We start from the raw sequence: 72,089 nt of genomic DNA, 5'->3' as shown, positions 1-72,089 counted from the left end.
AGCAAATGTACACTGTTATACAAGCTGTACACTCATTGTAGCAAAGTGTAATTTCCTGACGCATTCATGGCAGCACACACTCGGTTGTGACTCCGCCCCCACAACCTGACAGGATTGGTTAGCTATAAATTTGAAGAGGAGACACCCGGCATCATTCTCTTTTTTTATCCTCACCTGACAGGACGTGGACGTACAGCTTGCCTCCTACCGCTATCGCCCCAGCAGGTTCAGCCTCTCCTGTTTGGAAGTCCCCCCTGTACAGTCTCTAATAGAGCTATATGGGGGGATCCCCGCTCTGGTGGTCTCAGGGGCTAAATCCCGGCAAAATTTCCTGGCATCACACAAGCTCTAAATGAGCTTAGAACTTTGGCAGTGGGTCTCCCTCTTTTCCCAGGTATTTGGCTAGCTGCCTTCTGTCTGCCTTTTTTCCACTATTTTATATGCCTTGTTGATGCCTTTATACATATGTGCCTATCTGCTTTGCCTGTTAGTATGTATATATGAGGTGCCTGTTATCTGTGCCTGTTAATTCTTCTGGGAAAGTTTCTACCTTTATTTTTCTCCTCAGGCTTGCTGGGCTGTGTTGTCCCATGCTTCCCCTCCACCACCGCGCTCCTCGTCTGCTCTGCGCATGCGCGCAGCACTCTGATGATGCGGCAGCCTCCCTCGCCCTCATCCAAAATGGCGTCGGGACACGCGCGGCGCTACTGCGCATGCGCGATGACGTCATCAGCGCCGCGACGTCATCGCACCGTGAACATTATCATGCCCGTCCTGCAGCAAACGCCTGCTGGGTATGCGGTGCTACTGCAATGCCAGGGAAGCTAGCCTGTCACTCTTGCTTTAATGAAGCAACGAAGGAAAGGGAGATGGATGTGAGAGCCTCTTCTGACCGTCCAAGAGAGCCGGCACAAGAAGCAGCCTGGGCCGTGGCCCCTCTAGCCTGCGATGACCCCACTCCGGGAACCTCTTCGGCCTTTAGTCCGTATGCCCAGCCACCAGGAACCCTTCCCGATCCTGAGGAACAGGAGATGATATCAGGGTTTGATTTTAGCTTGGTCGAACCCTTTGCACGCTCAGTTAAGGAGGCCATTGGCTGGGAGGAACCTGTGGCGGATCCCCCGAAGGTGGGGAAATACTTCCCAGAATTAAGAAGGGACCCCGAACTGTTCCCCTTCATTGAGGAATTGGAGGACCTCATCAAAGACGAGTGGGAAAAACCAGACAAGCGGCCTGGTCTGTCCAATAAACTAGCGAAGTTATACCCGCTGAAGGAGTCTAAAGTTTCCCCCCTCATCAACGCCCCCATCGTTGACTCATCTCTAATGCGACTCGCCAGGCATGTCACGCTGCCTATAGAAGACGCGGTCTCGTTCCGAGATGTCCTTGACCGCAAAATTGATTTGGAGCTAAAGAAGGCATACTCTGCGGCAGGGGGAGCATGCAGACCAGCCATTACCACGGCAGCTGTCGCCAGAGCCATTTCTACATGGGCAGCCAATGCTGAAAAGGCCCTCCTGGAAGGTACCGGTCAGGGGGAGGTGATTTCCACTTTACAGGAAATCAGACTGGCTGGCGACTTTGTGGCAGGGGCTTCAGTAGATGCGATTCGCTCCTCGGCTAGATCCATGTTAGCCTCAGTGATGGCCCGCAGAGCCTTATGGTTGAAACCCTGGGTCGCGGACACAACATCGAAGTCAAATTGGTGCAAGATACCATACGATGGCGCAAACCTGTTCGGCGCGAAATTGGACTCAGCGATCTCCAAGGTCACTGGGGGAAAGTCGGGGCTTATTCCATCGGATAGGAGACCCAAGCCTCAGAGGAATCCTACCTTCAGGCGCAATCTGCCTGAGAGATACAGGGAAGCCAGAACCTATCGTCCCGGCAGGGAGTTTAGGAGAGATTGGAGAACCACTCGCCCTCCCTCTACAAGGGCTCAGAAGACCAAGCCCGTCACCGCGGGGGACCAACCAAAGTCCTTTTGAAGCTTTGCCTGCCCACCCAGCTCAGGTGGGCGCCAGGCTCAGGGCTTTTGCACAAGTGTGGTCAGAGCACATAAAGGACCCATGGACTCTCTCTACGATCAGTCAGGGTCACAAGTGGAACTTTATGGGGGCATTGCCTCACACCGTCTTCCAACCCACCAAGATGCCATCTTCTCCGGACAAAAGGAAGCTCCTCGTTCATTATATTTCAGAGCTGATTCTGAAGGGGGCAGTCATAGAGGTTCCTTCGCACCAAAGGGGCAGGGGATTCTATTCCCCTCTATTTTTGGTCCGAAAGAAGTCGGGGGACCTTCGGCCCGTTCTGGACCTCAAACGTCTCAACAGGAGAATTCAGATAGAAGCTTTCAAAATGGAAAGTCTCCAGTCTATCCTTCTGGCAATAAATCTAGGGGATTGGATGCTGTCAGTGGATCTTTCCGACGCCTACCTCCATGTGCCAATCCATCCGGCGTTCCAGAAGTTTCTACGCTTTTCCATCAACCAACAGCACTTTCAATTCCGATGCCTACCGTTCGGCATCTCTTCGGCACCCAGAACGTTCACAAAGGTCCTCCTACCTCTCGTAGCTCTCCTCAGGGAAAGGGGACTTCGCGTGCATCACTATCTGGACGACATCTTGCTCTTAGCAGCAAGCCAGGAAACTCTGCTCCTCCAGCGGGAGATCCTGATCTCTACCCTTCAGAGTTTCGGCTGGCTGATCAATTGGCGGAAGAGCAGCCTTCAACCCTCACAGGTGATGATATTCCTCGGGGCAGAGTTGGACACCAAACAGAACAGGGTACAACTGCCCCTGGAGAAGGTGGAACCTCTAGTTCAGAAAGTACGGAATCTACTGTCCTCCAAGCTTGCGTCAGCCAGAACCTGCCTCAGCGTACTGGGCTCAATGTCCTCAACCATTCCCATGATGCAGTGGTCCCAGTGGAACATGAGAGCCTTCCAGAACTCCTTTCTAAGACAGTGGGACGGAGTTTCAATGCACCAACGCATCAGAATCCCCACTCAAGTGAAGCACGCTCTTGTGTGGTGGACATGTCCTCCCAACCTCAGGAGATCCAGACCTATAGCTCCTCCGAGTCCGGAGATCGTGACCTCAGATGCCAGCGAGAAGGGCTGGGGAGCTCACTACCAGGACCAGACAGCCCAGGGACCGTGGCACTTTCCTGCCCGGGGCACAGTTTCGAACATTTTAGAGCTCCGAGCTGCGTTCCAGGCACTCTTAGCCTTCGCGCCCCTGCTACAGGGGAAGACCGCCTTAATCCGGATGGACAACAGGGTGGCGGTAGCTTATGTCCAGAGACAGGGCGGTACCCGAAGCCACACTCTATTAGAGGAGGTTCACCCCATAATGGAATGGGCACAGGCTCATCTATTAGACCTGAGAGCAGTTTACGTTCCAGCGGCACAGAACACGCTAGCCGACTTCCTGAGCAGGGAACTTCGTTCAAACAACGAGTGGTCTCTGAACCTCCGGGAGTTCTCCATTCTGACGGAGGCATGGGGGACTCCAGAGATCGACCTGGCTGCAACACCAGCGAACACCAAATGCGTGAGGTTTCTTTCCAGAGTTCCCTTTCCGACAGCAGAGGGGACAGATTGCCTTCTTCATCCATGGGACTTCAATCTGGGGTACATCTTCCCCCCAACTCCCTTGATAGCAAGGTTTCTATCTCGGCTCCGAAGGTCATCAGTCACAGTGATCGCGGTAATACCATTCTGGCCGAGGAGACCGTGGTTCACGACTCTCCTGCAACTCAATACCCGACCTCCTATCCACCTTCCGGTCTCAGCAGACCTCCTTCACCAAGGTCAGCTCCTCCATCCGGCTCCGGACAGACTCCACTTGACAGCCTGGAGGTTGAGAGGGCTAGGCTTAGAGAACAAGGATGTTCCCAGGCGGTTATAGCAACCTTAATGCAGGCCAGGAAGGTCACCACGAACGCTGTCTACACCAGAGTCTGGGAGAGATTCGCCCACTTGGCGTAACTCAAAGGTTGGAATCGCGTCTCTCCGGATCCTTACCAAATCCTAGAATTTCTGCAAATAGGAATCGACAAAGGTCTGAGCTCAAGCACCCTGAAGGTACAGATCTCCGCTCTGTCTGCCAAAACGGGCACTAGATGGGCCCTACACCCCTTGATAATTCAGTTCATGAGGGCATGTATTAAAATTAGGCCGCCCAGGAGACCTTCCTTTCCGGCTTGGGATCTTTCAGTAGTTCTGGAGGCGTTGTCCAATCCTCCCTTCTTCCCACTCAACTCAATCTCCTTGTGGGACCTGACCCTAAAATTGTCCTTCCTCATTGCCATTGCTTCGGCTAGGAGAGTGTCGGAGTTGCAAGCTCTTATGTCAAAGGAACCATACTTAGTTTTCCTGCCCGACAGGGTAGTACTAAGGCCTTCGGATCGCTTCCTTCCCAAGGTTACTTCAGCCTTCCATTACGGCCAGGACATCGTCTTGCCATGCCTTTCTAACGAAGATGGTGAACCGCATGCCTTGGACATTAAGTCTGCAATTTCTAACTACCTATCAGCTACTATCCACCTTCGGTCAACAGACGCCCTCCTGATTATTCCTCACGGAGCCAGACGAGGTCAGGCAGCTTCCTCTCGAACCATCGCCTCTTGGCTAGTTAAGGCCATCGAAAAAGCATATTCCACTCAACAGTTGGAGATCCCAGAAGGCATCAAAGCGCATTCAACTAGGGCAGTGGCTACCTCTTGGGCAGCATATTGTGGAGTCTCTTCAGAGACCATCTGCAGAGCAGCAACCTGGTCTTCCAGGCATACCTTTATCACCCACTACAGAGTGGACGCCGCTCTGTTGGCTACTTCCGAGTTTGGCAGATCTATCTTCAGGGCCAATTCTTCGGCTCTATAGGAAATAAAATACTTTTGCATTGAACCCGCCCGACTAGCGAGTTATTTCCCAGTGTGTGCTGCCATGAATGCGTCAGGAAAACGGAAAATTGTATACTCACCTTTCCGTAATTTTCCTTTCCTGACGCATCTTCATGGCAGCACACAGCTGCCCACCCTATTGTTCAATTAGGATGATATTTACGGAGAATGATGCCGGGTGTCTCCTCTTCAAATTTATAGCTAACCAATCCTGTCAGGTTGTGGGGGCGGAGTCACAACCCAGTGTGTGCTGCCATGAAGATGCGTCAGGAAAGGAAAATTACGGAAAGGTGAGTATACAATTTTCCGTTTTCTTCAGTGTTGTCACATGAAAAGATATAAAAAAAATATTTAGAAAAATGTGAGAGGTGTACTCACTTTTGTGAGATACTGTATGATCAGGCTCCTCTGACCCGTTTGTATGTTACTGACATGATATTATATTTATTGGCATGTTTTATTGTGACTGCAAAATCAATAAAAATTATTAAACATGAAAATATAATGATTCAATGTAATGACAGTTTCTTCATTCACTAAACAGTGTTACAATTAATTTATTAAGAATAGGAGTAATATTGCAGCCAGAGATTTATGGTCCGTTTCTTACCTGCATAAGGATGTGCTGTACAATTCATCATCTCGGGTGATGGCTTTTCCCTTTGCTCCTGCAACATGTATCATATTCAGTAACAGGCATGCAGCCACCTCTAGGGTAAAAACACCATCTATCATCTGTCACTTCATGATCTCTACAACAGATTCCAAGGGGAAAAGGAAGAAGGTATATTTATTAGCCTGGTACTGTTGGGTAAACTGAGTAACAGAAAGGAAGTGGAGGGATTTAAGACATTCTAAAAGTTGATGAGATATCCAAGGTATGAGATTTGGTTGCCATTTTTCTCTTTTTTTTAAAACACATTTTCAACTGTGTTGAAATTGATTCTGTCTTCTTATATTTCACATTTCCTTGTAACATAGTTTTTACAGAACAAGTATGAAAAAATCATCAGGAGTTCCACCGGCACACAAACTCTCTGTCTGCATTTCATGGAGGAATGAGAAAAAGAAGGTGAACTCTTTACAATAGGGACACAGAAATACAATGTATACACTAGTGCAGAAAGTAGTGCGGAAAGCAGCAATAATGTGTGACCTAGTGCTAAGCTAAAACTAGCTTTGCAGAGGTGCTTTGAGTGGGGTCCCTGGGGAAGGGTTATATTTCGATTGATCCACTATTGCATGTTGTGATTTATCACAGCATCCCAGAAAAATAATTCTGAAATCTTACTGGTCTTGAGTCTTATACCCCGTACACATGATCGGGATTCCCGGCGGTAAAAAGTAGTCCGCCGGGAATCCCTGGGAGAAAACCGAGAACCTGCTCGGTCACTTTCCCTGTGTACTCACCTGTCGGGAAAACTGCGGTGAGAGCTTTGGCTGGGAACCCCGGCCGTGTGTATGCTCCACCACAGTGTTTCCCATAGGAAAACTGCCGGGAAAAAGACCGCTGGGAATCTCGGCCGTGTGTATGCTCCACCACAGTGTTTCCCATAGGAAAACTGCCGGGAAAAAGACCGCTGGGAATTTTGGCCGTGTGTATGCTCCACCATAGTGTTTCCCATAGGAAAACTGCCGGGAAAAAGACTGCCGGGAATCTCGGCCATGTGTATGCTCCACCACAGTGTTTCCCATAGGAAAACTGCCGGGAAAAAGACCGCCGGGAATCTCGGCCGTGTGTATGCTCCACCACAGTGTTTCCCATAGGAAAACAGCCGGGAAAAAGACTCCGGGAATCTCGGCCATGTGTATGCTCCACCACAGTGTTTGCCATAGGAAAACTGCCAGGAAAAAACCACCAGGAATCGCGGCAGGAAAAATGAGAACATGTTCCCGGCGGTTTTCCTGTCGGGAAAACTGCCATGGAGCATACACATGGCCAGTTTTCCCGGCCAAAAGCTGTCAAGGTGTTCTATCAGGTTGAGGCCACTGGGGCACACTGACCACTGGTGCACAGTCATGTTGGAACAGAAAGGGTCAATCCCCAAACTGTTTCCACAAAGTTGGAGCATGAAATTATTCAAAATGTCTTGGTATGCTGACGCCTTAAGAGTTCCCTTCACTGGAACCAAGGGGTCAAGCCCAACCCCTGAAAAACAACACCATAAACCCCTCCACCAAATGATTTGGACCAGTGCACAAAGCAAGGTCCATAAAGACATGGTCACATGGATGAGCGAGTTTGGGGTGGAGGCACTTGACTGGTCTACACAGAGTCCTGACCTCAACCCGATAGAACACCTTTGGGATGAATTACAGCGGAGACTGCGAGCCAGGCCTTCTCGTCCACATCAGTGCCTGAGCTCACAAATGCGCTTCTGGAAGAATGGTCAAACATTCCCATAGACACACTCCTAAACCTTGTTTACAGACTTTGCAGAAGAGTTGAAGCTGTTATAGCTGCAAAGGGTGGGCCAACTCAATATTGAACCCTAAGGACTAAGACTTGGATGCCATTAAAGTTCATGTGTGTGTAAAGGCAGGTGTCCCAATACTTTTGGTAATATAGTGTATGTAGGCTGCCAATGCTGACCTTCTTTTAAACATGTTAGTTTCTTGTCTATCACACAGCTCTAATAAATGCAATACTACATTAGCCACTGAGCAGTGAGCCAAAACAAACATGCAGCCAATGAAGCCAGTACTCCGGATCTGGGTCAGTGACTCTGCAACCATTGAAGCCACTGGGTTAACTGCAGCCAGACAACCAGCATATTTAGGAAATCAGGACAGGCAGAATTTGATTTTTACACATTACAGGATCCCTTTTAACACAAGGCCATAAAGAAGCTTGATCTCCTATTAGCATAGCTATGCCCAGGATATCATGGCCTCAGTACAGTCTTCATTGTCTTTGTCTATACTACATGTCATGACAAGAAACAGAGATCACTAGCACAGTAGACACAGTTGCTCAATTATTCACTCCTTCAGTCATTTATTGGAACGTAACTACTATTTACCAACCATACCTATAATATACCAGAGTATTTTCCTTTATATTCCTTGGAATACAATTTAAGAATAATAAAGATATATATATATATATATATATATATATATATATATATATATATATATATATATATAATTCCTTTTTTATTTAAATAAGTATATTATCTAGATCTGCAGAACTGGGTTTCTCTATTGTCTATGTTCCAAACAGTAGATTTCATTGTTGGAGTGTCACCACTGGTATCTTTCATTGCAGGATAGTTAGTGTCCAGCAAAGGAACAGAGTATAGAAATGTCAACTCATCCCACACTGATTTCTGCAGATTTCATCTCCAATGGATGCTCTTGGTACTGTACTTTAGTAGCATTTAAAAAAAACACTACAATGAACATAGAAAGGGATTACAATATGCAAGTCCCATCTGCATTGTCAGTACAGTACTGACATTACCTCATCAGACACCAACTTCCTATGCATTAGACCTTGGAGGAAGAGACCCCGCGGGGGCTTTTTGGCTCCTTTTTATAGCTACTCCCAGCAGTCTTCATTTTACAGCAAGGATCCCTGGGATGTGTAGTCTCAAGGTACATAGGTGCAAAGCAACTCTCTGAAGGAGAACTATATGTCCCATAATTCACTTTGTCCCTGGGACGTCCTCTCAGAATCCTTCACTCGCGCGCCCCCTGGGGCGCGCTCCCGGAATCATCTGTGAGCGCCGGGTCTAGAAGACCAGGCGCATCACAGATCGCGGTAAATCGCCGCTGATAGCGGCGGTTTACCACGTGATCGCTCCGTCAAATGACGGAGCGATCGCTTGTAAACAAACCGGCGTCATGTCATGACGCCGGTTCCTCCCTCTCCTCTCTGTACCGATCGGTACAGTGTGAGAGGAGAGGGGGGAGAGCGGCAGCAGCAGCAGCTGCTGTGGGATGGATCTGTGACAAATGCAGCCACAGATCCATCCCTCCCTCCCTGTGCAATACTCTGCAATTAACCCCTCATACTCTGCAATACCCCCATACCCCCCATACTCTGCAATTAACCCCTCATACTCTGCAATACCCCCATACCCCCCATACTCTGCATTTAACCCCCCATACTCTGCATTTAACCCCCCATACTCTGCATTTAACCCCCCATACTCTGCAATAACCCCCCCATACTCTGCAATAACCCCCCCATACTCTGCAATACCACCCAATACTCCGCAATACCACCCAATACTCCGCAATACCTGCTAATATGACAGAAACTAGATTTTTTTTTTTTTTACAGAATTTTCAGTGTTTTTTCTTTTATAGCGCAAAAAATAAAAATCGCAGAGGTGATCAAATACCACCAAAAGAAAGCTCTATTTGTGGGAAAAAAAGGACAAAAATTTCAGATGGGCACAATGTTGTATGACTGAGTAATTGTCATTCAAATTGTGAGAGCACCGAAAGCTGAAAATTGGTCTGGTGAGGAAGGGGGTTTAAGTGCCCAGTGGTCAAGAGGTTAATGGACAAACAATGTCTAGGAACACTGAAAGGTATGGTGCTTTCAATAGAAAAGATGAAAACAAAGCCTCATCTCTGAGCATACTGCAGCTTAGTTAAAGGTATGTCTGCCCTTGATGCTAGATCCCTTGGAAGAGTGTGCTCCCTATGGCTGCCACAGTCACTGTTACTAAAGAACTGTAGCATAAAAAAAAGACATATCTGCCTAAGATCATCCCTGTATCATTGAACTACATCAATTCCAAGCAACCATCAGCCTTCCTACGCATTGGCAGATCTGTTCAAACTACCCCTCTCATTTTGGGTAACACTTTTCCACACAGGACGTGATTCTTACCTAGTTCAATAATGCAGCTTAAAGTCTTAAAGTGGAACTTTACTCATACCAACTTGATAAAAAAAAAAAAAGTTCATTAGCAAGGAACATACAATCGAAATGAATAATTATGCTACCACAGTTAGTGTGTGCTACAAATTGCCTCCAGTTTCTTCTTGCTGGAGGCTGCCATTTTCCTTAAAGCAGAGCTCCATCCAAAAGGGGAAGCTCTGCTTGTTTGCTTCTTCCCCCCAACTTTGCCACATTTGGCACCTTTCGAGGGGGAGCGGATACCTGTCAAACCAGGTATCCATTTTCACTTCTGTGTAAGATCGCTGCATTGTTTTACGGCGATCTACGAAACTTCCAGACCCTCCCCCTGCCCCCCGCTGCCTCCCTTAGGGACTGAAATGTTCCAGGGAAGCTTGTTTTATGCTGAGCTAATCAAAGTAACCACAGCTGATCAGTTGTAAGGCAAATGGCTTTGTGTGCCATTGAAAAGGTGATTAGCTAACCCTGATTAAGCTTAAAAGCCATTTTCAGGAGGGGGATGATCATTTTTCCAACTCATCGATTCTGTTTTTGAAAATATTTTTTTTCTCTCACATGTTGGTGTCATATACCTCACTTGGATGTTATAAGTTGCACTGAGTAAATACAGTTGGATAAAACAAAAACTGTGCCTGTCTTTATTTCAGACTGCAAAGCCACAAAATGGGATTATTTTAAAGGGGTGATTATTTTCTATACCCATTGTATATACTATAGCACCACCACTGACCAAGGATCAGTAGAATACAGTATATTTATGATGATAGTAGTATTATGATGATAGCGTAGTTTAGGGCACTTTTTTTTAAATTGCACTTATTTGTTCATAAATGCACTCTTTATTATTAAATAGCATTTTACTGTACATATGTTATTATGGTAATATCGATCACCTTTGCGATGACCCTCGACCATCTTGTGCTCTGTCCTGATGATAGCCATAACATATGAGTGTCAAGGGCACGTTTACATTCTTAACTCAAGAGAAAGTTTGTTTAACCAGTGCTAAGTGCAGATCCTTCATTTTGGGCTCCTACAGGGCAAGTGTTTGTGTTCCATTTAATGCCCTTCTTCCTGATTTTCAGTAAACAGGAGAAGGAAATAGGACTTCTAAGGAGGCCTGTAAGGCTTCACAGTTTGCTGTCTAGAAATCTCTGATTTACAAATCCTGGTTGTTTTATTGGAATGCAGGTGTGTAAGGATTTCATTACTGCAAATAACATTGTGTTTATTACTTTACCCTGAAGGAAAGAATTCAGCTCCATTCTTTCTGCGCAGGCTCAGTTCTGAGATCTTGAACTTCATGTAAAAAAAAACCTAAAAGAGTGCACTTTTTATTCTAGCAGTTATTGTGCCAAAATCGGTAGTATATTGAGGCCCGGAATGAAAAGAAGAGAGTAGTGCAGAACCGGGCATGACAGTATGGAAGGGGAGACAACTAAAGGGTTAATAATATTGGTATATGGAAAGGTAACAGGAAGTGGCTGGACGGCTGAAAGAAAGACTGAAGGGGGCGGAAGATTACTTAAGGGAGAGGCGGGGACCCCCGGGCAGCAGAGTGGGGTACAGTGAAGAGGAAGCAGTTTTCCACCCTCCCTCCCTGTGTTTGTTTTATTTGTTTGTTTCGTTTGTCTGTTTTCTTTTATTTCAGGTTCAGTGGATATCGGTTTGTCGTAGCAGTGGTGTAACAGCAGTGTTATTTGGTCTTTGATGGTGTTAGGAAACCAGTGGAAGTGTTAGGGGCCTCATCGGTAGTATATGCCCCTCTGGTGTATTCCATTCCAGTAGACGGTTAGCTGGAATACGGTAATGGTTGCACTGCGGGAAGGGGGTTGTCTCCGAGCTGGTGGTATGGCTGGAGGTCTATCATGGAAAAGGTCCAGCAGTGTAGTGGTGGAAGAAGTGTGAATTTCGGGGTGCCGTCAAAGACCAACAGACTGAGGGTGAAAAGGTGTTGTTATGTTTTAAAGTTTTGAGTTATTTATATTTCTTAATAAAAGGCTGCTACGGCCAGTTATACTCCAAATTCAGGTGTGGTCTTGTTAATTTAGAATGGTAAGAAGGCGATGGTGGAGTATGAGTGGTTGAGCAGTTCTTAACAAGGGCTGCACTGGTCAAGGCACTTGAATAATACAAATAATTGTTCTGGGACTTTGTGATCTCTCTCTAAAAACAATGGTATGAATAAAGGTACCAAATATCCTGGTAAGTATTGGTTCATACTCTAAAAACGAATGACTGGAGACCCTGGGCCTATTTAAGCCTCGTACACACGACTGGTTTTCCCGGAAAACCTGAAAAACTGGACATGTGTATGCTTCCTCGCAGTTTTCACATCAGGAAAACTGCCGGGAAACCCGTCGGGAAAATAGAGAACCTGCTCTCTATTTTCCCGTCGGGATTCCTGGCGTTTTTTTTCTGCCAGATCTACTACTTACCTATGGGAAACACTGCAAGGCATTGGAAAACTGACAAAAAACGTCGGGCAAAAGTCTGCCGGTTTTCCCGGCGGGAAAAAAGAGAGCTGGTTCTCTTTTTTTGTCCGGTGGTTTTTGGACAGTTTTCCATTGTAAAAACTGTGAGGAGCACGCACACGCAGTTTTCCCATTGGAAAAAACGAGGCTTAAAGTGGAGGTTCACCCCAAAAAAATCAATTTTTAACAGTAGATTTGGCCTAATTACGGGAAGCAGAATCGGGTGTTTTGATTAAAATCAATGCAGTACTTACCTTTTTTGAGATAGATGTTTTTCCGCCGCTTCCGGGTATGGGCTGCGGGACTGGGCGTTCCTATTTGATTGACAGCCTTCCGACCGTCGCATACAGCAGTTTCCGAAAGTAGCCGAATGTCGGTGCGCAGGCACCGTATAGCGCCGCACCGACGTTCGGCAACTCGTGACGCGCTGTATGCGACCGTCGAAAGGCTGTCAATCAAAAAGGAACGCCCAGTCCCGAAGACCATACCCGGAAGCGGCGGGAGAACATCTATCTCAAAAAAGGTAAGTACTGCATTGATTTTAATCAAAACACCTGATTCTGCTTCCCGTAATTAGGCCCAATCTACTGTTAGAATTTTTTTTTTGGGTGAACTCCCGCATTAAGAGGACCTTCACCTATAAAAAGGGAGTTTTTATCCATGCAGCTTTCTTTGCTTTCTTTTTTGTTTACAGTTTTTCCTTACTTTGGATGCAACAAAAGCAATAATGATGTATCCCTGTCATATATCCCAGGAGGTTGCAGAAACAGGTATTGTAAGAAACCGGTGGCCAAGCCTGAGGCAAATCAGATAAGACCATTTGGCTCCTAATGATGGAAAGAGGTTGGCACCGGACCCAGGACATGGCACCTGAGCAGCAGATTGCAGCAGGATAGCACTGGATTCACTGGCTAGGTGAGTAGGTGAATTGAGCACAGACCAGCATAACAGAAGAAGGAAGGAAAAAAAGAGGGGGGGGGGGGTCTAGTTAATGTGTGTAGCACTAACCCCGAAGGAGCTGCTTGTTTGTTTTGGGTGGCATGTTACCTCATGGCTCCTCCGCCGTCTAAGGGTGTATAGCAGGGGTCTCAAACTCAAATCACCTGAGGGCCACAAGACAAGTTTCCATATCCCATGGGGGGCCGCATGCAAACTTTCAAACTTCAAAAACAGTACTGGTGTCAGCGACCGCATTAATTACCCTGACCACTACACTGCACACTGACCACTACACTGCACACTGACCACTACACTACACACTAACCACTCACCATCAGGGTACAGCACAACAGGGCACAGCACACATGAGTGCACAGCGCACATCAGGGTACAAAGCCCAGCACATCAGGGTACAGGGCACATCAGAGCAAAGCACATAGGGGTACAGCACAACAGGCCACATCAGGGTGCATGGCACATCAGGGCAGGGCATATTAGGACAGGGCACATGGCACAGTGCAGGACATGGCACATCAGGACAGGGCACATGGCACATCAGGGTACAGGGCACATGAAACAGCACATCAGGGTACAAGGCCCAGCACATCAGGGTACATGGGGCACATGGCACATCAGGGTACATGGGCCACATCAGGGTACATGGGGCACAATCAGAGCACATCAGGGCACATGGGGCATATCAGGGCACATACAAGCACACCAGGGCACATGAGAGCATATCAGGGAACATGGGGCACACCAGGGAACATGGGGCACATCAGGGCACATCACATCAGGACAGGGCACATGGCACATCAGGGCACAGCACATCAGGACAGGGCACATGGCACATCAGGGTACAGGGCACATTAAACAGCACATCAGGGTACAAAGCCCAGCACATCAGGGTACCCCATGTACCCTGATTTGCTGGGCTTTGTACCCTGATGTGCTGTTTCATGTGCCCTGTATCCTGATGTGCCATGTGCCCTGATGTGCTGGGCTTTGTACCCTAATGTGCTGTTTCATGTGCCCTGTACCCTGATCTGCCATGTGCCCTGTCCAGATGTGCTGTGCCCCATGTGCCCTGATGTGCTCTCATGTGCCCCATGTTCCCTGGTGTGCCCCATGTTCCCTGATTGTGCCCTGATGTGCTCTCATGTGCCCCATGGCACATCAGGGTACATGGGCCACATCAGGGCACAATCAGAGCACATGGGGCACATACGAGCACACCAAGGCACAATCAGGGCAAATCAGGAAAACATGGGGCACATGAGAGACGCATGCGTGGAAGCATTTAACTGGCAGGGCCGCCCACATCGCCGCGTCATCGTCGTGGCGACGGCGCGGACACGCCCCGCGTATTGTTTACGCGCGGATTTCTGTATGATGGTTAGTACAGCCATCGTACAAAAATCCCCGGGCAGACATGTACGGTGAAAGCGGTCCGGCGGACCGGTTTCATCGTACATGTTTGCCCATGTGTACGCGGCCTTAGGATTGAGGTAGCGGAGGTAATCCTCCTTAATAGACTTTGGTCTATATCTCCTTCAGGTAGTTTGCAGTTAGGTACCGACTGACAGGTGACCAGCGTCCAGCCTTTCAGTAATCAGTTCCCTTGATCCCCGGTGGATTGTCGAGACCCTATTGGATTGCCAGCCTCTCTTGGCTCTCCTCAGATGGACTCCCCACCGAACAGCTTACTCTCACTGGGAAAACGCTTGGGATCTTCTTAGGATTGGGGACCCAGTCGATTACTGGGGCCCCGCCACAGCTTTAAATGTTCCGGACCAACATGGTCCCGGAACCAGGAACACCGTGTGGCACGCGCACCCCGGCCTTGAAGGCCATTTCGCCGGGGAGCCGTGATACAGTCACCCTAAAGGTGGGTGCCACACTCGAAGAAAAACACAGACCAATGGCGTCTGTCCCATAAATACCCTCCCCCAGCATGCACAGCGAGAAACCCTCCTGATAGGCTGCTGGGGAAAAAGCACCCAAACCTCGACTCCACTGCTGCAACCTATCGTCCTGGGGTGGGAACAGCACCCCAGGAACAACAGAATAAGCCCACAGCACAGCCAAGCTGAGACAGAGACCCAATTTGAACAGATTAACTGGATCAGAGCCAATTAACTCTCTGATCCCCCTCTAAATTTAACAAAGCACCGGTACTTGGAAGTAACCAAGTGCTACATGTGTAATAAATAATAGTCTTAAAGTGTTACTAAACCCACAACAGTAAAATCAGTCTGTATATATAGTAAAGCACGCTTGTTATACTCACGGTGGAACCTAAGGGGTTTAATCCTCTGCATTGTGAAAAAAAGGTTGCTTGATCCTGTTTTTTCTGATCCTCCCCTTCTTCCACAGTCCCCAAACCATCTCCTGTCAGAACAGAGCCATGGGGCAGGATAGCACAGGCTCAGTTTGGTGTTTATTGCTGGAGAGTTTGCTGGAGAGTTTTTTTTTTGGAGGATGCATGTGATCAGCACAGGGCCAATCAACACTGTCACTACACAGGGTCAGGGGTCCTGCAGCCTCATGGGATGTGCAGGGGAAAATGAAAACTGCTTCTACAGGCTTTATCAGACAGTAATATAAGTCATAAGACTGCTATATACTGCTAATGAAAAAAGGTATTAATTTGAAACATATTTATGTTGCTGCTTGTTTTCAAGGTGAAGGGAAAGGCGGTTTTCCCCTTTTCCTGTTCTGTTTGTCACTTGCCAAATGGACTGGAAGTGAGATTTTTCCTCAGTTCCTGTTCTGTCTAAAGTTGAAATGGGTACGTCATCTTTCACTTCCTGTGCTGACTCCAATTAGACAGGAAATCAGGGAAAATACCCCAAATCAGGAGAGACAAACAGTAAAAAATGATTAACCACTTCAGCCCTGGACCATTTGGCTACCAAATGACCGGGCCACTTTTTTCGATTCGGCACTGCGTTGCTTTAACTGGCAATTGCGCGATCGTGCGACTTGGCTCCCTAACAAAATTGACGTCCTTTTTTTCCCACACATGGAGCTTTCTTTTGGTGGTATTTGATCACCTCTGCGGTTTTTATTTTTTTGCGCTATAAACAAAAATAGAGCGACAATTTTGAAAAAAAGCAATATTTTGTACTTTTGCTATAATAAATACCCCCAATTTAAAAAAAACTAAAACAATTTTTTTCTCAGTTTAGGCCGATATGTATTCTTCTACATATTCTTGGCAAAAAAAAATCACAATAAGCGTATATTGATTGGTTTGAGCAAAAGTTATAGCGTCTACAAAATAGGGGGTCGTTTTATGGCATTTTTTGTTTCTACTTGTTATGGTGACGATCTGTGACTTCATGGCATTTTTCCGTGACTGCGACATTATGGCGGACACATCGGACACTTTTGGCACTATTTTGGGACAATTCACATTTATACGGCGATCAGTGCTATAGAAATGCACTGATTACTGTATACATGTGACTGGCAGGGAAGGGGTTAACCACTAGGGGCAGAGAAGGGGTTAAGTGTGTCCTAGGGAGTATATCTAACTGTTAGGGGGCGTGACTTACTGTGACAAGTCACTGATCGCTGCTCCCGATGAGAGGGGGCAGACGATCAGTGCTGTGTCACCAGGCAGAACAGGGAGATGCCTTTCTTACAAAGGCATCCCCACGTTCTGCCTTTACGTGGCCCGATCGCGGGACACCGGCGGACATCGAGTCCGCGGGTCCCGCGGGCACGGTCACGGAGACCACAGCGGGTGCGCACGTTTGCTGCCTGCGGGGCGTGCCCGCCCGCTAGGGGGCAGGATTAAAAGCAACATATATACACATTGCTTTCCTTCCTGTGCCATTCTGCCAACGTAAATATGCGAGAGGCAGTCGGCAAGTGGTTAAAGGATAAATCAATAAATGCACATGCAAAAATAAAATGTGCATTTTTTTATAAATTTTGGGGGAAATGGGCCTGCAAAGCATTGCAACTGTAATCAATGGATTGGGCGCAATGGCAAGGTCCTGCAGACTCTCCCTCCAGCTCTGTCTATACCGAAGTATGGACTTTCAGTGAGATAATTGGGGGCGACATTTTTTTTCTTGCAGGGATACGCACATTATTTTGCATTTGTTGTATACGCCTGTTTGGTTAAAGCTATACATGAAAGCGATATCTCTTTAAGAGCAGTCATAGTTTGATTAGTTGATTGACGCTATGGTCACTGCCTCAGGAAGTCAATGTTTAGTAAAGTAGTGGATGCAGATGGCAGGATGTTCTTCTGGTAAAACCACTGAATAATCAATACTCAAATGGAGCTACACACAAAGGTCTCCACACTAATGCTCTCTGCATGACACACATTCTAGCATCATGAAATGATGAGGACATTCTGAAGGTTATTTACAAATGTTATGATAATCCGGGTCCCTTCCGCAATGTCCCAGACTGAAAGACCATTGTAAAGGAGAGGAGCATTGGTGGATTCAGCTAGTGTTGCTCATAACCATTTCATTGCTAGCTGCTAAGTTTTAGCAAGTGAGCAAACATTAGTTATAAAAATGAATGCACTGTCTGTAACAAACACTCCAGTATATCTTAAATCAATAAAAAAAATTCTCTGTTTTTACTATAAAAAGGGTGTGTTTATTGTGCAAAAATAAGGCAAAATAATTAGAATAAATATATTACATATTATCAACTTACATGGTCTAGCTTATACTACATAGTAAAATCGGTGGAATAATGGCTATAAGAGTATGCTACCTATAAGGAAAAAATAAAATATGATTATAGAATTTGCCCCTTAAAATAGACTTTGCACTTTTTTTTTTTAACTATTAACCTTTATTTTACTTTAACAAAGACAGTACAAATTAGTACTGTAACCAATACTCTCGTTTGTAGATATTGCACTATTTAAATATATGCGTGACCTTCATGAGAACTGCATTTATCAACCAGGCAGAAAGCAATGCCTTTTGACATTATGGGATTTATTCAACAAGGCAGTGAGACTGTTTTTTTGTTAATTTTAAAGTTCAATAAAGTAACTACATCCGGGTTGCCAACGTGGCATTCACCCGACACTGCGGCCTCGCAGGGCCCAAAAAAGAACAAAATACAACAAATTTAGTCCTGACTAACATAGTCATCTAATTATACCCGACCTTCCCAACCCCCACCCTCCTGTCACAGCCCAGTTTTCCAGATGGTAATACGGATCTGAACCACTGGCTTCCCACCAGTTGGTCTTCTTGTTTGTATCCACTCCACCACTGAGTTTGGCATGCCAAGTCTGGAAACCTAGCCTCGGATTCCCCTCGGTTGTACCAAAGTTGCCACCATATTCCATGAGAGAGAGTCCCACACCGGAGATATTAAAGGGGAGTTCCAGCCTTTTTTTATGTTTATTAAGTGTAGCTGCTGGCTTTTAATAAACAGACACTTACCTGCTCCACGGTTCCAGCGACGCGCCCACCGGGGCTCCGCTCCTCTCCCCCCCTCTCCGGCCGGCGTCTTCATTCCAAGTGTGGGCACCCGGCTGTGACAGCTTTCGGCTTCACGGCCGGGCACCCACTGCGCATGCGCGAGCGTCACTGTGCATGCGCGAGCCGCGCTGCGCCGTCCGATTGGACAGGCGATCACCTACAGGGAGGGGCTGAAGTAAGGCGATTAAGATATTCGCCTTACCAGCCCCTCGGCGGAAGGAGGAAGTGGGACAGGAAGTCCCACTCCTCCTGAAGCCCCCACTCCCCCCCAAAAAAATGACATGCCAAATGTGGCATGTAAGGGGGCGAGGAGTGGATTAAGCGGAAGTTCCATTTTTGGGTGGAACTCCGCTTTAACACCTCTTTGAGAGGCCTAGACACCTAACCTTACCCGCCTATCCCACCGTGCCATCAGATTTGTACCATGCCTGCCACACTGTTTAAAGTGAAAGTGCCCGTGGCAACTAATGTCGGTCAAAGATCTTTTCTGATTGCATTGGATCATGGATAACAGCACTTTGTAGATCATCTTCTATGCCAATGGTCTTCAAACTGCGGGCCCGAGGGATGCAGCCCTTTGCTTACCTTTATCCGGCCCTTGGGGCACTATCCCTCCCACTGATACAAGATCCTATTCTGCCCTCTGACACCTACAATGGAGCACCATTTCTCCCTATGATACCAACGATGGGGAACTTTTCCTCCCTCTAATACCTGATGTTTACCCCCATTGATGCCAGGAAGATTTTCACTCCTGCTTGACAAGGTTTAGTCTGTTGGTGCTTCAAGGGTATATGCAAGTCAACAAATAGACTGTATCTGAATAACTTTAACTGTTTGAGTCTTAAGCCAGCCATACATGGATTGAAACTCAGCCGGGACTAAAGTTTGATCCATGTTTAGGTGGAAGGTTGTACAGAGGTAGATCTACTGATCGACTTCTCTTCTGTACAACCATCCTATTGGATTCTCCTTGCTCAATCAGCACTGCAGGCTATAGCCAGCAGGCCAATCCGCGTATTTTGAGGACGGGGAAGCCTCTTCACTGTCAGTGGAGAGGATTTTCCCATCCACATTCAGTGTGTGGATGGGGGAATCGAGTCATGTTTTTATTTTTTTTTCAACCTGATGGTTGCGCGAAAACAAAGTCACTTCAGTGATTGTCTAAAGTTGTTTTAAGGTCTGTTTTTTAGCTTAAAGCGGAGGTTCACCCTCAAAATAAACTTTTTAGTTAACCTATCTCCAGCCTTAATAAAGGCTTGTAGCGTTGTCATTTTTTTTAAAATGTGGACACTTACCTGTCTTCAGCCTCACTTCCGGGTCTTCTTCCTTGCAGGGAGTGGGCGTGTCGCTCCTTTTCCCCGACGGGGAGCTCTGCGCAATGTCTCCTGGGAGTGAGTGTTGATCCTCCCAGGAGACGATTGACGTGCGGGTAAAGCGCTTCATCGCCTTCCGAAAATATCCGACGGGGACTCGGCTCTTTACGGCGCTATACGGCGCCTGCTGTGTAGAGCTGACTGCGCAGGCGCCATAAAGTGCGAAGTCCCCCTCGGATATTTTCGGAAGGCGATGACGCGCTTCACCCGCACGTCAATCATCTATGCGTCGTATTAGGAACGCCTACTCCCCGGGGGAGCGAGAACCCGGAAAACAGGGTGAAAACAACAAAAAAACGTAAGTACAGCGGAAAAAAAATTAAATAATCCAGCATACTGTTGATGTCAGCAGTATGCTGGATGTAACGGTATGTAGATGTTTTAGGGTGAACCCCCGCTTTAAAGTGAATTCAAATTCATGAAATTTGAGCTGGGCACATTGTATATCTGCAGTGTTTTGTTATCTCTCTTCAAGGAGCTAAGTTCCGTAGTTCCTCTGACCTCCTGTCCCCCCCCCTCTGCAGCCTCTGACCTCCTGCCCCCCCTCTGCAGCATCTGACCTCCTGTTCCCCCCCTTCTGCAGCCTCTGACCTCCTGTCCCCCCCCTCTGCAGCCTCTGACCTTCTGTCCCCCCCCCTGCAGCCTCTGACCTCCTGTCCCCCCCCATCTGCAGCCTCTGACCTCCTGCCCCCCCTATCTGCAGCCTCTGACCTTCTGTCCCCCCCTCTTCAGCCTCTGACCTCCTGTCCCCCCCTCTGCAGCCTCTGACCTCCTGTCCCTCCCTCTGCAGCCTCTGACTTCCTGTCCCCCCCTCTGCTCCCTCTGACCTCCTGTCCCCCCCTCCGCAGCCTCTGACCTCCCCTGTACCATCCGCAGCCTCTGGCCTCCCCTGTACCATCCGCAGCCTCTGGCCTCCCCTGTACCATCCGCAGCCTCTGATCTCCGCAGCCTCTGACCTCCTGTCCCCCCTCCGCAGCCTCTGACCTCCCCTGTACCATCCGCAGCCTCTGATCTCCGCAGCCTCTGACCTCCTGTCCCCCCCTCGGCAGCCTCTGACCTCCCCTGTACCATCCGCAGCCTCTTATCTCCGTAGCCTCTGACCTCCTGTCCCCCTCTGCAGCCTCTGACCTCCTGTCCCCCCCTCCGCAGCTTGTATGGACTGTGGAAAGGAAACTATGGGATAAAAACGAGAGCCACCAAGCTGGAGCCGAGTGACTGAGCCCCTCATGGTGCACCTGAGAGGAGGTCAGTGACAGCACCGCCAGGCCAGTCAGAGGGGGGGGGGGGTCAATACAATATTGTAAGGGGGCACTGATCTAAAGGTTTCCCCCTTATATCCCTTATATCAGTAAACCCCCTTACCTTAGTGTTCACTTTCTGCGGAAGGTCCTCCCCACATTCCCAGAGTTCCTCTTTACATCATAGTCTGCAGGATTCAACCTTACAGTGCAAGGGGGCACTCTGATGTAAAGGGGAATGCAGTGGACTCTGATATAAGTGGGGTCTCTGGTCACCAGTGCCCCCCTTTATATCAGAATTCGACCCCTTTCACACTGAGACCCTTTGCAGGTGCTATAACGCTAAAGATAGTGCATGCAAAGCGCCCTGAAAGAGCGGCTCCTCACACTCCTCCACCGCTCCTGCCCATTGAAATGAATGGGCACCGCAGCTATACCGCCGGCAAAGCACATGATGTTATGATGTTGGGATGGTATAATGATGCTATGGGGCTGGTATGAAATTATTTCCAGGGCTGGTTTTTATTCCCAGTCTGGCCCTGTGCACACCCTGTGCAATAGGCTGCGCAAACCTATGGGTTTGGTACAGTGTACCCTTTATAAGGTGCACAGCAAGCTTAGCTAGGAATATAGGGCCAGATCCTCAAAAGAGATACGCAGGCGGATCTGCTGTTCCGCCTGCGTATCCCTGTTTCTATCTTTGGAACTGATCCACAGAATCAGTTTCCAAGAGATAGACAGAAGATCCGGCAGGTGTAATAGTTTTACACTGCCGGATCTTAAGATGCAGTACCGCGACATCCGCTGGGGGCATTCATCGTCGAAATTACGCGTCGGGTATGCTAATGAGGAGTTACGTCGATCCTCAAAGCTTTTTCGAGTTCGCTACGTCGCCGCTACGTTAGTTTCCCGTCGCTTAGTTACACTTTTGTAAAGCAGCCCTACTTTTACATAGCAGGCGTACTGCTGTGTAAAGTATGGCCGTCCTTCCCGCGTCAAATTTTTTAATTTTACGTTGATTGCGTAAGCCGTACGGGAATACGGAAATACGCTACGCGCAGATCAAAAAATTACGTCACGTCGCGCAAAGCACGTCGGGAAATTTGCGTCACAAGCATGCGCAGTACGTCCGGCGCGGGAGCGCGCCTAATTTAAATGGGACTCGCCCCATTAGATTAGGAACGACTTGCGCCGGACGGATTTGAGTTACACCGCCGCAAATTTCCAGGTAAGTGTGTTGTGGATCGATACCTAACTTAGGAAATTTGCGGCAGTGTAACTTAAATCTGTTAAGTTACGTTGCGCTGCGGGGCTGTGGATCTGGCCCATAATGCTGAGGTGGTCAAGAAAGGAGCACCACAAGGGAATGGCCTTCAGTGTGCAGTAAATATAAATCCTGTTGAAAATGTTTGTTTTTACTTTACACTTACCCCTGGAATTTGTAAACGATATACAGTATTTTAGGTAAACAAGAAAATTGATAAGTACCTGATCATACCACCACACTTAAGAACTGAGAATGGGGAACTCTCACTCCTGCAAGGCTTTGGCACAAGGCTCTGTCCTAGATCCAGCCCAGATCTGCGAGAATTTTAAAAAAAAACAGGACAGTCTCGCTGAAGTTGGGGTGGGTGAGAGGTATGCAGGAGCAGTTGACAACTGTAAAACATAGGTACTACACTGTAGGCAGTAATATCGAAGCAAAGAGATTTAACAACAGAATCCCTGTGAAAATACTTTCACAACATAGTTATAAAAAAAAATAGCGAGTCTAACTATGGTAAGAATGTTGACTAGGAGCACAAAGTTGACCATTTATTAAATTGTAGGTCAATAAGGCATGTAAGCATTTACAAATCACATTATTGTTTTAACCACTTCAGCCCCGGATGGATTTGCCCACTTTCTGACCAGGTCATTTTTTGTGATACAGCACTGCATCGCTTTTACTGACAATTCAGCAGCCGTGCAACGATGTATCCAAACAAAATTGATGTCCTTTTTTTTCCCCACAAATAGAGCTTTCATTTAGTGGTATTAGAACACCTCTGTGGTTTTTATTTTTTGTGCTATTAAAAACAAAAAAAGACTGTCAATTTTGAAAAAAAAAACAATATTTTTACTTTTTGCTATAATAAATATCCCCAAAATATATATAAAAAAACGAATTTCTTCCTCAGTTAAGGCCGATATGTATTCTTCTATATATCTGTGGTAAACAAAATCACAATAATTGTATATTGTTTGGTTTGCACAAAAGTTATAGCGTCTACAAAGTAGGGAATAGATTTATGGCATTTTATTACAATTATATTTGTTTTACTAGTAATGGCGGTGATCTGCGATTTTTATCGGGACTGCAACATTGCGGCTGACAGATCGAACACTTTTGACATTATTTTGGGACCATTGACTTTTATACAGCGATCAGAGCTAAAAATAGCAACTGATTATTGTATAATTGTAATTGGCAGAGAGGGGATTAACATTAGGGGGCGATCAAGGGGTTAAGTGTGTTCCTTCGTGTGTGTTTCTAAATGTGGGGGGATGGGACTAGGAATAGACAATCTGTCTCTGCTCCCTTGACAGAATGGAGATTTATCTGTTTACATTGACAGATCTCTGTTCTGTCCTTCTCAGGAAATCGCGGGTAGCTGGCGGCCACACGGTGAGAGCGTGCACACCCCCTATATTCCTTAAAATGCCCACCATACAGCTTTGGCGATTTTCTGGGCCCTGTTCGGGAGATTCACCCTCTCTGTTCATGCCATTTACCATTATAATTGAAAGTAAAAGAAAATTCCACATTTTGCCTTGTCCCCAGAAAATCAATAGGGGGCAAAAACTTCCAATGGCCACACTAGTTTTGGTGACTTGGGGGGTCCCAAGGGATTCCCTTAATTTGCAGGGATTTCCTCTATCTTCCTGTTTTGGCTATGGGACAGGAAGTGAAAGGAAATTTCCTCAATGGGACTCAATAGGATTTTTTTTTGCCAGGGTTATAACCCTCCCTTACTCTATCAAAAAATGAAAACAAGTTTTGTCTATATGGATTGCGCTACCGTGAATATTTGATCCTGTGTGATAAACTCACAATTAATTAATACCTATAGACGTTAACTTGTGTGCTTCCACCGCAAAAAAAAATATCAATTCCCTAAGGAAAATATATATGTGTTCTTCCAAAAAACTACATATGTGCATATAGAACGCACATCAATACGTGCGTATATTAAAGCGGAGTTCCACCTAAAAATGGAACTTCCACTTAACCCACTCCTCGCCCCCTTACATGCCACATTTGGCATGTAATTTTTTTGGGGGGGGGAGTGGGGGCTTCAGGAGAAGGGGACTTCCTGTCCCACTTCCTCCTTCCGCCGAGGGGCTGGTAAGGCGATTAGCTTAATCGCCTTATTGCAGCCCCTTGAAGCCGAAAGCTGTCACTGCCGGGTGCCCACACTAGGAATGAAGACACCAGCCGGCGAGGGGGGGCGAGGAGCGGAGCCACGGCAGGCGCGTCGCTGGAGCCGTGGAGCAGGTAAGTGTCTGTTTATTAAAAGCCAGCAGCTACACTTTTTGTAGCTGCTGACTTTTAATAAACTTAAAAAAAGTCTGGAACACCCCTTTAATATATCCAAAAAACTTGCTCTTACCCCTCTATCAAAAATTTCAATACTCTAAAACAAAGAACGTAAAAGACGAACAGGTGTATATTATAGTATCACCAGACCAAAAATTGGTGTGGTGAGGAAAATATAAAAATATATATGTGCAAAGAGAGTTCCTGCATGGAACCTCTTCCCTTTGCTGAAAAAAGAAAAAGAAAATGTCCCAATATGGTAACCAGGTGCTCTTAATCAATATTCCTTCTGTGAAATATTCAAATGCCACGTGATTTCACCACTTCCGTGATCTTCCCATCACCGTAAAAAATAGCCACTCACCAGATCCCATTCAATGAATGCCTTTGGTTCATTCCCAGGATAACCAATCCTATTTCATATCACCACAGTTGTTAAGTATCCTAGATGTTTGGGTGCTGCGTCTCTTTCTCTATAAAAGCTCACAGAGAAGGGGTGCACAACATAGTGTAGTAGGTAAAATTTGTTTATTCAATTTAAAATACAAGACAAGTATTGCACTCACATTTTGGTGTGCCTATTTGCCGGCACCAAGCTTCTCTAGCCGTGTATGCAAACGTGTAGAAGAAAAAATTCACTCCTCGTTCCCCCTGATCCTTTCTTCCGACCGGTGTGGTATCCTATAGGTCTCTGCCTCTACGCGTTTCGCTAATTTTATTGCGTCGACAGGAAGCTATAATAAATATCTCCCAACAAAATGTAAAAAAAAAAAAATAATTTCTTTCTCAGTTTAGGCCACTATGTATTTTTCTACATATTTTTGTTAAATATCCCAATTAGGGTAAATGTATTGGTTTGCGCAAAAGTTATCGCATCTACAAAATAAGGGATAGATTTATGGCATTTTTTTTACTAGTAATGACGGTGATCTGGGATTTTTAACGGGACTGCGACATTGCGGTGGACAGATCGGACACTTTTGATACCTTTTGGGATCAGTGACATTCATACAGCGATCAGTGTTAAAAATAGCCACTGATTACTGTATAAATGTCATTGGCAGGAAAGGAGTTAACACCAGGGGCGATGAAAGGGTTAAATGTTCCCTAGGAGGTGTTTCTAACTGTGGGGTGAGTGGACTGACAGGGAGTAGAGAGAAATCGCTGTTCCTAATCACTACTAACATACAATCTCACTCTACTCCCCTGACAGAATGGGGATCTGTTTGTTTACACCGGCGGATCCCCATTCTGCCTCTCTGTGGAGCAATCGTGGGTGGCCGGCGGACTTGATGATTGGCTCCCCCCTCTATTGAATGGGGAAACGCGCACGCCCACAAATCTCTGTGTACGCACCCGACGTGCAATGATGGCGATTCGTGCAGTAGAGCCAACCTGCTACAGTAGAACTGCGGCGGCTGGTCGGGAACTAGTAAAAAGTAAAAAAAAAATGCCTCTCACTTACTTAAATTACATAAATTTGCTTCCAGGCTTCATCCCGTAATTTAAAGTCAAAGTGATAAAATTGCATTATCTTTGGCTTTTGAGGGCCTAAAGGGGCAAAGTGTCAGATTCTTTTTATCAAAAGCAGAATCTTTTTAATTTTGAGCCTCACTTTATGGGTCTCGTTTAAACAAGATATCCAAAAGCAATTGTATTTCCTTGCTCTGTTATTATATATAAAAAACAATTGTTACATGAAAACTATCAAAGTATTCTCCTGTGAGGCCCCGCTGTCAAAAAACTCGTCGAGCCAAATGTTCCCATTGCCCAACGAGGAAATAGAGAACATGCTCTCTTTTTGGCTCGACGAGTTTCCTGACGGGTTTCTCAGCAAAAAGTGTACACACGACCGGTTTTCTCGGCAGAATTCAGCCAGAAACTCGATGGGAGACGTATTCTGCCGAGAAAACCGGTCGTGTGTACACTTTTTGCTGAGAAACCCGTCAGGAAACTCGTCGAGCCAAAAAGAGAGCATGTTCTCTATTTCCTCGTTGGGCAATGGGAACATTTGGCTCGACGAGTTTTTTGACAGCCGAACAAGGAACTCGACGAGCAAAACAATGTGTTTTGCCCGTCGAGTTTCTCGGCCGTGTGTACGCGGCCTAAGGATTTGATGTTTAGCATTTTGTTTGTATATATGTTATGAGGTATGTTTTCCTCATAACTCACTATAAATAAGTAGAATATCAGCCTAGACTTCCTTTCAGAGAGGTACCACAGGAAGTCACCTTATATATCCTATTACAGCGCATTTAATTTGTAATGGTAAACTGCTTGATGTTAGGGCCAGAATCTAATAGGAATTTTTCCTCTCCGGCACTGCACACAAAATTACACTTGATAGGAATTCAAGATTTCTACAAACTCTTTTCAAACTTTCAGCCACGTGGATCCCAGCATGTCTGGTTTACTAAAGAGATTTAATATATGTCTGGCCAAGGAGAACATTTGGTGTAAAAGGATACAAAGCCCAAGCCTTAAATTGTTTCATATTGTCATAACAGAACGGATGTGCCAGTACATACAAACACACACGCAAAGTGTGGTTTCAGTTTGCTTTAGACCCCTCTGGGAGGCTTGCAATACTGAACAGAACGGATTTAAAAGGAAAAGCAAATACTGTATAGGGTATAAACGTAAAAGTACATTTATTCTTTCATACTAATTTGCAGAGATGTAAGAGAAAATATTGTAAAAGATCACAATAAGCTATTGAAAACTTGTTTCACTTTATGTCACTAAAAAGCTGACTAGCAAATGTTAGCGAATGTTTTCCAAGTGCTCTTACCCAAGGGTGAACACACTATCCTTACAGCCTGTGGATCCGCACAAGTGCCTTATGGAACTTAGGGGCCCATTAATTCTAGCATGTGGGATTGGCGTGTTTTGGCACACCCTCCTGCTTTTAGGTGCCTTCCACTTTTTCTAGAAAAAGTGAGAAGTAGAAAGTGTTCTTAGGCCGAGTTCACACCTCATGATAGGAAAAGGGGGAAGGCAGCCTTGCCCCCCTTTTCCTCATGGGAAAGCGATGGATCCTATGGTTCCATTTTTTCCCTGGGGAGCAGTTTCCCCTCAGGTAAATTGGCGGGCTCTTTTGCCCTGCAGTTGACCTCTTACTGCAGGGGAATTTTGGCGGGCTCATTGCCCGACAGATGACCTCTGTAGTCTGGGGTAGAAAGCCCGGGAAAACCCAGTTTGAACTGGTCAGAACCAACCTGGTTCTGGGCTATTTAAGCAGGGTTCCGTTAGCTCAGGCTCATTCGCCTCAGAAGACTTAGGAGCTGTGGTGTTCTTCCCCCCCCCCTTTTTTTTATAATTTTGTCGCGGTGTTTGTTATGTGGTAGTGTCACCTTTGTTTTATCAAAGGGGGACTAGCTATTTATTTATATTACATGAGTATGTGTTATGATAATAATATTATTATTAGCTGATGCTATGGTCTTTGTTTAAAGCTGGGTAATTTTTATTGGCAGCCTGAGCCGTAGTGGCTAGGTTAGCTTTAAAGGGGTGGTTCCCCCTAAAACACATTGCTAACAATAGATTCGTAAGACCCGTTACACTGCGGGTAGGCTGGCTTTTTTTTTTTTTTTTTTTAGTACATACCGAGATCTCCCCGTCTCGTCCCTTGTCGGTGGGCGTTCCTAGTTGATTGACGTTCCTCGGACGGGCGCGTACGTGACGTCACGACTTTCCGAAAGAAGCCGAACGTCGCTGCGCATGCGCCGTATAGAGCCAACTCTATACGGCGCCTGCGCAATGACGTTCGGCTTCTGTCGGAAAGTCGTGACGTCACGTATGCGCCCGTCCGAGGAACGTCAATCAAATAGGAACGCCCACCGCCAAGGGACGAGACGCCGAGATCTCGGTATGTACGAAAAAAAAAAAAAAAAGCCAGCCTACCCGCAGTGTAACGGGTCTTACGAATCTATTGTTAGAAATGTGTTTTAGGGGGAACCACCGCTTTAAGGCTTATTTTAAGGTTATTTATTTATGTAAATATTTTAATTATTTATTTATTTACTTATTTACCGTTTGAAACCAATAATAAACACTCGCGGCCTTTATCATCCAACAAGTTGTCTGATGTCTCTTATTTTATTTTTAAAGTATTAAGGGTATGTTCCATCTGCTTTCCCATGCAGCTCTCCGAGCCGCATTTCGCATGGGCATGGCAGCTCATTCATTTTAATGGCCTGCTGTGCCTCTTGAAAATGCAGGAAAAAGATCCCTGCTCCATTTTTAAAATCACAGCTGATCCAATGCGGTTCTTAGTGTGGTGGGATTTAAAGTGCGTACGGGTGCCATTAGGGTTAATGGCATCCGCACGCATCGTCTGCATTTTCTGTGCAGGTGGTTGCGGCTGTGGGAACGGGTACAGGAACCACCCGCACAAGTGTGGGCCTTAAAATTGATCTAACAATGCAGCTGGTTTATAATATCAAATTGGATTCAAGCATTTCCATCATTGCCCACATAATGCCCTGTACACACAACCGGTTTTCCCGTCGGAAAAACTGCGATGAGAGCTTTTCGTCGGGAATCCCGACTGTGTGCATGCTCCATCAGACTTTTTCCCACAGGAAAGCTGCCGGAAAAAACAGAGAGTAGGATCTCTTTTTTTCCTGTCAGGAAAAATCCTAGCGGGAAAAACGTTTGTCTGTATGCTTTTCCAACGTGAAAAAAACACGCATGCTCGGAAACAATTTGACGCATGCTCGGAAGCATAGAACTTCATTTTGTCGGCTCGTCATAGTCTTTTACGTCACCGCGTTCTTGGCAGTCAAAAGTTCACCGGACTTTTGTGTGACTGCGTGTGTATAAAGGCAGGCTTGAGAGAAATCCCGACGTGAAAACCGGTCGTGTGTTTGGTGCATAACACTAAAGCTGGCAAATTTTTGAATTAATGTTCGTATGAAAAGACAAATTCCATTCAAAAGTACTTAAAAAATGTATTTGCTTTTACCATACAATTTTGGAATAAATTGTCTTTCTCTAATGAAACCACATTAACTGTTAGAAATGCATTCATTAAGAAAAACAAATTCTATCCTGCTCCTTCCGATTTTCTTGTCACTGCTGTCAAAAACAAATAGTACACAAGTATCCCCATAGCAAGTGGCTTGCTATGGGGGCACTCAGCAGGAGGGAAGAGCCAGGTGCATCGGCAGGGGACCCCAGAAGAGGAGGATTTGGGCTGCTCTGTGCATAACCATTGTAGGGAGCAGGTAAGTATACTTAATGGCAGAGCAGATAAGTATAACATATTTGTTTTTTGTTTTTTTCCTTGAATATCACTTTATTGCAGGGAATGCACTAAGGTAAAAAAAAGTCTGGTCTTTAGAACCACTTTAATTCTACCATCATCACATGATAATAATGGCGTGGGGAAAGGTTAGCTCTTCTGTCTGATATCAACTGCTGTGTCACAGATTAAAACAAAAACACATATTGTGGGGAAAGTTTTTTTTTATCACTTCCTATGCCTGTCTCAGTGACAGGCACTTTTCCTGTTTTATCCTGGTGGCACACACTAGGATATGGAGCCACAGACAAATGTAAAATCCTGAAAAGAAAATGTAAGTATTTTCCACTCTATCCAAAACTCTAAAGAAAAAGAGCTAGGCTTTAAAGGGGTTGTAAAGGTTAATTTTTTATTTTCTAAATAGGTTCCTTTAAGCTAGTGCATTGTTGGTTCACTAAACTTTTCCTTCCATTTCCCTTCTAAATGTTTTTTTTCTTTGTCTGAATTTTCTCACTTCCTATTCCTCCTCAGTAAGCTTTCCACCATCATCCGAGCCGTTCTGACTGGGGGTTAGTCAGCGTGCTCGCCCCCTCCCTTGGGACCAGTAGTGTATTTAGGTTTTGTGCTGCCCAAGGCCTGACTAAACTTGTGCACCCCTAATTTAAATATGACCCACCCCTTCCTGTCAAGGCCACACCCCTTTCTGTTTAAGACCCACCCTACAATTTTCGAGTGGGGACACTAGTTCTTAGGGCCTGGGGGGAGCAATGGATTCCCTTAATTTCCATAGATTTACTCTCACTTCCTGTTTGGCTATGGGGCAGGAAGTGAAGGGAAATCTCTGCAATGGGTCAGGAATGGTAAAAAAAATATAGGCTATAAAGCTCCCTTACTCTGTCCAAAGTGTTGCCTATAGTTCTACTTTAAGCAAAAATTTCTGATAAATTTATGGAGGACTCTGGCCTCGTACACACGACCGAGGAACTCGTCATAAATTAAACATCGTTTTCCTCTACGAGTTCCTTGCTAGGCTTGTCGAGAATCTTGACAAGCTTTCTTTGCGTACACACTGTCAAGACAAAATCTCGTCGTTCTCAAACGCGGTGACGTACAACACGTACGACGGCACTATAAAGGGGAAGTTTGATTCCACTGGCGCCACCCTTGGGGCTGCTTTTGCTAATCTCATGTTACTGTGTGTTAAGTAAAAGTTTGGTGAGAGACGATTCGCGCTTTTCAGTCTGTTACAGTGTGACGAATGTGCTATCTCCATTACAAACCCTACTTTTACCAAAGGTGCGCTCCCATCTTATACTTTATTCTGAGCATGCACGGGTTTCTAAGCATACACACGAACGTGTTTCTCGTTGTAAACCAGCCCGACGAGAAACACGACGAGGAAATTGAGACTCTCGACGAGGAAAAAGAGAACTTGTTCTCTTTTTTTCTCGTCGAGTTCCATGACAGTTTTCTTGATGAAAAACATACACACGACCGTTTTCCTCTGCAAAAAAGCTCTGCCACCAAGTTTCTTGATGGATTCTGTCGAGGAAAACGGTCGTGTGTACAAGGCCTAAGAGGATATCACCATGCCAATGGTGCAGCAAAAAACATATAGCACAGTAAGGAAGGTTTGTGGTCCAGCCTGATAGGACAGTCAAAATTAGAAGCAGCATGCGTTATACTAACAGTGTAGCACAAGCCGATGGGGACTCTTTCCATGCTGCCCCCCTGCAAAGTGCTGCCCTAGGTCTGGGCCCTGTTGGCCTAGGCCAGGATACAGCATTGCTTGGGACTACATCCCTGCGGGGAGACACTGTGTTCACAGCGTCTCCCCGCAGGCATGTAGTCCCAAGGGAGGGGGCGAGCACGCTGACTAACCCCCAGTCAGAACGGCTCGGATGATGGGGGAAAGCTTACTGAGGAGAAACAGGAAGTAAGAAATTCAGACAAAGAAAAAAAAACATTTAGAAGGGAAATCTAAGGAAAGGGTTAGTGAACCAACAATGCACTAGCTTAAAAGAACCTATTTAGAAAATAAAAAACAAACCTTTACAGCCAGATCTACTTTCTGCTCAAGCCCATGTCACTCTAGTGGTAACTTTTCAGCAACAGGATCGATAAGTGAGTAGTTTTGATTGAAACTAAGCTGCTTCTACATATTCTCTTCCTCACTGGGTGGACTAGCAAGAATTTGTTCTGCTAGTGATCCTCCACTGGCAATTCAGATATTGCCAAGTTTGGCAGACTGGGTAGAGATGGTGGTGGTGTATATAGCAGTCCTGTTAAGAGCTGCTGGTAGAACTTTGACCACGGCCTTAGGCTTCATCCACAAATAGGGGTCTATTTAAAAAAACAATTGCAGAGTTATTCAAACTAAAAAACTAAAAAACTGTATAAACATTTGTTCTGTGCAAAATGTCAGAGCTGAGCATTTGGAAGAAGTTACGTGCTATTAGGCTGCTGCTGAGCTGCCTGCTCACAAGTTTTGACAGTGGAGGGCCTCTCACCTAGCTGCAGATCAGCTCTTATTAGGCAGGGGCTCTCTGAGCTGCTGAGGGAAGCATAGAAACATATCTTCCCTGGGTCTGTCCAAGAATTGGAATTACTCCGATGGGGCTACACACGGTTGGAATGTCCATCTGACTTTTTCCATCGGAAATTCCGATCGTGTGTACAGGGCTTAAAGCAGGGGGTTCACCCAAAAATAAATTTTTAACATTACATTCAGCCGAGTTGTCCTAATGACAATCGACTCTATATGGCGCCTGCGCACCGACGTTCGGCTTCTTTTGGCAACTCGTGACGCGTAGTATGCGACGGTCGGAAGCCTGTCAATCAGATAGGAATGCCCAGTCCCGCAGAAGACATACCCGGAAGCGGCGGTGAAAATAAGGTATGTACGAAAAAAAAGAAAAAACAGCCGATTGTCATTAGGACAACTCGGCTGAATGTAATGTTAAACATTTATTTTTTGGGTGAACCTCCCCTTTAAGACAGGCGACCTAGGGGTGTACAGAAAGTATCAATCTGGCCATGTTCATTACAGATTCTGTATGTATAGTACATGACTTGCTGCAGGGCTGATCTTGAAATGTCTGGGCATGATCAGCTAGCTAATTAATACAGTATATATTACTAGGAAAGGGAATTATATTAATAACTTTACAGAGAGATAATTTATATGGGATTCCATCATTAATGTCTGAAAATCTAGGGTAAGTAGGGAAAACTTTATCCGTAAAATCAATGCTATATTTGTATTATATATGTCATACAAGAAAAAGTTTTTTTATATTTTTATTATGCTACTATTAAAGCATATTAAATAGATATAGCATACATAAGATATATTATTAAAGTGTATTTAAACCCTAAGGGGTAGATCCACGTAGAACGGCGCATTATTGCGCCGGGCGTAGCGTATCTAAGATACACTACGCCGCTGTAACTTACTTTTTGTTGGTTTGAATCCTCAACGAATTTGCGCCGTAAGTTACGGCGGCGTAGTGTATCTGTTGCGGCGTAAGGGCGGGAATTCAAATGTAAGTGATGGGGGCGTGTTTTATGTCAATACGTCGTGACTCGACGTAAACAACATTTTTTTTAACTGCGCATGCGCCGGCCGTGGGGGTATCCCAGTGCGCATGCTCGAAATTAAACCGGAACCCGCCAATGCTTACGACGGTGACGTCATTCTACGCAAATTCCTTTTCGCGAACGACTTACGCAAACAACGTAAAAAATTCTAAATTGTACGCGGGAAGGACGGCCATACTTAACATTGAGTACGTCTCAGTATAGCAGCTTTAACTATACGCCGGAAAAAGCCGAACGCAAACGAAGGAAAAAAATGCGCCGGGCCGACGTACGTTCGTGGATCGCCGTAAATAGCTAATTTGCATACTCGACGAGGATTTCGACGGAAACGCCACCTAGCGACCGCCGAAAAATTGCAGCTTAGATCCGACGGCGTACTAAGACGTACGCCTGTCGGATCGATCCCAGATGACGTTGTATCTTGTTTTGTGGATACAAAACAAAGATACGACGCAGGAAATGTAAAATTACGCCGGCGTATCAGTAGATACGCCGGCGTAATCCTTTTGTGGATCTGCCCTTATAAACTATCAATAAATGGTGTATTACCTGCTGTTCATACTCACTCAGTTTTTTGTATACTGAAAAAAAAATGGTAGATCCTGCTGCTCTCTGTCTCCCCCTCCTGTCTATGTCCACAGTTGGGGATTTTGCTCAGTTTTCAGTGAATTTTCCACCCTGAACATTTCCTGCCTATCACATCCAAGTAGCCCATTTGACTACAGAGTAATGCCTTGGACACACGATTGGAATTTCCGATGGAAAAAGTCCGTCTGACAATTCCTACCGTGTGTGTGCCCCATCGGAGAAATTCCGATTATAGAACATGTACGGGGCATAACACATGTGAACATATACACAGTGGTAAATGACAGCCCACAACCTCCCTCCTCCTCCTCCTCCATGCCCACTAACTACCTAAACACAATAGGGGCAGGATATTACATCTTGATTGATGGAGGCTTCACCTCCCTCTTATTCTATGATCCAGGCTGGAGAGGTGTGACACAGCCTGTAACTGGCAGAAATCCACCCACACCATGTCATTGCCAAAAATATTAAAGATTTAATTTCAAATATATATTATATAATGATTTAAAACAGTTTATTGATATTATTTATTTATTTATTTATTGTTACTCTGTATTGCAAAGGCTGTTTTTTATTTTTTACTTTGAACATGTGACCAGCAGCAGAGGACTAGAAGCTCCTCCTCCTACTGTTTGCCATGCAGACAGCCTGGGAAAGAGCTGGGTCATGTGACAGCTGTATATCAATTAGGAAAAAAGGTACTTAGAATTAAATAATTCCAGTGATATCATCCACATATAGAATAACAAGCGATAATGTAAATTAAACCGTGTGTGTTTAGTATCACTTTAAGCAATTATCTTTTTTGTAAATCTATTGCAAAGTTTCTAATAGGCTTTAAAAAAGGGGTGGGCTCAGGGCACAGAGCACTTAGCCCTGAGCCCACCCAGTTATATGACAATAGCGAATGAATATTCGAATATTCGAATCATGAAGCAGGTCCTGAGACCCATTTTGATTGGCCAAAAGGAGAAGCCATTTAATTGGCCTAGGAGGAGAAGGGAGGAGACACACGGACGCCGTGATGCCGAGGAGACACAGGGGAAGCCCTACAAAAAAATCCCAGAGTGCATTGCTCTAAATGACGTCACAAGGACGTCATTGGTTTCGACGGGAACGTAAATTACGTCCATCCGTATTCGCAAACGACTTACGCAAACAACGTAAAATTTCAAAACTCTGCACGGGAACGACGGCCATACTTAACATTAGCTACGCCTCATATAGCAGGGGTAACTATACGCCGGAAAAAGACGTAAAAAAAATCGCCGGGCGGTCGTTCGTTTCTGAATCGGCGTAACTCCTCATTTGCATATTCCTCGCGTAATAATACGAAAGCACCACCTAGTGGCCGGCCTGGAATTGCAGCCTAAGATCCGACAGTATAAGTCACTTACACCTGTCGGATCTTAGGGATATCTATGCGTAACCTGATTCTATGAATCAGGCGCATAGATACGACGGCCAGACTCAGAGATACGACGGCGTATCAGGAGATACGCCGTCGTATCTTCTTTCTGAATCCGGGCCAGAATGTGCAGATGGAACATTGCCCCTATGAATAAATTGACCGCTTAAGGGATAAGAGTAGGGCATACATATTACGGCCCGGATTCAGAAAGGACTTGCGACGACGTATCTCCAGATACGCCGTCGTAAGTCCAAATGTGTGCCGTCGTATCTATATGCCTATTCAGGAAAGCAGATACGCCTGCATTTTGGCAAGATACGACCGACGTAAGTCTCCTACGCCGTCGTATCTTGGGTGCATATTTACGCTGGCCGCTAGGGGCGCTTCCGTTGATTTACGCGTCGAATATGTAAATGAGCTAGATATGCCGATTCACAAACGTACTTGCGCCTGTCGCAGTAAGCTATGCCGTTTACGTAAGGCGTACGTCCGGCGTAAGTTTAACCCTCATAAAGCAGGCGTTAGTCATGTTAAGGTATGGGCGCGGGAACAGCGTCGTATTTTACGTCCTTTACGTAAGTCGTACGTGAATGGGGCTGGGTGTAGGTTAAGTTCACATCGCATGAATGGAGCCGGCGTATCTTAGGGAGTAAATTTGACGTGATTCTGATCATGCGTGCGCATGCGCCGTTCGGCCATGCGTTTACATGGGGTCACACTTCATTATAATACAACACGCCCACTGCCTTGCTACTTTGAATTACGCTGGCTTACGCCGGCCCATTTACGTTACGCCGGCGTAAATATGGGAGCAAGTGCTTTGTGAATACCCAGCTTGCCTCTCAATGTTACGTCGGCGTAGCGCATATGAGATGCGCTACGCCTATCTAAAGATGCGCCGATCTCTCTGAATCCGGGCCTACATGTCTTAGACCTTGGAAGACCCCACTTATAATACATGACTTTTTTACATTTGCACATGAACAAACAGAAATATGGTGGATCAACTAGACATTGTTGTCATATTTAGGCAACCCTTTTTTATATCTTCCAACTCGGTACATGGGAAAGAGGGACACCTTATAGCATTTAGTATAGGCTAAAGGCTTTTGTTCTGAATTTAATAATGTAAGTGTTAGATTGTTTAAATTAAATAATGTAAGGGTTAGATAAAGGGGCAGATCCACAAAGCGAGTACACCGGTGTATCTACTGATACGCCGGCGTACTTTCAAATTTCCCGCGTCGTATCTTTGTTTTGAATCCTCAAAACAAGATACCACGGCATCTGGGTTAGATCCGATAGGAGTACGTCTTTGTACGCCTTCGGATCTAAGATGCAATACTTCGGCGTCCGCTGGGTGGCATTCACGTCGTTTTCCGCGTCGAGTATGCAAATTAGCTATTTCCGACGATCCACAAACGTACGAGCGGCCGTCGCATTTTTTTACGTTGTCTCTAGTCGGCTTTTTTCGGCGTATAGTTAAAGCTGCTATTTTGTGGCGTATAGTTAAACCTGCTATGTTAAGTATGGCCGTCGTTCCCACGTTTAATTTGAATTATTTTTTTCCGTTTGCGTAAGTCATCCGTGAATCGGGATGGACGTAATTTACATCCACGTCAAAACAATGACGTCCTTGCGATGTCATTTAGCGCAATGCACGGCGGGAAATTTAGGAACGGAGCATGCCCAGTTCGTTCGGCGCGGGGACGCGCTTCATTTAAATGAAATCTCAAAAATATTCCGATTGCACACCTTCCGGCAAAATGGCCAAGTAGTAAAAGGGTGCTGAAACGATCACCGGCTGGGAACCGGAAAGTAAATCATATATATATATACTCGCCAGCACACCAGGAATCATAACGTCCAAAGATTTAATGCATATCTATTATGTCAAAAAGAGCAACGTTTCGAGGCCACGCAGGACCTCTTCGTCAGGCAAAAAGATCATCTTTTTGCCTGACGAAGAGGTCCTGCGTGGCCTCGAAACGTTGCTCTTTTTGACATAATAGATATGCATTAAATCTTTGGACGTTATGATTCCTGGTGTGCTGGCGAGTATATATATCATTTAAATGAAACACGCCCCCTACTTGCCGCATTTGAATTCCGTGCCGTTACGCCGCTTGAGATACACTACGCCGCCGTAACTTACGGTGCAAAATCTTTATGGATTCGAACCAAAGCCAGGTAAGGTACTGCGGCGTAGCGTATCTCAGATACGATGCGCCGGGGCAGATCTTTGTGGATCTGCCCCAAAATGTTTAGTGCTGTATAACACTTTTTATAGTTAAACAATGCTTTTTTTTTTATATACAAATCCTTAGGCCAAAAAGGAACAACCGGGGAAGAAATATAGAGTGTTTTGGTTCCAAAAGATGGAGAGTCCCTCCAAACGAGGTAGAGTTGCGGGGTGTGCCTTGTTCATGATACGCAAACTGACTGTACAGTTCAGACTGCTGTCAATATTGCTTCATTGTTAAAGTATCTCAGCAAGATGTTGATTAAACAAGCAATCAGTGCCTGGAATGGGTGTTTTTTTCCTGTGTGCTCTTATTAACCATGACTTCCCCTATGACACAGTGGTGACATATAATCCCTCATGTTGAGGCCCAGCTTTTCACATGGAGCTGTGTTTCTGCTCTGCAAAGTCACAGGTCCATGACTAATTCCATTTGCTGGATAAATGCTTTCTTGCGCTTGCTTTTACACTTAAGAGATATCTGAATCCCTCCAATTAGGCCATCTACTTAGCACTACTTCCTGTCAGGAAGGACTTTTCTGGTTGGAGTTATTGGCTGGCAAAGTGTTCCCAGCTGGGGTGGTCATGCCCCCAGTGCTCTTCAGTAAACATGTATGGGGCACACATTAAGAGGATTGATAGCTCTATATCCTAAACTGACAGGCACTAACTTTCTGAGTTCAGCACATTTGTAGTGTTTGGTGGATTGCATTGGCAATGTACCGATTATATTGTTTTTGTGTATTGCCTTCAGTTGGTCTTTAGGGGTTTTCAGACTTATCTGGTCTTTTGCACTGCATCATGTCACACATTAACATGCATTACTGATTAATTAATGGACTGCCAATACACCACTAAGTCCTCAGAGTTGGGGATGCCGCTTTTCCTGATACATTTTCTGCTAATATGTCCCGCTGAACATGTTTCGTGACCACAGGTCAGATTAGCAGCAAGATTTATTAGGACAAGTGGTATCCCCAACTCTGAGGGCCAGATCCACAAAAGGGATACGACGGTGTATCTGCTGATACGACGTCGTATCCCTGTTTCTAACTATGCGGCTGATTCATAGAATCAGTTACGCATAGCTAGTCCTAAGATCCGACAGGTGTAATGGACTTACACTGTCGGATCTTAGGATGCAGTACCGCGGCCGCCGCTGGGGGGCATTTCTCGTCGTAATCCAGCGTCGGGTATGCAAATTAGCACTTACGGAGATCCACAAAGCTTTTTCCCTTCGTTAAGTCGCCGTAAGTGTTAGTTTGCCGTCGCAAAGATAGGGCTACTTTTACAAAGTGTAAAGTTAGTACACCATGTAAAAGTATACCCGTCTTTCCCGCGTCGCTGTCAAATTTTTTTATTTTTTTTTTCCCGCCGCATCTCTTTTTTACACGTCGCGATTCACAAAACTCGGCGCAACTTAACGTAACGCAAAGCACGTTGGGAAAATAGCGTTGGGAGCATGCGGAGTACGTCAGGCGCGGGAGCGCGCCTAATTTAAATGGGACTTGCCCCATTTGAATTGGCCCGCCTTGCGCCGGACTGATTTAGGATACACTGCCACAAATTTCCAGGTAAGTGCTTTGTGGATCGGGCACTAACTTGGGCAATTTGCGGCGGTGTAACTTAAATCACAAAAGTTACGTTGCACCCGCTGGTTGTGGATCTGGCCCTTACTGTGGAATGTGTTTTAAATTACTGTGATTGATTCACCTGCAGTGACACATTCACCTTATTATAAATATGTAAAAAAAACATACAGTACAGTATATAGTGTAATCCCTCTCGTTATTAAATCACGTGTTAGGTTGTGTGTTATAATCCCAAGGTTTGGTGTGGAGGAGCCCTAAAAGTTAATTTACAATACACCACTGTGATGCATAAGCACACATGTCTTAACCTGCATTGTCTTAAAGGGGTTGTTAAGGTTCGTTTTTTATTTTCTAAATAGGTTTCTTTAAGCTAGTGCATTGTTGGTTCAATTACCATTTCCTTCCATTTCCCTTCGATTTGATTTGATTTTTCTTTGTTTTCTTTGTCTGAATTTCTCACTTCCTGTTCCTCCTCAGTAAGCTGTTCTGGCTGACTTACCCCCATGGTTGATGAGGGCAAGCTTACTGAGGAGAAACAGGAAGTGAGAAATTCAGACAAATAAAAAAAACATTTAGAAGGGAAATCGAAGGAAAAGGTAAGTGAACCAACAATGCACTAGCTTAAAGGAAGCTATTTAGAAAATTAAAAACAAACCTTTACAACCCCTTTAAGACAGGCCATTCATATAAATAAATGGGCTGCATAACACACCAAAAAAGCTGCATTCTCAATTTCTGACAGAGCACGGTGCTGCAACACACATGTCTTGGGGTGCTATTCATAATAAATGGCATTGTCACATGTTACCACAACACAGTAGTGTGAATGTGCCCTAAAGTTATTTTATGTGCTCACAGGCCTACCTAGGAAATAATGTACAATATTAAGAAAATGCCATGTGAATATGTAAATATATAATGGGTATATTTCCAGACTGTATGTATTTGCATCGCAGTATTCATATACTGTATTTTCAATGCATACAGTTGTGTTAAAAAATATTTGCCCCTTCCTGATTTTTTATTTATTTGCATATTTCTCACATTTAAATGATTCAGATCAAACGGATTTTAATATTACACAAAGATATCCAAAATAAATCTAAGATGCAGTTTTTGAATTAATATTTCATTTATTAAAGCGGTGGTTCACCCTAAAAAACAAGTTTCTAGCATGCCATTCAGCATACTAGCGCGAGCTACAGTATGCCTTTATTTTTTTCTTTTGGCGCCGTACTCACAGTTTAATCGCGTAGTAAATTTTTAGACTCCCCGCGGGGAATGGGCGTTCCTATGCAGAGGGAACGTGATTGACGGCCGGCTATGGCGCGTCACGCTTCCCGAAAATAGCCGGAGTAGGACTCGGCTGTTCACGGCGCCTGCGCACAGACATCGGAGCTGACTGCGCAGGCGCCGTGAAGAGCAAAGTCCTATTTCGGCTATTTTCGGGAAGCGTGACGCGCCATAGCCGGCCGTCAATCACTTTCCCTCTGCATAGGAACGCCCATTCCCCGCGGGGAGTCTGAAACTTTACTACGCGATTAAACTGTGAGTACGGCGCCAAAAAAATATATAAAGGCATACTGTAGCTCGCGCTAGTATCCTGAATGGTATGCTAGAAAAACAAAAACATTTTTTTAGGGTGAACCCCCGCTTTAAGGAAAAAAGCTGTTCAAACCTGCCTGGCCCTATGTGAAAAAAGTAATTACCCCCTCCAATGCTGAATCACGAATGAACTGTGATTAACCACAATTTTTTGGAAAGCCGAGTTAAATTTCACTTGTCACACCCAGACCTGATTACTGCCAGACCTGTTGAATCAAGAAATCACATAAACAGAAGCTGTCTGACAAAGTGAAGCATGCTAACAGATCACAAAAAGCCACACATCATGCCACAATCTAAAAAAATTCAAGAACAGATTAGAAACAAAGTTATGTACATGTATTAGTCGAGGGAGGGTTTTAAAGACATTTCTAAGGCTTTGGAATTCCGATGAACCACGGGGAGAGCCATTATCCACAAATGGAGATAACTTGGAACAGTGGTGAACCTTCCCAGGAGTGGCCAAGCACATGACAAGGAATGATCCAGGAGGTCATAAAAGAACTGCAGGTCTCACTTGCCTCAGGTAACATCAGTGTTCATGATTCAACAATAAGAAAGAGACGGGGCAAAAATGGCATCCATGGGAGAGTTCCAAGGCCAAAGCCACCGCTGACCAAGACTTTTAGGCAAATATTCTCTGGACTGATGAGACAAAAATTTTACTTTTTGGAAGGTGTGCGTCACATTACATCTGGCATAAAACTAATACAGCATTTCATAACGAGAACATCATACCAACAGTCAGACATGGTGGTGGTAGCGTGATGGTCTGTGGCTGCTTTGCAGATTCAGGACCTGGACGACTTACCTTAGTTGATGGAACAATGAATTCTGAGCTCTACCAGAAAATCCTAAAGGAGAATGTTTGTCCATCAGTTCGTGACCTCAAGCTCAAGTGCACTTGGGTTATGTAGCAAGACAATGATCCAAAACACAACAGCAAGTCCACCTCCAAATGGTTCAAACAAAGCAAAATGTAGGTTTTGGAGTGGCCTAGTCAAAGCCCGGGCTTAAATCCAATTGAGATGCTGTATCATGCCAAGGGTGGCACAATTAGTTATTAGGTTTAGGGGGCAATTACTTTTTTACATAAAGCCAGGCAGGTTTGGATATCTTTTTTGCCTAAATAAATGAAACCATCATTTAAAACCTGCATTTTGTATTTACTCGGGTTATCTTTGTGTAAGAATAACATTTGAGTGATGATCTGAGTCATTTAAGTATGACAAATATGCAAAAAAAAGAAAAAATCAGAAAGGGGGCAAATACTTTTTCACACATCTGTATATCTAGTATACTAGCATATATACAAAACGTGGCTTGTGTCCTTGTCTAGAGATGAACACTAGTCAATAACATTATATAATATTATAGGTAATATAGTGTAGTATATTACTAAAATATAGGGTATAAATATTGCATATCATAGATTATGATCCTTTTTGTCATTGTGTGTCATTTTCATTGCACCATGGACCTAGGACACATCCGGTTAAATTTAAATGACATCTTTGCGTTTTAGTCAGTCTCCTCCAAACAAACACATCACTGCCTGTTTTCTTGTTTGCATTTCCTACTATTTCCTTCCTTTTTTTTTTCACAACTCTTTCTGCAGTTGTATACCAAAGTATTTATTAGTGGTAGGACATTGGAGGGGAGTGGGAGAGGAAGAAGAGCATTTTACCAATTTTAGAATGATCGTGGTCACCCAAAATCCTGTGTGGACAGTGTTGATGATAGCTTGTCCCTTGTGATGCCATTTGTACCCTGTGTGTAGACTTTTGTGGATTTGGCATGAAGACATTTCTATGCTTGTGCGCACATCGCCCTCTAGTGGCCAGAAATGGTGCAGAACAATAGAATAGCGAGCAAAAGCACTGAATACAGCCCTTATCAAAAAGAGTGGTATGCTGATCAGGTTTATATTAGCAGTTGACCAGAGATCTAACTAGTGACATATCATATGCTGAAAATGAATATAATGTGTGTAACAGCCAGTAATTGGATTTCTAGCTCCCTAGCTCTGTTTTTGCTGTATACACTGTTTACAGACTTAGAAAAGAATGTGCAATTTTGCAGCAATTGTAACCAACTAACCATAATGCACTTCCCAACGTTTGAGATTTGATCAGACGACTTAGAAGGGCCAATAATAGGGTGCTTGGAAAATCTGGTTCTCATACTGTAAATGGTTAGGTTCGCAACAACCATTTTGACAAGTATAATATCAAAAAGCAGTGAACTGCTATCTGCATAAATTAAGGCAAAAATTGTATCAAAAAGCGGGTAAGCGATTCATATTGACCATTGCTTAGCCGTGATAGGGAAAGCATAGGAAGTGCTGCTGATAAAGTGTGTATGGACAAATAAGTATAGGGTTTCTAGGCACTTAAAGCGGGAGTTCACCCTAAAAAAAAAATTTAAGATTAGATTCATGCTCATTTTGTCAAGGGGAATCGGGTAGTTTTTTTTAAAAACAAAGCAGTACTTACCATTTTAGAGAGCGATCTTCTCCGCCGCTTCCGGGTATGGTCTTCGGGACTGGGCGTTCCTTCTTGATTGACAGTCTTCCGACAGGCTTCCGACGGTCGCATCTATCGCGTCACGAGTAGCCGAAAGAAGCCGAAGGTCGGTGCGGCTCTATACGGCGCCTGCGCACCGACGTTCGGCTACTTTCGGAAAATCGTGACGCGATAGATGCGACCGTCGGAAGCCTGTCAGAAGACTGTCAATCAAGAAGGAACGCCCAGTCCCGCAGCCCATACCCGGAAGCGGCGGAGAAGATGTATCTCTAAAACGGCTTCGATTTAAAAAAAAACTACCCGATTCCCCTTGACAAAATGAGCATGAATCTAATGTTACAAATTGTCATTTCCGGGTGAGCCTCCACTTTAATGTAAATCTGTAAATGTCCAGCAGGTCAGCGGTTCCCAAATTTTTTGGCACCGAGGACCGGTTTCATGAAAGAAAATTTTGCCGGGGGGGGGGGGGGGGCTAGAGCGCTGATTTGTCGGGGCAATGGCTGGTGTCAGCACTTCACCCATCATGACATTGTGGTTGATACGCTGTCAGGATGATTGAAGCACATTGTTTCCATTACTATATTGTAATATAAAATGAAATGATGCTGAATCAGTGGGAGCCCTGATGCAGCTTGGCACTTGCACTGTCGCTTGCCACCAGATGCAGCGTGCCAATTGGCAGCGTCGCCTTCCACCAGATGCAGCAAGTCACTTGCCACCATTGTCTGCCACCAGATGCAGCGTGCCAATTGGCAGCGTCGCCTTCCACCAGATGCAGCATGTCACTTGCCACCATTGCCTGCCACCAGATGCAGTGTGTCACTTGGCAGCAGTGGCGGGTGGTGGTATATTTTTTGGGGAGGTGGCAAACAATCCAAACGCCACCAATCCTCCCCCGGTCAATCGTGTCACAGGAACACCCCCCACCCTGGTCGGTCACCAGCCCCGGACTTACCCCATCTAGGTCGCGTGCAGCCTCCAGCAAGCGGGCGGCGTATCTTCCTGTTTGTGCTTCACGGCAGCCAATAGGATCGCTTCTCCTCTCGGCCAATCGGGTGACGAGTTTCAGGACCTGCTTCCTGATTGGCCAGGAGGACAATCAGGAAGACAATAGCGAATGTTAAGCTTGCTATTGTCACACAACAGGGTGGACTCAGGGCTCAGTGCTCTACGCCCTGAGACCACCCCTTTTTGAAGCCTTTTAGAGCCTCTGGCTCTAATCATATGCTTTTAAAAAAAACTGTTGGAATCTATGTGTCCAGCACCCCACATGTAGATTAGGGGGCTGGACGCATGGATTGGGGGATGGTACCCCCTGCGCCTTGCATTATGGGCCACCACTGCTTGGCAGCATCGCCTGCCACCAGATGCAGCGTGTGACTTGGCAGCGTCGCATGCCACCAGATTCAGCCTGTCACTTGCCACCGCTGCCTGTTAACGGATATAGCTTGTCACTTGCCACTATCAGCTGCCACCAGATGCAGCGGGTCACTTGGCAGTGTCGCCTTCCACCAGATGCAGCTTGTCACTTGCCATGGTCACCTGTCAACAGATGCAGCTTGTCACTTGCCACTGTCGCCTGCCGCCAGATGCAGCTTGTCACCTGCCACTGTTGCATGCCACCAGATGCAGCTTGTCACCTGACACTGTTGCCTGCCACCGGATGCAGCGGGTCACTTGGCAGTATTGCCTTCCACCAAATGCAGCATGTCACTTGACAACATTGCCTGCCATCACATGCAACGTGTCACTTGGCAGCGTTGCCTGCCACCAGATGCAGCTTGTCACTTGCCACCATTGCCTGTCATCAGATGCAGTGGGTCACTTGGCAGGTCATGTTGGCTGGCAAAGTTGGGGCTCATGAAGAAAGCACAATAGATAACCTTGTGCAATGTTAGTCTCTTACTAGACTCAAGACACTCCTTTTCAAGTAGTAATGGTAAAGAAAAAACAGCTGCGCTATAAATGAACCTGTGAAGCATGGACTACCATATATACTAATAAACCAGTGAAGGCAAAAAAATGTGAAAGATTAAAAAAGGTGTGTAACACCATTCATCGAATAACCAATTTTTCAGTGTAGCTTGTTCTATGTGACCATCAGTATAAAACACACAGATGATAAATCACTAACTCCAAGACCAGTAAGGTCAAGGTTTGAAAAATAAAATAAAAAAATCAAATAAACATAAAATTACTCAATCCATGCAAAACATATTGAATAAAAAGTGAAAACAGTGAAAACATAAAAAACACACAGTGAAAAACAGTCCTCCGTGTTCTCAATAACAATCAATTAGGATGACATTAGGTGACAGAAGTAAAGTCCATAAATCCACCATCCGTAGTGCAAACTTAAAGCGGGGGTTCACCCTAAAAAATATATTTTTCTACCATGTCATCCAGCATACTAGCGCGAGCTACAGTATGCCTTTATTTTATTTTTTTGCGCCGTACTCACAGTTTAATCCCGTAGTTAAGTTTCAGACTCCCCACGAGGAGTAGGCGTTCCTATGCAGAGGGGAACATGATTGACGGCCGGCGATGGCGCGTCACGCTTCCTGAAAATAGCCGAAATAGGACTTGGCTCTTCACGGTGTCTGCGCAGTCAGCTCCTAGTCTGTGCGCAGGCGCCGTATAGCGCCGTGAAGAGCCGAGTCCTACTCCAGCTATTTTCAGGAAGCGTGACGCGCCATAGCCGGCCGTCAATCATGTACCCCTCTGCATAGGAACGCGATTAACGGAGTACGGCGCAAAAAAATAAATAAAGGCATACTGTAGCTCACGCTAGTATGCTGGATTTTATGGTAGAAACTTGTTATTTAGGGTGAACCACCGCTTTAATCCACAACTTTGGGAAAGGAGTGATAATAAGAACTTATAGGTGGAGCGCATGGCATTTACACTACACCGTCGTAAGTTAGCGAGGCAAGTACATGATTCACAAAGTACTTGTCTGCTAAGTTACGGCGGCGTAGCGTAAATCGGGCGGGCGTAAGCGCGCATAATTCAAATTCGGCTGAGGGGGCGTGTTTTATGCTAATGGAGGATGACCTGACGCGCCGTCCGTGTACATATCCCAGTGTGCATTGCGGCAAAGTACCTTGCACGGTCCTATTGTTTTCGACGTGGACGTAAATGACGTAAATCCCTATTCACGGACAACTTACGCAAACGACGTAAAATTTTCAAATTTCGACCTGGGAACGACTGCCATACTTAACATTACTATTCCAGCTATTTGATGGAATAACTTTAGGCCTGAAAGTGCGTTACGTAAACAGCATATCTTTACTGCGTCGGGCAAGCGTACGTTCGTGAATCGGCGTATCTACTCATTTACATATTCTAGGCCAACCGCAATGGAAGCGCCACCTAGCGGTCAGCCTAAAAATTACACTTTAGGATACGACGGTGTAAGACACTTACGCCGCTCGTATCTGAGCCTAATTTAAGCGTATCTGGTTACCAGAATACGCTTAAATTAGCGTTGGCGCAGATTTAGACTTAGGCTGGCGTATCTACTGATACGCCAGCCTAAGTCTATCTGAATCCACCTATTACTCTTTACTCTTTTTAAATCATAATCACGACAGAAACTACCCAACTTACACTGAACTAAAGTTTTTGGACTGATAACATGCACACAAGTTGACACAAAGGGGTTACAAAAACAAAAATAAATCTGCGCTATCCAAATACTTAGCAGCCACAAACAATCCAGTGAAACAAGAAAGCAGTGAAAAAACAGAAAACAATTTTGTGGCGCTAAAAATAATAATAATGATATGGTACTAATAGTCTGTGTTAACACCAATTGACAGTGTAATCAAATAAAAAAGTCCATATATAATAAATCAATGACAGTAGATAGTTAAAAATAAACTGTTGATGGATGAGTAATCAAGTGAATGGTTCCAAACACCACGGTGAATCAAAGTAAATGATTTGTGAAAATGACCACCACCAGAAGCGGAGGCTTACCAGAGGTATTGAACCCAAATAAGCATACGCTTAAAGGGTCAATACAAGCTGAATGTAAGTTAGTGAAGACCACATCAACCGGATCTGGATATACGATTGGGAGGATACCCTGAAGACATCACGTAAACCAGCACAGGGGGGAATGGCAGCAACTTGGAGGTAATTCTCAAAGGATCAGGCCGTATCCAAAGTGCATAAAGGAAAATTAAGGCACATAGTGTGATACCGTAACAATGTTGAGATTTAATAACGGTTAAAAACACTTACAGTTTGGCTGAATAAAAAGGACATCAATAAGAAATAGTGCATGGCAGCAGCAGATTCCAGACGCGTTTCGCAATAGTTTGCATCATCTGGTGTTTTTAACCGTTATTAAATCTCAACATTGTTACGGTATCACACTATGTGCCTTCGTTTTCCTTTATGCACTTTGGATACGGCCTGATCCTTTCAGAATTACCTCCAAGTTGCTGCCATTCCCCCCTGTGCTGGTTACGTGATGTCTTCAGGGTATCCTCCCAATCGTGTATCCAGATCCGGTTGATGTGGTCTTCACCAACTTACATTCAGCTTGTATTGACCCTTTAAGCGTATGCTTATTTGGGTTCAATACCTCTGGTAAGCCTCCGCTTCTGGTGGTGGTCATTTTCACAAATCATTTACTTTGATTCACCGTGGTGTTTGGAACCATTCACTTGATTACTCATCCATCAACAGTTTATTTTTAACTATCTACTGTCATTGATTTATTATATATGGACTTTTTTATTTGATTACACTGTCAATTGGTGTTAACACAGACTATTAGTACCATATCATTATTATTATTTTTAGCGCCTCAAAATTGTTTTCTGTTTTGACACAAAGGGGTTTAAATGAGGTAACCATCCTTACCTGTGATCTGTTTGCTTGTAATTAGTGTGTGTGTATAAAAGGTCAATGCGTTTCTGGACTCCTGACAGACCTTTGCATCCTTCATCCAGTGCTGCACTGACGTTTATGGATTCTAAGTCACGGAGAAAGCAAAATAATTGTCAAAGGATCTGCAGGAAAAGATGGTTGAACTGTATAAAACAGGAAAGGGATATACAAAAGATATCTAAGGAATTGAGAATGTCATTCAGCAGTGTTCAAACTCTAATCAAGAAGTGGAAAATGAGGGGTTCTGTTAAAACCAAACCACGGTCAGGTAGACCAACTAAAATCTCAGCCATAACTGCCAGAAAAAAATTTGAAATGCAAAGAAAAACCCACAAATAACTTCAGGTGAAATATAGGACTCTCTGAAAACATGTTGTGTGGTTGTTTCAAGATGCACAATAAGGAGACACTTGAAGAAAGATGGGCTGCATGGTTGAGTCGCCAGAAGAAAGCCATTACTATGCAAATGCCACAAAGTATCCTGCTTACAATACACCAAACAGCAAAGAGACAAGCCTCAAACCTTCTGCCACAAAGTCATTTGGAGTGATGAGACCAAAATGTAGCTTTTTGGCTACAACCATAAACGCTACATTTGGAGAGGAGTCAAGAAGGTACACCATTCCTACTGTAAAACATGCAGGTGGATCAATGATGTTTTGGGGATATGTGATCTACAAAGGCACAGGAAATTTGGTCAAAATTGATGGCAAGATGAAAGCAGTATCTTATCAAAAAATACTGGAGGAACATTTGCATTCAACAGCCAGGTAGCTGCGCATGGGATCTACTTGGACATTCCAACATGACAATGATCCAAAACACAAGGCCAAGCTCTGGAGTCTCCTGACCTCAATATCATTGAGCCACTGAGGGGAGATCTCAAACATGCAGTTCATGCAAGAAATCACAATAATTTACAGGAACTGGAGGCTTTTTGCCAAGAGTAATGCGCAGCTTTACCATCTGAGAGGACAGTCGATATTATAATTAAAAGGTTTTTATTACAGAAATAGAAACATTCCATAACATTTACAATAAAATATCAGTTGTGACGACCATGAATCAACTTATCGTTGGCACATATTACCAACGATATATACAAAGTACCAATGATTGCGCAGTGTAAGTAGGTGACCGCGATATCGTGTCAATCTCGCTCCCTTTCTCGGCGAGATTGACCACCTACGAGCCCCGTCGCGGGAGCCAGTGCCGGGCCGGCTCGCCGCGATGGGAAAAAGCCGTCATAGAAGCGACGGGGATCCGCCTTGGATTCCCGCCAATTCTAGCCGCAGCGTTTGGTATGAATCATTAAGGGGGGAACTCCACGCCAAATTTTAAATAAAAAAACGGCATGGGTTCCCCCCCCAGGGAGCATACCAAGCCCTTAGGTCTAGTATGGATTGTAAGGAGAACCCCCTATGCCAAAAAAACGGTGTGGGGGTTCCCCCACAATCCATACCAGACCCGTATACAAGCACGCCGCCTGGCCGGTCAGCAAAGGAGTGGGGACGAGCGAGCGCCCTCCCCCCTTCCTGAGCCGTACCAGGCTGTATGCCCTCAACATGGGGGGGTTGGTATGCTCCCTGGGGGGGGAACACATTCTGTTTTTTAATTTAAAATTTGGCGTGGAGTTCCCCCTCATGATTCATACCAAACGCCGTGGCTAGAATTGGCGGGAATAAAAGCCGGATCCCCGCCGCTTCTATGACGCACTCGCTGGAATGTGCTTTTCCTATTCCAGCGAGTGCGAGATGTCGGAAACATATTCTCGGCGACAGGTACTGTATGTAAACTCTACATGTCTCATGTTTCACGGTTACTTGATGTCCGTTTCCTCAGGAGTCATACATAGGCGCATAATTTGTTGAAAGGTATGTACACGGAATATGTCACGAAATGTGGATGCTGTGTCAGGTAAGTGGCCAAGAGCCCGAACCATAAATGGCCACCCACCCCAGAGGACACAGAAAGTCACAGGATTTTCGCTTCAATGAGGCAGCTACCTGATTGAAGCGAAAATCTGACCAGAGGACATAGAACCCCATTTTTCAAACCAATTTAATCTGAATAAAGGTTATACCTATGTTTTGGGCCATCCTGTGACTTTCTGTGTCCTCCGGGGTGGGTTGCCATTTATGGTTCGGGCTCTTTGCCACTTACCTGACACAGCATCCACATTTTGTGACATATTCCATGTGTTTCAACAAATTATGCGCCTATGTATGACTCCTGAGGAAGCAGACAAGTAACCGCGAAACATGAGACATGTAGAGTTTACATACACTGCGCAATTATTGGTACTTTGCATATATCGTTGGTAATATGTACCAACGATAAATTAATTCATGGTTGTCACAACTGATATTTTATTGTAAATGTTGTGGAATGTTTCTATTTCTGTAATAAAAACCTTTTAATTATAATATTGACTGTTTATCAGTTGCACATATGATGCCGTTATAGTCCACCACAAGCCTCCCTTTTCTCTACAATAATTTAATGGGACAAAGGCATCACTTTATAATATTGATATACCTCAGCACTTTACTATACCATCTGAGAAGATAAAGAGCCTCATTCACAAATATCACAAAAGACTTTAAACTGCCATTGATGTTAAAGAGGGCAATCGTTATGATGGATTTTTATCGTCTATGAATTCACTACCATTGCTTCACACCTGTGAGTGCGGTCAACTTTTTCTTCTATCTGCGTTCTCCCCAGGTCAGTGCAATTGGCCAGGTCCTCCAACCAGAACTCCTCTACGTAGTAAGGGCCACCCCACTCTCAAACTCCTCCAGTTATGGGCAAAGTTAAACTTCTTTCACATCACCTCAGGACTGGCATTAAAACACATTGACAGTGTCTGGTCGTGCATTGGCAGGACTCGAGCTCCGGACCCACTGGGCGGATAGGACCCTACCTATATTGAATTAGAGTTGTCTAATGTGATTGCCTAGACTACACCGCTAGTGATGTTACTGATTACTTCCCAATCATACAAAACTGTCTATATGCTCATCTAATTGTCACTGCTTCACTACTTCTATTACAAGACCGTATGGTCCGCTGTTAATTTAATTAAACACTGTAGTGTAATGCACTGTTGTTATGTCATGTCTGATAAAACCCAATAAACATGTTGGGATTTAAAACACAAAGACTGCTATAGGGTAGTATGTTAGCATTTACACAATCAATTCATAAGTGTTATACTCACATAACATAATATTTACAGTATCTACCCTCTTTCACACATACGATATATGACCCACATAAAAATGAGCAAGTCAAAATCATCCAACTTCTTTATTAAAATTGTACTCTCATAAAAACACTTAACAAGGTCCCTGTAAGACAAGAATACCATCACTTCTGAACGCACATGCGTTATGACATCACTGCCACACGTGTTTCGTCATTCAACTTCCTCAGATCATGACACCAGTGCTGGAAGTATCCATTTTATACATGCATTGTCCACACAGAGTGACCTCACTTCAGCCTTTACTTTAACCTAAAAAAAGCTGTATTTAGCGCATGGGTTAAAATTATTCAATCCCCAAAGAATAATATCTGTATGCTCTATGTACCTATAGAGATATGCTACCTAAATCCATAAAATATGCATCCATATACATCCCACATCCTAAATATCGTCCCTCCCTCTATCTGGACATACAATGGACATAAAATGGTATAATACAAACTAAATAAAATAAATATAAAGTAAATATTAACATGAAAAACATAAAATTGCAACAAGAACCCCCCCCCCCCCCCCAGTGGTTACTCTTCTAGTTTATTTAGTATGTACAAAGAGATAAATAAGGATAAAATAAATTACCAATGTGGATTCCCTCAGTATACATAAGTTGTCAGATGTAAGGCCCCCTCAAATCCAACTTTCTGGACCTCAAAAAGTAAATAAAAAGCAGTTCAGATCACTTTTCACGTTCAGACCCTTAGGTTGCATACAATCGAATTGATATATTTCCACTTGTAGGCAGGTGCAGTCTATTTTCTCTACTGCAGGTGGAATACATCTGTAGCAGCAATGCAGGTAGAGGAGGAAGTCGAAAGGAGCCCTGTTCCTCTATGATCTCCTCGGTCACAGACAGAGAAATTACATCCTATTGGATGTTGGCATCCCATGTGACTTTTGCGGCCATCTTTGGTCAGGCAGAGTCTTTTTAATACCCTGGCTCCCGGATTTGGTTTACATTTCATGTGTGGGCAGAGTAGGGACAGGTTACCTGTCTGTCAGGGCAGTGCTTAGCGTCATGAAGTACAGAAACATGCCATCCTTCTTGGAAGCCTCCGCATTTGGGTCAACCCGGTCAGGCCACATTCTGCCCTTTGAGACAGACACCCTGAGACCTACTGCTACTACGCTTCGCTGTGCATCCCATGAGTGTGCCCAGTTGGATTGTCTTCTGGCGGGTTTGTTGTGTATTACTGAACTACAATTTCAATACAGTTCTGCAACTGGTCTTATTGTCGCAGAATCCATGCTGCACCTACCCACACACACACACACTTTGTCTCGTTTGGAGATATCGCTCTCTTTTTATTTTTCCCCTTTAATTCCCATCAATTGTATTGATCCAACATGCTTTTTGTTGTCCTGAATCACGATGACACACGCAAAAGTGTTTAGAGACACTGTGATTTCTATATCCCTTTCTAATATTCTACACGTTAATTAATTAGTGTACATAATTTCCAGGTAGTCCTTCCAACATATTGTAACCCACAAGGGCATTACAACAAGTATGTTACATGTGTACTATTGCATGAAACAACGTATTTTTTTATCTTATACTCCACATTAATAGTATTATGCCGCATATTCACGACTGTTTTTCATGACGTGAAAAATTTAATTTTTTATGTCATTAAAAACTATCGCATGTGGGCTCCAGAGCATTTTTCTTGACGTGAAAAATGAGCATTAAAAATTTAGAACATGCTCTTCGCTTCATTTTTCATGTTGTTGTTTTTCACGTCGTGAAAAATGATCGTGTGTAGGCTTTGACAACGGGAAAAAACTACGCATGCTCAGAAGCAAGTTATGAGACGGGAGCACTCGTTCTGGTAAAACTAGAGTTTGTAATGGAGATAGCACATTCGTCACACTGTAACAGACTGAAAAGCACGAAGACTGAAAAGCACGAATCGTCTCTCACCAAACTCTTACTAACACAAAATCAGCAAAAGCAGCCCAAAGGGTGGCTCCATCTGAATGGAACTTCCCCTTTATAGTGCCGTCGTACGTGTTGTACGTCACCGCGCTTTGCTCCAGCATTTTTTTTGTTCACGATCGTGTGTATGCAAGGCAGGCTTGACAAGAATCACGTCGAGAAAACGTTGTTTTTTCTAGGTCATGAAAAACGGCCGTGTGTACGCGGCATTAGATTTAAAGCTATCAACTTTTCTCCTAGGCATATAGTTAGTGGATCTGCATGCCTTACATATCTTGCATGGAAAAAACACTAGATTAAACATCTGCCTGCTTTTTATTTTAGGAGGTAAGATAAGATTTTGAACCAGCTTGTTGCTCGAGTTGGGGGCTTTCCTGGTAATAATTTGAGGTCTTTTTGGTATTAATGTGCCCAAAACCCTTCTTTAGTAAAAGGGAGTCTTTTAGTAAAAGGGGCCAATATTCCTTTATAATATTTTCCTATATTGACAGTTACAATTCAAACACCATGGCAAATATTAGGTTTTGTCCCTTTCATCTTATTATTATCCTCCATCCTATTTCCACCCTTGCCTCCCCCTACCTTGTATTGCAAATCTGCCTATCCTCCACAAATATAACTAGGTCTAGAAAATAGATTTCTCTCCTAACCATTCTGGGAAAGCATATCCCATATACATTAGAATCAATATGTTCAAATAATTTTGCTAATGACTGATCATCCCCTTCCCAAATGATGAGGATAGCATTGATAAATCGTTTTCATAGTTTCCATTGCCTCCACTCCTTTCCAAAGATCTCCCCAATCTTTCAACTTTGATGTTTAAAGTCTGGGATGACCCCAAACAATTTTTGGTATAATGACCACTTCTACTTACAATCAAAGGGTGTGGCAATTGGTGCAATGGGTCCATTAGCCTTGCTAACCTTTTAATGGCAAAATGAGAGTATGAGGAGAGCCTGCAGACAGCAGGGAGCCTTGGTACTGGATGGGAATAGGTCAGCGATGCCGCATGTGCAAAGAGTGGAGTGAGCACTGTCATCCCTGGACTGGATGGCCCAGATCCACAAAGAAATTACGCCGGCGTATCTATTGAACAAGATACGACTGAATGTGGGCTCGATCCGACTGGCGTACGTCTTAGTACTCCGTCGGATCTTAGGTGCATATTTACGCTGGCCGCTAGGTGGCGCTTCCATCGATTTCCGCGTCGAGTATGTAAATTAGCTAGATACACCAATCCACAAACATACGTCCGCCCGGCGCTTTTTTTTACGTCGTTTACGTAAGGCTTTTTTCAGCGTAACATTACCCCTGCTCTATTAAGGCGTATGCAATGTTAAGTATGGACGTCGGGCCAGCGTAAAATTTTCCGTCGTGTACGTCGTTTGAGTAAAACTTTCGCGAATAGGGCTTTACGATCACGTCGAAAGCATTGGCTTGTTGCGGGTTAATTTCGAGCATGCGCACTGGGATACCCCCACGGACGGCGCATGCGCCGTTCAAAAAAGACTTCGATTACATGGGGTCAATAGGAATTACCATAAAACACGCCCCCATCTCCTTCATTTGAATTGCGCGCCCTTACGCCGACACAGTTACACTAATTCTTTGAGGATACGGAAAATACGCTGTAAGTTACGGCGGCGTAGTGCATCTGACATACGCTACGCCGGACGTATAGATGCGCCAAGGTACGTGGATCTGGCTCGATGTGTGTAACTTACAGAATCACCAGGTGAAAAAAAAAAGCTTGAAAATAAATATATTGTAAAAGCAACCACTACATATGAGGACTATAGTCTCAAAAAAGTGCAGTGCTCTCCTTTAATAAAGTACATTAAAATTATAGTGCATAAATAAATATCTAAAAACAGTGTAAAATCATCTATATATAATACATTGTGAACGTGAACCCATCTCTTCTTTTAAATAGTATACAGTCCATCAATAAATTAAATGAGATATCATTTATTGATGGACCGTATATAAATCTAAAAGAAAAGATGAACTCATGGAAATGTATTATATGTAGATAGATTTTACACTGGTTTCAGATATTTATTTATGCACTATACAGTAATTTGAATGCACTTTATTGAAGGAGAGTGCTGTACTTTTTCTGTGACTATATATATATTTTCATTTTGTACAGGTGTATGGATCCATAGTGAGGTTACCTGCTTCCTATAGTATATAGCATTGAGTAATAAGTGGTTTTTACACAGGGATATCACGGAAAGTTTTTTTCACATTTACACATATGAGGACTGATACCACAATGACATAGTGTGAGCCCTAAGATAAGATCAAGTTGAACTGGTGAGGATGCAAATTATTCATGACCAGGTTCAAAACAAACCTTAACGCACAAGCCTAAATTTGTAACTTTGACATGTGTTAGTAAAACTGTACATATCATTGCAACTACTTAGTGGATCCAGGAGAATTATACCTTGTTTTTTTCAAGAGTGGCCTTTTATTTTATTTATTTTTTTATTTTTTATTTATATACCACATGAGGCTGGTCCACATGGACAACAACAGTACAACAGTTGGTGCCAGTGAGCATACATACAAGAAAAGAAAAGAGAATACATCTCAACAGTATTCAAATGGCACTGTCCACAACACTATATCATGGAACCGCGGCTCAGCCTCCCACGTTTTTTCCATTTTCTAAGAGCGAAAATGAGTTAAGAAGACAAGAGAAAGATTGCGGGAGCTGCTCAGGTGAACAGACCAGCAAGAAGAAATTAGGGGGGTAATTATAGGACCAAGAAGGGAAGAGAGTAAGGGGGGGGGAGGTGGAGCTCGCGATCATGGACAGCCACCACCAGGCGGCAACTTATTCCCCACGACGGTCTAGGAGTGGCCTTTTATATGGTGGAAAATGTTAATGGATATCTCCTGTTTTTTGTTATTTGTTTTTATTACCAAAGGAAAGCTGGCCCAAAAAAGTAAAAAAAAAAATTCACAGCAAATCGCATTGCATGAAGCTTGTCGCCCAAAATAAGTTATTGCTCCTTTTTGGGAAAAAGCTTCACTCAACAACCATGTCAAAACTGCACCACATTTTAGGTGCCATTGAAGATATTGGCTCCCTAACCTGCATTTTGTAATTGTAGTGCGTTTTGAGATTGTAGGCAGAATCGCAGCGATTCTACTGTGATCCCAAAATGACAAAGTGTAAATGGATCCTAAATATAAAAAAAATAATCTTTTACTCAAAACACACTGGGGCAGATCCTCAAAGAATTGGCGTTCCCGTCGAATTCCGTGTCGAGTATGCAAATTAGCTAGTTACGGCGATCTACGATCTACGCCGAACGTTGTTTGCGTTCAGCTTTTTCCGGCGTATAGTTAAAGCTGCTATTCTGAGGCGTACTCAATGTTAAGTATGGCCGTCTTTCCCCCGTACAATTTAGAATTTTTTACGTTGTTTGCGTAAGTCGTTCACGAATAGGAATTTGCATAGAATGACGTCACCGTCATAAGCATTGGCTGGTTCCGGTTTAATTTCGAGCATGCGCACTGGGATACCCCCACGGACGGCGCATGCACAGTTTAAAAAAAACGTTGTTTACGTCGGGTCACAACGTATTTACATAAAACACGCCCCCATTACATCCATTTGAATTCCGCGCCCTTACGCCGCCAGAGATACACTACGCTGCCGTAACTTACGGCGCAAATTCTTTCAGGATTCGAAATAAAATAAATAAGTTACGGCTGTGTAGTGTATCTTAGATACGCTGCGCCCGGCGCAAAGCTACGTGGATCTGCCCCACTGACACTGAGGCCTTGTACACACGGTTGGACCAAACCGATGTGACTGGTCCGTCGGACCGTTTTCATCGGTTCACCTCTGAAGTGGCCGTACGGCCTGATATGCGTACACACCGTCAGTTCAAAATCTGATCGGGTCAGAACGCGGTGACGTCAAACACACGACGTGCTGAATAAAACGAAGTTCAATGCTTCCAAGCATGCGTCGACTTGATTCTGAGCACGCGCGGGTTTTGAACCGATGCTTTTCTGTACTAACCATCGGTTTGGTCCGATGGGGCAGCGGTCCATCGGTTCGGTTTTGAAGCATGTTTTAACATTTTGGACCGAAGGAAACCAGACCAATGGCCTATACACACGGTCGGTTTGGTCCGATGAAAATGAACTTCGGTTCATTCTCATCGGTTCGGTCCGACCGTGTGTACGGGGCCTAACTGACACTTGCATCGACACTAACTGCCGCTTACACTGACAGTAACTGCCACTTACACACTAACATTGACACCTACACTCACTATGCAAGGTAAAGCATTGAACTAGTTAATCTATATGATTCCCGCGCAGCAGCCGGAGGGAGAGGAGATGAAGCTGACAAATATTAAAAGGAAATATGCTGCAAGTTTATTTAAAATGCTTGATTTTTCCATGCTTTTATTTGCATTTTTTTACTTTGACTTAAACAATAACCTTATTCCCTAAACCTAATCCCGAAGGAGAATTCTTATATTGAACATTCTATAAAACTCCCTGTGTTGTATGGCAATAAAGTACATTTGCATATGATAATCATATAAATAAACATACATTAAATAAAGAATAAAATCTTTTAAGATGCATTTTTCCCAAATGTTGTTTTCTCTTTGTACCACCACTTTATCCCAAATAAAAGTTTGTAAACAAAAAAATAAAATAAAATTATATTACAATATAGTCTTTGTTAACTCCTTAATTGTTAAAGGATATTTTTAATTTGTCCTTTAAAACTTGGATATTTCATGATTTAGGTTAATAACAGATACACTATATTGTCAAAAGTATTGGGACGCCTACCTTTACAACCAAGTTCCTTCACCCCAAACTCGCTCATCCATGTCTTTATGGACCTTGCTTTGTGCACTGACCCAAATCATTTGTTGGACAGGGTATTATGATGTGGGGTTGTTTTCCAGGGATTGGGCTTGGCCCCCTAGTTCCAGAGAAGGGAACTCTGAAGGTGTCAGCATACCAAGACATTTTGGACCAGTGCACAAAGCAAGGTCCATAAAGACATGGATGAGCGAGTTTGGGGTGGAGGAACTTGACTGGCCTGCACCCGATAGAACACCTTTGTAAATGTTTTCAAGTGGAGACTGCGAGCCAGAACTTCTCGTCCCTGACCTCACAAATGCGCTTCTGGAATAATGGTCAAACATTCCCATAGACACACATCCCTAAACCTTGTAGACAGCCTTCCCAGAAGAGTTGAAGCTGTTATAGCTGCAAAGGGTGGGCCAAATCAATATTGAACCCTACGGACTAGGACTGGGATGCCATTAACCTCCCTGGCGGTATGATTCTGTCTGGAATTACGTACCAAAAGCGGTACAATTATTTTGCAAGGAAATTTGGCGTTTTATACTGTAGGCCTGTAATTCTTAGGAATAACTCATTTAAATCTGACCAAACAAGAGTCTTGTAGGCATCCCGGGTATGAAATTAAAAAAAAAAAAAATTATAAATTATAATATAATAAATAATTATAAATAATTATAACAAATAATAATAATATAATTATAATAAAAATTATTCAATAATGTAATCAACTCAAAATCACTGAAATTTGCTCAGTTGCAGAATTGTCGCTGTCATTATTATTATTTTTTTATGACGAATTTCCCCACAAATCGCTATCGCACAATTCTGCAAGTGATTATAATTTATTATCGCTGTTTTCTGGCTGATCTAAAACCATGTTTGACATAAAGGGACACTTTTGGACAATCTCCAGTTTTCAGGCAGAAATAACAGTTTTTATTATATAAAAGTACATGTAGGGCACTGGGCAGACCACTAGGGACAAAGGGGGTGTGTATTTTTTACATACAGTACTGTAATCTATAAGATTACAGTATACTGTATGTAAAGTGTTTGTTTACTTTTTTGAATTTGGCGCCGTTCTCCGCCCCCGTGCGTCGTAACATCGCAGGGAACGGAGATCGGCGGCACACGGGGAGACTGTGAATCGAGCGAGGAGGACCCGCTCGCTCACACAGCGGGGTGGCATCGCTGGATCCAGGGACAAGGTAAGTAACCTGCCTGTGTATTCAGCGAGCAGGTACGCCGCGCCGCTGCACACTCTGCACGTCCACCCCGAGCGTGACTCGGGGATACCGATCCTAACATTGAAAACCCACCCCGAGTCACGCTCGGGTTTACCGCTAAGGGGGTTAAGGTTTGTGTGTGCGCAAAGGCAGGTGTCCCAATACTTTTGACAATATAGTGTACAATATAGCTCTTTTATTAGTTGAACAAACCTAAATATTACCCTTTAGTGGGCGAGTTGTTAGCAATGTGATATATTTTATACAATATTAACACATACTGTATCTTCACAAGCCATTCGCAATGTACACTTACATATTGCAAGCACTGTTATGAATTAGATGCAAAGCCTGTTTAGGTTGGAGTTATGCTCAGATTTTACCTTGGGTCAAGGTTTTTACATTTCCTTTCTATCTCATTTGTAAGGCACGGAGAGGAAATAAAGCCATCTATAGAATAAAACCAGTTCTGACAACCATATGCTTATGAAACGTAGCGTTCCTCTTTTCCCTTTGGATAAGATCTGGTGAAGCACAGATAAAACGGTTTCCTCCTCTGAGCCCCTGTCCTCCTCCCATGTAACCCTTGTACACAAACAGCTGTAACACAGGTGCACACTGTTAACGACCTGTTCATTCCTGCAATGCTTCCAATCTCTGCTGCTGTCCAGATGTTGCATGTTATGATTTCTTCTTTTTGTATACATGTTCAACATCTGCCATTTGCTGGATACTAAATCCGCCCAGTGCCGAGATAATAATTACTTACTACTTGCTTTGCGCCAAGTATATAGTCTTATGCTTTCGTATTCAATGCTTTCTATTGCACATTGCAAGTCTTATGCTAATAAAGTACAGCCATGCGGAAGAGCGACAATTTTGAAAAAAATGCAATATTTTTTACTTTTTGCTATAATAAATATCCCCCAAAAACATATATGACAATTTATTTTTTCCTCAGTTTAGGCCGATACGTATTCTTCTACCTATTTTTGGTAAACAAAATCGCAATAAGTGTTTATCGATTGGTTTGCGCAAAATGTATAGCGTTTACAAAATAGGGGATAGTTTTATTGCATTTTTATTCATTATTTTTTTTTTACTACTATTGGTGGCGATCAGCAATTTTTTTCGTGACTGCGACATTATGGCGGACACTTCGGACAATTTTGACACATTTTTGGGACCATTGTCATTTTCACAGCAAAAAATGCATTTAAATTGCATTGTTTATTGTGAAAATGACAGTTGCAGTTTGGGAGTTAACCACAGGGGGCGATGTAGGAGTTAAGGTTCACTTAGTGTGTGTTTACAACTGTAGTGTGGCTGTAGGACTGACGGCATCGATCGAGTCTCCCTATAAAAGGGATCACTCGATCGATACGCCGCCACAGTGAAGCACGGGGAAGCCGTGTTTACATACGGCTCTCCCCGTTCTTCAGCTCCAGGGAGCGATCGCGACGGAGCGGCTATAAACGAATAGCCGCGCCGTCGTCCCGGATCGCTCCCCGAGGTAATCCGCCCACCGCACGCAGCGAGGGGGGTCCCGATCGGACCCCCCACCCGCTAGAAGGCAAGGACGTATATATACGCCCATCTGCCTGTACGTGCCATTCTGTGGACGTAAATAGGCGTGCGGCAGGCGTTAAGTGGTTAACTAAACTTGTGGACTACTCAAAAACCTGCCACCAGAAGGAGAAAGCAGACAGTCAGTACGTCCCTTTTGCATAAAGATTTTTCTATTGTAAAGCCCCGTACACACGATCGGACCTTTGTCCGATCGGAATTCAGACGGAATTGCATCGGAGTAAAGGAGAACATGTTCTCTATCCAGGGCTTTTTTTCAGCAGGAACGTGGGGGAACGCAGTTCCGGCACCTCCAACTCTGAATGTATGTAATGGAGCTCTGAGGTGGGTAGGGGGTGGAACCAAGAAATGGTGCTCAGAGGTGGGTAGGGGGTGAAACCAATGAATGGTGCTTGGAGGTGGGTAGGGGGTGGAACCAAGGAATGGTGCTCAGAGGTGGGTAGGGGGTGGAGAAAAGGAATGGTGCTCGGAGGTGGGTAGGGGGTGGCACAAGGAATGGCGCTCAGAGGTGGGTAGGGGGTGGAACCAATGAATGGTGCTTGGAGGTGGAGAAAATTAATGATGCTCGGAGGTGGGGAGGGGGTGGAACCAAGGAATGGTGCTCGGAGGTGGATAGGGGGTGGAAACAATGAATGGTGCTTGGAGGTGGGTAGGGGGTGGAACCAAGGAATGGTGATCAGAGGTGGGTAGGGGGTGGAGAAAAGGAATGGTGCTCGGAGGTGGGTAGGGGGTGGCACAAGGAATGGCGCTCAGAGGTGGGTAGGGGGTGGAACCAATGAATGGTGCTTGGAGGTGGGTAGGGGGTGGAACCAAGGAATGGTGCTCGGAGGTGGAGAAAATTAATGATGCTCGGAGGTGGGGAGGTGGTGGAACCAAGGAATGGTGCTCGAAGGTGGAGAAAATTAATGGTGCTCGGAGGTGGGTAGGGGATGGCACAAGGAATGGCGCTCAGAGGTGGGTAGGTGGTGGAACCAATGAATGGTGCTTGGAGGTGGGTAGGGGTGGAACCAAGGAATGGTTCTCAGAGGTGGAGAAAATTAATGGTGCTCGGAGGTGGGGAGGGGGTGGAACCAAGGAATGGTGCTTTGAGGTGGGTAGGGGGTGGACACAAGAGGTGACTCAGAAGGAGGGAGTTCCTGCACCTATTCTCTGAGAAAAAAAAGCCCTGTCTCTATCTAAACTCAGATGGAATCCATCGGAATTTCCGATGGGGCATACACACGGTTGGAATTTCCGATAGAGAAAGTCTGTCTGACTTTTTCCATTGGAAATTCCGATCGTGTGTATGGGGCTTTACACTGCTTGGAGCCGTAGCATGTAGAGACTCTGATTTGCATTAAATTTCTACACTCCCATGCCAAGAATGTGTTGGCCTGCTAAAAAGTAATTTAGCCACTGGGCTTTGCACTATGGGATTGGATAACTTAGTCTGTCTATTCTCCAATATGACAAGACAATTTGATTTTGTAAGGGAAAAGATGGAAATTGGGGGCCCAGGTCACACAACAGTGAAAGGCATCTGCTGATGCCACTCAGGCATCAAAACGCAGCATGCTGATAGTATTTGCAATATCTGTGCTATAGAAAATACAGGAGTGCCATTGCTAAACTTGCCTAAAAATGTTAGCTTCAATACCTTTACAGTCGCAGATCTGAAGCAAGTATGCCTATTTTTCTTGTGTCAAGGTAATGCGGCCAAGAAATTGCAATGCATGTTAGTGCAGGGCATGACAAATTTACTTGGAATCTAGGAGCCAGCTAAAATAGTTAGGAGCCAGGAATGCGCCCCGTCCCGCCTAGCTCGTGCACAGAAGTGAACACATACGTGAGTAGCGCTCGCATATGAAAGCGGTGTTCAAACCACACATGTGAGGTATCACCGCGATTGGTAGAGCGAGACCTCTAATTCTACCCCTAGACCTTCTCTGTAACTCAAAACATGCAACCTGTAGAATTTTTTAAACGTTGCCTATGGAGATTTTAAAGGGTAAAAGTTTGTCAGCATTCAAAGAGCGGACGCAGTTTTGGGGAGTGACATGTTGGATATCAATTTACTTGGCGTAACATTATCTTTCACAATATAAAAAAAAAATTGGGCTAACTTTACTGGTGTATTATTTTTTTATTTAAAAAAGTGTATTTTTTCCCAAAAAAGTGTGCTTGTAAGACCACTGCGCAACTACAGTGTGACAGAAAGTATTGTAACGGCCACCATTTTATTCTCTAGGGTGTTAGAATAAAAAATATATATAATGTTTGGGGGTTCTAATTAGAGGGAAGGAGATGACAGTGAAAACAGACAGGGGAAGCTCCATTAGCATTGCTGGTTGTCTTTTCATACCAACGGCCACCACAAGATGGTGTCAGAGAACAGAAGGAAGCATAGGCCTGCAGAAGGCCGCAGAGCCGTGGCCTCAATTACCGGCCAGCGCGGCCCGACACGTTCGCGAAGGCAGGGGAGGTGGGGGCGCACGGAGACACAGGATACCCCAGCTGTGCTGCCCCAGGCACCAGTTCGCTAATTCTGGTCGCAATGGCAACCTGGCGCCCGGTATTTGTCGAACCCTGTGTTAGTGTATTTAGCTATGGAAATTACATTTAGTTTGTTAGCGCTGGTTGGGCTGTATTCTTGTCAAAGTTATAGCACAGCACTGGGTTGTGTTATGAATTGATTGCACAATTGGGGATGATGGGGAGATAGACATTGCACAGCTGCACATATGTTGAATTTTCAGTCTGTGAAAAATGGGAACTTGCTGTGCACTCTGGAGACTAGTTACAATGGCTGTGCAACAACCTTCTTTTAACATTCAAATTTTCAAAAGCTGAATCTATTTTTGCAGCAGGAGTCCAAGCAGGGTTGTATTTGGAACTTTACGTAGCTCTCTGTTTTGTGAAACATTATACAAACAACCTTTTCATCACTTCCTATATATGAGCAAACATTCTGTTCACATTAGCCTGCAAGGCAAGTGAAGTGCCAGCTCTGGCAGAGAGCAATGGCATGCATTTATCCAGTACGGAAAAACGCAGGTCACTGCAAATAGTGCGACAGAGCCAATAATATTTTAACTGCTGGGGCAATTTTTTTATTTTTATTTTATTTTTTTTTGCACATTTCGGGCCTGATGATTACTTAAAGGGTCACTAAAGGAAAAAAAATGTTGGCCTAAAATTAATGTCTGCAAGGTAGACAGACAGAATAGTGTAATGATTCTGTTAAAAAACGAGTAAATACCTATATCACCTCCGGCGTTTTAGTTTCTGTTCTCTCATTCACTTCCTGGTTTGCATCATTTGTTCATGTAAGAACTACATTTCCCAGTATGAATTGTGGCACGCCCAGTAATTCACACCTCCTTGAAGTCTCTAACACGTAGAGAGCGTCCTGCCGCACAGATGTAGTTCCCAGGAGTGGGGTGAGCATGTGACTGACCACCGCAGTAAAGCTTCCTGAGGCAATCGGATATTCCCTGGATCAACTTTTACCTATAATTGTTAGTACCCAGTTATATTATGTACATTTAGGAAAGAATCCAGGCCTTTTTTAAAGAATTCTACTGAGCAGGCCAGAACCACCTCTGGAGGGAGTCTGTTCCACATTTTCACAGCTCTTACTGTGAAGAAACATTTCCGTATTCGGAGATAAAATCTCTTTTTCTCTAGTCATAAAGAGTGCCCTTATCCTTTGTGATGACCTTTTAAGTGAATATCTCAACACCAAGTTCACGATATGGAACACTTATGTATTTGTACATGTTCATAATTTCCCCCCTTAATCTCATTTTCTCAAAAGAGAATCAAATTGGTTCCTCTAATCTTTTTAATAGCTGAGCTCCTCCTTGCCACTTATCAGTTTGGTTGCCCTTCTCTGCACTTTCTCCAGTTCCTCGTTATCCTTTTTGAGAACTGGTGCCCGAAACCCAACTGCATATTCCAGATAGGAAACCACAGCTTGGCATTGCATGCTATTATTGAGCTTATGATCTACCAAAACACCCAGATCCTTCACCACCATTGATTCCCCCAGTTGTACTGCCCCTAGTATTTATGCGCCATGCATATTAATAGCCGCCAAGTGCATAACTTTACATTTGTCAACATTATACCTCATTTGCCACATAGTCGCCCAATTAAACAGTGCGTTGAGGTTGGCTTGTAAGTTGGAGACATCCTGTAAGCAAACCAACTGAAATAAGTAGCAAACACAGTAGAAAGATATCCTCTTCTATATGTACATATATAAAGCTCCCAAAACATATTCTACTTTCTAAAAAAAGATACCCTGTACAATGAAATGGTGGTAGTTGCAAATATTTGTCACACGATAATTATTCTATTGTTGATCAAATCTATATTTTCAATAAAAAATATGCTCAAATTAATTTTAGTGCATACACAAACTCAATAAAAAACACCCTTTTCTTGGCAAAATGCAAAAGATGAAGTGGTGTCAAGTAAATAGATTTGTCAAACCTTAAAACTGCATGTGTTACTAAACCCACAACAGTAAAATCAGTCTGTATATGCAGGAAAGCATGTTTGTTATACTCACTGTGGAATCTAAGTTAATCCTCTGCATTGTGTAAAAAGGCTGTTTGATCTTGTCTTCTCCGAGCCTCCTTTTTTTCCACAGTCCCCAATCTATCTGCTGATAGAACAGAGGCAAGCTGCACATGCTCAGTTTGGTATGTAGAATAGAGTTTTGTTTTTGTTTTTCTTGGGAGAGGGCATGTGATCAGCACAGGGCCAACCAGCATTGTCCAGACAGAGGGTTAGGGGTTGTGATAGGCCAGTCAGAGCAGAATAAAAACTCCTCCTACAAGCTTTAACCAGACACTGATAGAAGTCACAAGACTGCTCTAACTGCTGATGAGAATAGGTATTTAGCAGTTTATATTTACTAAAATAATTGTATTTCCATGTTCTGTGCACTGTGGGATATCATACATAGTGAATAATGCAGGGTCCTTGATTTAGTGACACTTTAACAGTGAAAGGTGGCCCACAAATATGTGTGCTGCAACTATCAGCTTCTGCCCTGCCCAGAGAGACCAGAGATTGACCGCTCTAAACCCTGACATGCTGGGAGCCAAGCATTTTCACATTTATGCTTTCAGAATCAGCAAATAGATGTTCACAGATCTCCCACTAATCACCATCCTGCCTCCTGCTATGGGGGTCCCATGTACCCAGGGGGGGACAGATAAGACTAGGACACATAGCAGAGGGGGTCTTTGTTTACATGCCAGCGCTGTCACCAATGTAGTAGTTACGTGATAGGGAAGTGGTTAGAGCAAACCTATATTTAAATACGGTAGGTAAACTGGATGTTAAGCCAAAACTTTTTGTTTTTTAGTGTTAATAAATGGATAAGTAAATGGATAAATAAATGGATTCGCTCTAGGTTCTCTGTGTGCTGGGCACTCCCAACATGGGTACAGGTCATCTATGTACACCAAAATATCCTGTGATAAACTGTATTCACTTTTAGCAGCCTAACATGGCCCACTAGAGTTCCTCTCTCCATCGTGTTTTGCTCGCTTAAAGAATAGTTATATAGTTGAGTTCACACAAGTAAGGAGACCGTTATACAATATTACCATCCACCATTGAAAACACCCGTATATCCTATTTAATAACAACTTGTAAACTAATAACATTACTAAGTAACAATTGACAAGCATCTTAATACTCCAGAGCCAGTCCTTTGAAAATATAATATACATTCTACCCCCCCACCCCCCCCCCCTTTCCATTAGAAATCCAAAGTACTAAGAAATTCCTTTATGGGTAACAATAGGACAGTGGCCAGTCGGAAGAATTAACTAGCAACTAGCAACAACCCGGATACTGCCGCCCATTCTGGGCAAATTCATCACCCCTAGCTCCAAAGTCAAAAGTCTCTGTGTCATTTTCGACACCTACATGACAATGGATGCACAAATAGGGTCAGTAGTCAGCAGATCTCACCATCTGCTGCGCCTACTACATAGACTTATTCCATTTATTCCTAAAGAAGACGTAGCAGTCGTGGTGGAAACAATTGTGAACTCCAGACTGGACTATGCAAATGCCCTCTACCTCGGACTCCCAAAGTACCAGATCGCTCGTTTGCAGGTCGTTCAAAACACGGCCGCCAAACTTGTGACTGGGAAAAAAACATAGGAATCAATCTCACCTTCGCTGAGAATCCTTCACTGGTTGCCAGTAAAGAACAGGATTGCTTTTAAAGCACTCTGTCTGACACATAAGTGCATCCATGGAAAGGCTCCGCAATATCTATGCGAAAAGATAAAAGGTCACAATGCCAATCGCGTTCCACCGATTGGCATTGCGATCCACCGACCAAAATTTGGTCCAGATACCCAAAGCCAGATACAAGTCCAAGGGAGAAACAAGGTTTGCGGTACAAGGTCCTAAACTATGGAACGCTTTACCAACCAGCATTCGGTTGGAGGAAAACCACCTAGCCTTCAGAAGACGGATCAAAACTCTGCTTTTTTGATGATCTGGAAAGACAGCAACAACTAGCGCCCAGAGGCGATTCAGTTCGCATGCGCCGCGCTATATAAGTTTTTTTTCATTCATTCATTTATTCAGTGGCGGTGCGTCTATAGTGGGTGCTGGAGCGCCGCCCCCTCTGGCTTTTCACCGCCACTGTTACAATAACATAGATTCATGCATTGCATGAATCTATGTTATTGTTGCCAGCCGCTGGTCTATTAATATGGCCGGACGGTGAGCACCGACCACCTGAATAACGGCAGCTGGTTGGCTGTGCGGAAGTGCCTATCAGAGCCAGCGGCTCTGATAGGCTTTCCGAGTACAGCCCTCAGAATTCCGGATGCTTATCCAGGGGATGTACGGGGGGTGCGTTCCTTGGATAAGACTAACAGGCGTCTCAGCCAATCAGGTTCACCGGTTCTGGTAACCTGATTGGCTGAAGCGTCATCGAGGGCAGGAGAAGACATTGAGGGACGTGGAAGGAGGATGGCTGACCCGCCGAGAAAGGTAAGTGCCTGGCGGGGGGAGGGGCATTTTACAGGGCACAGTGGCGACAATGGGCACAGTGGTGAGTGGTGACAATTAAAGGGCATAGTGGTGACAATTTGTACAGTGGTGACAATTAAAGGGCACAGTGGCGACAATTGGCACAGTGGCATCAATGGGCACAGTGGCGACAATGGGCACAGTGGTGACAATTAAAGGGCACAGTGACATCAATGGGCACAGTGGCGACAATTAAAGGGCACAGTGGTGCCAATTGGCACAGTGGCGACAATTGATGGGCACAGTGACTGCGTTTGATGGCGTGGCACAGTGGTGACAATTGATGGCACAGTGGCTGTGTTTGATGGCATGGCACAGTGACTGCGTTTGATGGCATGGCACAGTGGTGACAATTGATGGCACAGTGGCTGCGTTTGATGGCATGGCACAGTGGCTGCGTTTGATGGCATGGCACAGTGACTGCGTTTGATGGCATTTTTTTTCTTTTTTTTTTCGTTTGCACCCCCCAAAAAATTTCAGTATCTAACATGTTATGGTTAAGACCAACTGATCGTACTTTTATTCGCAATCCTATCACAAAACATTCTTTATTTGAGATAGATTCAAAACTTCTCTTGGCCTTCAATCTCCTCATTTACAACTCCTTTCTTTTGTTAAAAATCTCACATTTTACCCTGCCTGGATCTCTCCTAATTCTTTCAAAGCATGGAATACAGCCAATTTATCCCCTTTATAAAATTTGGTATCTACCTCCTCCATACATTCTTTTACTACTTTGTGTGATAAATTTGGACTTCCTCAATTGGAACTGTTCCGATATTTGAAAATTAAACCTTATCTCAATTCCATCTCCGAACTATCCCAGATGTTGCATTTTGAACGCATATGTATTACTGACCCTCATGCTAGAGGACTTGTTTCCTTTCTCTATAAGCTAATTTTAGCTAGTACTAACACTGGTCCCCCCTCATATGTCTCCAAATGGGAACTAGACCTTAATTGGTCATTTAATGCTACTGAATTGTCTAGCATATGGTCCGTCACTAAGTCTGCTTCTTCTAATGTTGTTGCTGTTTTCTACCTTTCTTTTAATATTGTGTGGTACTTATATACACATTATCTTTTCTGTTTTTAATATATACACCTATTAGATTGATCAACTTATTACTGCTTTTACAAAATTAACCAATAGTCACTAGCTTACTTTTTTCCTTCTGATGGAATTTTCGAATGCTTTTGATGTACTCTTCCTGTTCATAAATCGATATGTTTAGCTTTATTGCTATTTGAATATTGCACCACCATTCTTGTATGTACTCAATTTGTCAATCTTTGTTATATTTAAAAAGTAATAAACTAATTTGATGAGAAATCCAAAGTACTATATTGCAACCTCCTTTTTGTATCCCCTTAAAAACACCAAGTGAAAATCTAAATCGAAATATATGTAACTGGGTTGGAATGGTAGAAGGGACAACTAACTAAAATGCAAGATGTCTCACTCAAAATTCAGACATAAAGTTAAATGGGTTAATAGCTTTTTGAGCTATAAAAACATTGCTGGAATGGGGATTTGCAACTCTACAAATGTTTAGATTTATATAATTGCTTAGAAGATAAATAAGGAATTGGCCCCAAAACTGTGGTGGGAGGGATCTGACTATTTATTTTAGGAAATGTCCTTTGAAAACTGGGGACCACTAGAACACCACCATCCATAACAGGGGGCACGGAAAAAAGCTAGTGTTTAGTGCTTCAGTGCTTTTTCCTGAATTGTAGGAAACACAATGAAGCTGAGGGATGAGATAGACTTTTTCCCTTGTGTTTCCTGTATGAACCAATTATCTCTTAGGTAGCTGTCCTGGAAGATGATAGAGAATATATGTCCTAGTACACACTTAACCAAAAAATACTGCATAGAAGAGTTATAATGATCCAATCAGCTTTCAGTATACAGAAACCAATCAACTTTCAATACACTGTAGCTTAGGAATATGTTCTTATTGGTTGCTAAGAGATTACTGCACTTTGGTCACTCACTACCATTAGTTTTCACATTGTCCAACCAACTGAGGAGCAATAAATAACAAGGTATGTTTCTATCCATTACCTGCCAGTAGCATGCTTTGCTTGATTTCATGATGAGTTAAACAAAAGCAAGTAGGAAGGAGATTGCTGGCAGTTTTATTTTGCCTGTTCAGCAGTCATGAATCCATTCTGCCAAGTCGTAACTGAAAACAGTCATTGATATACAATATGTTCCTCTGGATTATGCCTTCCTTCCTGTTGGAGTTAAAAGATGACATTGTCCCAAGATTGCAGCAGATGGGAGCCTAGGATATATTGTGCTCTATAGTGACTCTATAGTAACTGTGGTCATAAAATGTGAATATACATCAAAGGCTATAAAACAATACACTTAGCTTGATGGTGGTGGTAATAACAGTAGTAATAATAATAACATTAATGATAAATTATTACAATAGCAGGTGAGTTAAACTAGAGATTTTTTTTAGTTCTTGCATGTCATTGTAAAATATATATATTTGTTTATTCAAAAAAAGTTTTTCGTATACAAAGATACATACGTAAGACAAATCACACACAACAACAATAAAAAAGGAAAAATTACAAATTTCAAAGACATCCGACAAAAATAGCAAAAAACAAAAAAAAAAGCTGCAATTTACAGTATCCAAAGAAAGAAAAAAAAGAGGGGAAAAATCACCAATCCAAACCTACTCTGGGAGTTATACTTCTATACAGCAGACTGAGCCTTATATATAAGTTTGGGTATAAGTATTTATAAATAAATATAAGTTCTACTTTTACTAGATATATGAATATATTACCAAAGTAACCTATCTTGGATAACTTCCAGAAGGGTCGCTTGAGATGCTTTTAGCCACTCAAACCAAATTTTTTCAAATTTATTAGGACATCCTTTTTTTAAAACGTTAGTTTTTCCTCAAAGAGACAATAACCTCCTTAGTCCAATTATCCACCATTGGAAGGGCAGGTACTGTATATATTATTTAAAAAAAATCTGTACAGAGATATATATGGAGGCTACAATTGCTGACCTTTTTATATGAGTGAGTGAGTGAGAAACTTGTATAGCGCAACACATGCGAACTGAATCGCCTCAGGGCGCTTGGTATCCGTTTCCTCCTATACGTTGCCTTCAGAATAGATGGGTTTTGAGTTTTTTTCTGAAGGCCTGGTGATTCACTTCCATTCAGATACTGGTTGGTAAAGCGTTCCACAGTCTAGGTCCTTGGATTTCAAATCTTTGTTCTCTTTTGGACTTGTAGCGGGCCTTGGGTATCTGGAGTAGATTTTGGTTGGTCAAACGGAGAACGTAATTGGGGTTGTGACATTTAAATTTTTCACATGGATATTGGGGCGCACTTCCTTGAACACATTTGTGCGTCAGGCAGAGTGTCTTAAACGTAATTCTGTCTTTTACGGGCAACCAATAAAGGGATCTAAGGGAGGGTGAAATTGATTCCCAGGTTTTTTTTCCTGTTACAAGTCGTGCCGCCGTATTCTGGATGACTTGTAGACGAGAGATTTGGTACTTTGGTAATCCGAGGTAAAGGGCGTTTGC

This window comes from Rana temporaria, chromosome 3 (assembly GCF_905171775.1).
Source record: "Rana temporaria chromosome 3, aRanTem1.1, whole genome shotgun sequence".
NCBI lineage: Eukaryota > Metazoa > Chordata > Amphibia > Anura > Ranidae > Rana > Rana temporaria.
The sequence above is the reverse complement of the archived record's forward strand: the minus strand, read 5'-3'. Positions refer to the sequence as shown.